The sequence below is a fragment of the Talpa europaea genome, assembly GCF_964194135.1.
Source record: "Talpa europaea genome assembly, chromosome: 2".
Taxonomy (NCBI): Eukaryota; Metazoa; Chordata; class Mammalia; order Eulipotyphla; family Talpidae; genus Talpa; species Talpa europaea.
Window position 1 is genome coordinate 93,770,826 of NC_140068.1, and position 70,741 is coordinate 93,841,566.

The 70,741-nt window shown below is 49.1% G+C and overlaps 3 protein-coding genes across 4 annotated transcripts in view; 1 reads left to right on the plus strand and 2 right to left on the minus strand.

The window, feature by feature from the left end:
* Positions 1 to 8,316: 8,316 nt before the first annotated feature.
* MTCH1 (mitochondrial carrier 1) lies at positions 8,317 to 24,518 on the plus strand (the record flags this gene model as incomplete). 2 transcript variants are annotated; one of them, XM_084228881.1, is made up of 12 exons in its annotated part: positions 8,317 to 8,637; positions 12,735 to 12,819; positions 15,659 to 15,765; positions 16,138 to 16,215; positions 16,592 to 16,649; positions 16,967 to 17,018; positions 18,522 to 18,581; positions 20,713 to 20,857; positions 22,858 to 22,905; positions 23,085 to 23,152; positions 23,407 to 23,482; positions 24,447 to 24,518. In XM_084228881.1, the coding sequence occupies 12 exons, from the start codon at positions 8,317 to 8,319 to the stop codon at positions 24,516 to 24,518; spliced, it is 1,170 nt and encodes a 389-aa protein (XP_084085007.1). The 2 variants fall into 2 exon arrangements, with proteins under 2 accessions (XP_084085007.1, XP_084085008.1); XM_084228882.1 differs by having other exon boundaries at positions 20,713 to 20,806.
* Positions 24,519 to 28,868: 4,350 nt separating this feature from the next.
* On the minus strand, positions 28,869 to 37,160 carry PI16 (peptidase inhibitor 16; the record flags this gene model as incomplete). Its single annotated transcript, XM_084227924.1, has 6 exons — positions 28,869 to 28,990; positions 29,205 to 29,873; positions 30,483 to 30,571; positions 30,797 to 30,906; positions 32,923 to 33,144; positions 36,990 to 37,160. The coding sequence occupies 6 exons, from the start codon at positions 37,158 to 37,160 to the stop codon at positions 28,869 to 28,871; spliced, it is 1,383 nt and encodes a 460-aa protein (XP_084084050.1).
* Positions 37,161 to 68,439: 31,279 nt separating this feature from the next.
* Positions 68,440 to 70,741, minus strand: part of LOC311167336 (bombesin receptor-activated protein C6orf89 homolog) — a gene marked incomplete at its 3' end in the record, with an annotated part of 24,175 nt that continues 21,873 nt past the window's right edge. The window contains exon 7 of the mRNA XM_084228249.1: positions 68,440 to 68,534. Within this exon, the coding sequence (XP_084084375.1) occupies positions 68,440 to 68,534 (95 nt within the window). The remainder of the gene's footprint in view (positions 68,535 to 70,741) is intronic.

The following is a 70,741-nucleotide window of genomic DNA, read 5'->3' on the forward strand; positions in this document are numbered from 1 at the left end:
CCATGCTGAGAAGGAGCCCAGAGTAGGAGCACAGGGCCAACCTATGGGGCCTCATACCCCCTGTCAGGCTCCTTTTATCTCCAAACAGCCGTGGGTCTTTCTCGAGGACTGCTAGCTCCTCTACAGCAGCTCATGGAGCAACACGTGCAGCTTGGGGAAAACTGACAGGTTTCCAAGTACAGAAAGAGAATAAATAGTCCCACACAGCCCCTGGCGACCCTTCTGCCATGACCCACTCCCCACCCTGTTACCTCTTCCCATCTTCCTGCACAACAGCCTGAGGTACATCTCTGCCCACCATCTACCATTAATGCACCTCTCTGCTACTGAATTCTTTCTTCTTTTGCATATTTCCGGGACAGCTGCTATTTAACCAACCACATATAAATCCACTAAAATCCATTTCTCCCATCAAAGAGTTGTCTAATGCCTTCCTCATTTCCCATCAGGGTTCTCTCTTCCTTTTTGCAACAAATAGCCTCTGTGCTAGGAACTTCGGGGGAAAATAATGAATGACATTTTATTTAAATCATGCGAGGTCTTACTCCTGCCCCTCAAAGGGCAGGACCTTGGCCTGTGTGTCCACAGGTGTTAGCAGGCCCTCTGCAGAACTTACCTGAGTAGGGAGCAAGACACTGAGCAAGCAGGAGGGGTTGTGGGAGAATGCAGGGTTTTCTCCTCCAGCTTCTGCCCTCTCTGAGTTTGACTTTTGGTTTCCCCCAGCCTCATTGTTCACCTCAACCAGGTCCATCAAACCCTGCTCTTTTGTGAAGCTGGGAAGCATCAGGGAGCCATAGCTCCCACTCAGTGAGGTGATCACAAAGGTAAGCAATCATATTCCACGGTGCACTGAGCTGCCAGCCTTTTTTGGATATTGTGTTTTGTGTTTTCACATCCCACCTTATCTACAAGATGAAATTCAAGATAGTTACCCAGCCAACTGGTACTGAGGCCTAAGAGTTTTCCAGTGAGGGACAGATGAAACTGAAGGGAGAAAAAAAGTAAAGGCATTGAGGCAGAGACAGACATTATTCTAAGGTAATGAGAAAGTTCACAGTGAAGAAACTGGTGGAGGCATTTGCTACTATCAGTAGTGAGGAATGGAATTTGGCAGAAGCAGATGTCAACGACAAGAGATTCAAAAGAGTCACGGGCAGACAGGCAGATACAAGATGTTCTTGCTTACAATAGAGAAAAGCATAATGTCAAGAAAAAACAATATGTCCAGTCCAGACTTGATTATCTTCCTGAAGAACACTGTGCTTCTTAAACCATCAACAAGTCCACGCCCAGTGCCTTCTAGCAGACTCTCGAGCATTGTCAGAAGAGAGAGAAGTTGGTGACCCTGTGGCTTCTTGCTGCAATTAATTTTAGGTCAGTGCTTCAAACATTCTTCAGACCCAGTGTGCTTTTAGCAGGGTGTGTTAATGGTGAAATATGCAGCCATTCTGTGCCACAGTCAATAAATTACATGAGGGGCCTCCCTGGTGACGCAGGGGTTAAAGACAGTGCTATCGAGCTGTCAGCAGCCACCACAGCATGAGTTCGATCCCCAGGCCTGCCAGAGAGCAACCCACGTGGTGTGGTGCAGCAGACCTCTCCTGCCTCGCCTGCTGCTCTCCTTGGCAGTGTGTTTCAGTAGATCTGCCTGTTCTGCTCCCCATGCTTTCTGGTGAACCCTCTCTCTCTCTCTCTCTCTCTCTCTCTCTCTCTCTCTCTTTCTCTTTAAAGATTTATTTATTTATGCATACAAGAACTGGGGTACAGGCCACAGGCATTGGGGGATGAGAGGATTCACCAGAGACAGAGTGGAGAATAGAACAGGCGGATTGACTGATGTACACTGCTGAGGGGAGCAGCAGGCGAGTCAGGAGAGGTCTGGGGCGCCACGTGGGTACCTCCCAACTCCTGCACGTCTAGCCTACACCCCAGTTCTTCTATGCATAAATAAATAAATCTTTAAAAAACAAAACAAAAAAAAGTAAATTACATGAGGTAGTCAACACTGTATTATAGAATAGGCTCTGTGTTGCATGACTTTCCCAGCTATAAGCTAAAGTGTTCTCAGTATGTTTAAGGGAAGTTAGGTGTATTAAATGCATTTTCAGCTTATGATATTTTCAAATTAGGATCCTAAGTTTGGGATATAAACCCATTGTAAGTTGAGGAAAAGCTGTGCTTATTTCTTTATTTTATTTATCATCTGTCTCCCCCACTAGAATATCAGTTTCATGAAGGCAAGCACTTTTGTCTATTTTACTTACTGCCATATTCTCAGCACCTACATTAGTCCTAGGCACATAATAGCTGTTCAATAAACATTAGCTGAAAAAAATCAAGGTTGCATTTTACTTTCTGTCCCTCCTGAGCTACACAGGGCAGAAGCTCCAGAGTTCCCACTACAAGCCAAAGTTCATCTGGTCTCTGGAACTCAGCCCAAGTTTCCTGGATAAGATGCAGCTTCAACCTGGTCCCAGCAGTGGTGGGGTCCAGTGAACTGTACCTCACTCACTGCCCGGCCTCTTTACTAGAGGTAGGAAGCAGAATTACAACTTTTGGGGAGGGAAAAGAACTTAAACTGAAATGCTACGAATGACTTTTCCTCTTAGTCCAAGGAAAAAGCACCTTAAATAGCACCTTTCTAAAAAAAAAAAAAAGAAAGAAAGAAAGAAAGAAAACCAAACAAAACAAAAAAGAGAAAGGATGCACCTGGAATCATCATCTGTAGAGCTCTTCTGAAACATTTTAAATTCCAGACTCCATCTGCAGAGATTCTTAGTCAACCATGTGGGTCAGGATTGGGTTTTAAATCCCAACAGTGATTCTAACTTTAGCCAGGATTGGAAAACAGGGAATGCCTTGGCCAGGCTGTGGTGTCCCTGAATGTCCCAATTCCTTCTGAGCACTCAGACCAAGCACGGGGAGCCCAGGATGCTAAGTCTGATTCCTCCAACTGGGGAGAGAGGGAATTGTGGGTGAGCATGGATATTCTTCAGCCCACCCAGGCCTCTCCCTCCTCTCTCTCTCTCTCTCTCTCTCTCTCTCTCTCTCTCTCTCTCTCTCTCTGTCACACACACACACACAGAGGGAACAGTCATGACCCTTTAAGGAGGGACTGTCAGCACATAAAGAAATGGGTAAGGGGCCTCACTGGTGGCGCAAGGCATTAAGTCCCAGCACTATGAAGCTATCCACAGCTGCTGTAGCACGAGTTCGATCCCTGGCCAGGGAGCTAGCCACATGGCACAGCAGACCTCTCCTGTCTCACCAGCTGCTCCCCTCAGCAGTGTATTTCAGTCAGTCTGCTGTTCTGTTCCCCACTCTATCTCTGAATCCTCTCATCCCCCGCACCTCTGGCCTGTACCCCAGCTCTTACATGCATAAATAATTAAATCAATCTTTTTTTTTATTTTAAAAAGAAATGGGCAAGGAAGACTGAGGTGGGACTGGCACTGGCTGCTCCTCCAGCTGACATGTGAGTGGTGTCTACAGTGGGTGTTAGCAGTAGGTGGGGCCTGCTAGGGTGTGTGTCACCTCTGCTGAAACCTCACTCTCTTCACAGATTTTGTATCCAGAAGGTCTCAGTGCCAACAGTACCCTTGGTGCGATGGCCCTGCCCAGCAGCATTCATAGAAGGGCATCACTCTGGGCACATGTCCAATTTCTGTCTTTGACCTCCATTTAAAAAGGCGGGGGCCTCCCTGGTGGCGCAAGGGGTTAAGACATAAACTATGAAGTTATCCGCAGCCACTGCAGCACAAGGTTGATCCCCTGCCAGGGAGCTACCCACATGGCGCAGCAGACCTCTCCTGACTTGCCCGCTGCTCCCCTCAGCAGTGTATTTCAGTCAGTCTGTCTGTTCCATTCCCCACTCTGTCTCTGGTGAATCCTCTCACCCCCCACACCTCTGGCCTGTACCCCATCTCTTGTATGCATAAATAAAAAAAAAGAGGGCCTCCCCTGGGGCGCGGTAGTTGAGCGCTGGGTTGTGAGGCTGCCCACAGCCTCTGCAGCACCAGTTCAATCCTTGGCCACCGGCAAGATCCCACAAATAAATAAATAAATAAATAAATAAATAAATAAATAAATAAGTGCTATCCTTTAAAAAAAATTTAAAAAAAAGAAACTAAAAAAACCCCACCATGAATAAATAAATTAAAAATATGGGGTGTCAGACTCAGGCAGATCTGAATCTGAATCCTGGCCTGCCTTTTAACTAGCTGTGTGACCCTCAACAAGTTATTTAACTTCTCTGGGTCTCTGTTTCCTCACCTGTGGCACAAGGGTAAACATCATAGTCCCAACATTACATTGTATTAATGGAGTTAATATTTGCACAGCAGCGTAATAATGCCTGATGGGAGCTGGGCACCTATGCAGGTACTCCTCACTTCACTGAGCAGAGGCATCCTGGAAAGTGGAAAAGCTGGCTAAATTTAGCACTTATTACTGCTCAATAGAACCCTATGTGTTTGGGGAGAGGGTAGAAGTGAGAGTAATGGTATTGATGCCAGGGCTTAACGTTGGCTCCTTTTGTAGCTTGACCTCTGGTTGGGGTAACTGTTGTAATATGGGATCCCAGGGTTCCAGGACAGAAGGCAGGGCAGTTCTCCACACCCCCATTCCTACATCCAGATAAGCCCACCCATATTCTTTACTGGGGTGAGGGTGGTGGAAATTCTCCCCATACCTGTTGTGCCCTGCTTTCGCTGGGCATGAGGTCAAAATCTCATGCTGATCTTGAAACTCAAGTCCTCTCTCCCCTCCCCAGTGTGATGTCAACTTAGTTGCAATGGTGTGTACTTACTACTTTGTATTTTCTTTTATTGTAGCATTGGTTAGCCACAGAACTCCTGGGACTGGTGGTCTAGCTATTTGGCAATTCTCAAGGTCAATAAAAGTCTAATTTCTGACTCATTTGTTGCAGTTTGTTCCATCCTAACCTGGGAAAGTGTCTTCCTATAGTTTTCAATCTGTAAGTGGTGCTACTATAAATAATGGTGCAATTGTTAAAAGTATTTTTGCTTATTCATTTGTTTTATAATAAGTATTTAGTTGGTCCCTACCATGTGCCAGGCATTATGTCAGCCATGAATAAGACAGTCCCTAGTCTCAAGGAATGCACAATTTACCAAAGACTGGCAAGAAAACACGCAGCCAGGCCTCCCTGGTGGCTCAAGGGATTAAGACACAACCTATGAAGCTATCCACAGCCACTGCAGCACGAGTTTGATCCCCGGCCAGGGAGCTACCCACATGGTGCAGCAGACGTCTCCTGACTCGCCCGCTGCTCCCCTCAGCAGTGTATTTCAGTCAATCTGCCTGTTCTGCTCCCCACTCTGTTTCTGAATCCTCTCATCCCCCGCACCTCTGGCCTGTACCCCAGCTCTTACATGCATAAATAAATAAATCTTTAAAAAGAAAAAAAGGGCCTCCCCGGTGGCGCAGCGGTAGAGCGCTGGGTTGCGAAGCTGCCCGCGGCCTCTGCGGTGCCGGTTCAATCCCCGGATGCTCCCCGGCCACCGGAGGAGGGTCCCACATGGCGCGCAGACCTCTCCTGCCGCCCGCTGCTCCCCTCAGCAGTGTACTTCGGTCCTTCTGCCTGCTCTGCCCCTCGCTCTGGCTCTGGGGAATTCTCTCACCCTCCCGCGCTTCTGACTGTACCCAGTGCATATATAAACAAAACAAAAAAGCAAACAAATAAATAAAGAAAAACATGCCTCTAAAAAAAAAAAGAAATAAAAAAAAGAGAAAGAAAGCATGTAGCCACGGTGGAGGCAGGAAACAGGACCAAAAAGAAGCACCAATCCAGCCCAGAGCCAAGTGCTCAGGAGTTCTCAGTGCATACACATGACCAAGTTGCTCAGTACAATGAATGCTGAGAAAGATTTTCTTTGATTCAATCATTTCAGTGACTGTACTTTTCATTTCTAGAGGAATATATCACTTCTTTTAATCAATGTCCTGTTTCTTTTTCTAGAACTTTCTCTTCTCTACTTTGTCCTTCATTTGAAAACCATTTTTGCCCTTAGTTTTTTTTCAGATTGCTCTATTACATCAAGATCGTCTGAATTTTGATCCTTTTATTTGCAAAATCACATTAATGGTGGAATGTGTTTTTGAGTGGTTATAATTATTTTATGGTTAAGATGTTTTTTCTTCCTTTTTGGTGTGCCTGTGAACTCTGGCTTGTGGAATATAGCTATAATGCAGTTTTACTTCTGCTTGGTTCCCTAGGGGTCTAACTGCTTTAACTCACCTATTTTTACTCAAATTTCTTTGCTTAGGGAAACTGTTCAATCACTTAAAAACAATTTACTGAACATTTACTATATATCTTCATATTTGGTGCTGTGGAAGATACAAAATAATGCAAGACAATACAGTGTAGCTAGATGCCTTACATGCAAATGCAGTCTGAATGGACCAGACACAACCAAAAACCTAGATAACAGTGTAAGGCAAAGCAAGTCAAGTTCAGAATAAGCCCAGAGAAGGTTTCTGTGAGAAAGTTTCAGTAGGAAGGTGAGATTAACTAATCTCCACACTCCCTCAATACCTCCCATACCCCCCAAGCTGATAACCTGACTTCTGGGTGGAGAGGTAGCATGGCGCTCTTAAGTTCAATCAGGCTGTGGATGGACTCGACTTTAAGGTTACTATTGAAAAAACTAAATCAGAAGCAAATTATTTAAAGCAAGTAGAAGGAATTTATTTAAAGAGTTCCCTGGGCGTGTATGTAGGTTTGATGAAAGTTGCGTTTGAAGGAGAAACCAGGTGATTTGAAAGGGCTGGGTGGCTTTGCAGTGATTCAAATCTGAACAGACCTAGGTTAGGGAGGCCAACAGGGGGCAAGAGGAAGGCTGGCCAGATTTGAATATGTGAAGCATAGAAAGTATTCCTTGGCAGGAGTGGCAAGGAGGGAGGTGGATTTTTAGGTGCCTAGGCAGGAAGGGAGTCAGGCTGTTCTATACAACTTGCTGTATAGAAGGCTGTTCTACAGAACTTTCTCACAATGAACAGGGGATGTAGATAAGTAGTGTCAGGTATCCGTGGTTCCACGTGGGGGGATTCAACCAACTACAGATGAAGACAACAAAGAGTAAGGCCTAATTGTGTTTGTACTGACACAAACATGTGCACAGTTTTAAATGTCATTCCCTCGCAATACAGAGTAGGAACTATTTACAGAGCATTTACACTGTATTAAGTATTATAAGTAATCTAGAGATGTTGTACAGAGGATGGGTGTAGGTTATGTGCAAATGCGATGCCATTTTATATAAGGGACTTGAGCATCTGCAGATTTTTAGTATCCGTGGGGATCTTGGAACCAAGCCCCTGCAGATACTGAGAGAAGATATAGGGGCAGAGAGTTGGAGATTGGATCCCCCATTGCATCCCTTCAGACTCTAGGACACTCAATTCCTCTGCATTTAAACAGTAACTTATATTGAGCACCTCCACCACTAGCTAGGCAGTTTCCCGGCGTTGTTGCAAGAGATGGGCACGTGTGAAAAAAAGCACAGGTAATAAATACTTCCCTGCCGGCTTGTTGTGCGGATTATACACGAGTTAGCATGCGCAAAGCACTTTTAAAAAGTGTCTGGCACATAGTGTGATTGAAAGGCCAGTTACTATTTATTTTTATTAAAAAATTATCGGAGCTTAGCACGGTGCCTGCGTGTGCTCACATCCAATGACTGATGAAAACCCTCACAATCTAGTTGAAGAAGATTCTCAAATACTTTAGGGCAAAATATATTTTCTGACCAAGGACTCCAAGGGAGGTTTACCAAGGTTCAGGCTGTAGGGGAGGGTGACCCCCAATCCTCCAGGGGCAACAGGATTGGGCTTGGTGGGAAGGCAAAGGGCTAAGACTGTGAGACGGGAGACCGAGGAGGGGCTCGGCCTGCAGCATGAGAGCTCGCAGGCTGTGTTAACCGTGGTCGCGGCTGCAAAGGGGTGGGCGCAGAACTGCGGAGAAAACTCCCGAAGCCGGGGAGGGGGCTCGGACGGGCCTCAGACCGTCCCGGGGGCGTCAGGCTTCAGGAGCCGCCGAGCCCCGCCCCCCGCTCTTTGGGGTCCCTGGGGAAGCGCCCCGGCCTGCGTCAGCCTCCACATCCCCAGAGGCCCCGACCCCGGTCCTTCGCGACCACCGACCCCACGGAGCCCCGGGGCCGCAGGCACCACCGGCCGCGCCCAGGGCCGGCGCCCCTGTGGACGCGAGCGGAGCGGCCGGGCCCCGCCTCCTGACGGCGCGGGGCGGGGCGAGCTCCCGTCACGTGACGGGGAGTGACCTCGCCGCCCGCCGCCATGGGGGCTCTGGACCCGGAAGTGGCGCCCTGGGCTCGCGGCGGTGCCGCGGGGATGGCGGGAGCTGGAGCTGGAGCGGGAGCTCGCGGCGGAGCGGCGGCGGGAGTGGAGGCCCGGGCTCGAGACCCGCCGCCCGCGCACCGCGCGCACCCGCGCCACCCCCGGCCTGCAGCGCAGCCCTCAGCCCGCAGGATGGACGGCGCGCCGGGGGGCCTGGGCTCCGGGGACAACGCCCCGACCACCGAGGCCCTCTTCGTGGCGCTGGGCGCGGGCGTGACCGCTCTCAGCCACCCGCTGCTCTACGTGAAGCTGCTCATCCAGGTGGGGATCCAAGGTCGCCGCAAGGAGGTGGGGGCTGATGTGAAGGTGACAGGCCGAGATCTGGAGGAGGATGGGGGCGGGGAGTGGAGAGTGCAGGGGTCGGCGGCCGCGGCTTCGGCGATGGGGGCGGGACGACGGGTCTCGTGGGCCAAGGGGACGGGAGAGGAGGGAAGCGCAAGGAGCCTGGGGATGCAGGTGGCACGGGTTTAGGGGTTCGGAGGGGGCGGAGGAGTCGGAGCGACCGAATTGGAAGAGGATGGAAGGAACAGGGATTTGGGGGGTGCAGGCGAGGGCCGATGGGGTGGAGCGATGGGTTTGGAGGATGAAGGAATGGAAGCGATTGCGTTGGAAGAGGGGAAGGGGCGGTATGCTGGGGTGAGGGGAGCAGCAACAGAGCGGGGGGAGGGGCGAGAAGTTTCGGCGAATAGCTGGGGAGGAGGATTGGGGCCTAGGCAAGGTATTTGGAAGGCCAGGAGCAGACATCTGGGGTAGAGAGGAGTACGGGCTCTGCATTCGATAGAGGTGGATTTAAAGCGCCAGGGGGGTGGGGGTGGGGCGGGGTGAGACAAAGGACTGGGGCCAGGGCCAAAAATTTAGGCGAGAAGAAAGGGCATCAACCCACCGGGAGGGAGGGGATGGCGGCAGTGCATCTAATGGTGATAGAATTTGTGGGGAGAGGCCGAAAGCAAAGGATTATGGCAAGAGAGAGTTTTCGGTTTAATGGAGAGGGGGGTCTAGATTTGATGGCGACATGTTTGGTGGGAGGAGGGGACGGGGTGACGCGTTTGGGGGGAGGAGGATAGGGCGACGCAGTGGGGGAAGGGGAGTGGTGGAGATTGGTGTGGAGAAGGGAGCGAGGAGGCTTTTAGGGGGGAAAGGGATGACGCATTTGCAGGAGAAAACGGGGGTTGGGGTCTGGGGGGTATGGTAATCGCAGTTAGCGTATGGGGCTGTTGGGCTGAAAGGGCTATGGGAATGCTGAACGTTGGAAGCAGGCAGAAGAGGCATTTGGGATCTCAAGTGGCAAGATAGGTACAAACCTAGACCGCGGCAGGGATGTCTGTGGAATCGAGGAATGCCGGGGCATTTGACATATTTGGTAGGCTGCTGGGGAGAGGGAGAGATTGAGCTGGAAGGGGGCGGGGCTGAAGGAGTAGCGGAATTAGGTGGGCGTGATTGAGATGGGCACAGTTTAGATGAGGATGGTTCAGGCCTGGTCTGACTTCTGAAAATTCAGCCTAGAATTTTCCAGTTAAGAAGAGAGGGGAATAGAGGGTAAAAGTCGAGATGGAGACACAACAGAGATTTAAGACTTGTTATGAGTTGAGCTGGAGCTGTGTCCGATTTGCTGGCTTAATGCCACATAAAGTTGGCATGAGAGGAACTTGAGACTGGGAGTAACTTGAGACTGGGAGAAACTGAAATCTGGGATCTGAGAAATGAGGCCAGTAGATTCTGGGGTCTGATCAGGAATATGACAGAGAATGAGAAAATTCAGTCAGGGACATCAGGGTGCCTGACTAGATAGAACAAGTTGTGACTGAGATTTGAAAATGGCTAAGGGAGGAAGTCAAGAGTGGCATTTGGTTTTGATTTGGAAGTGGCTTTACTTGTAGGACTAGAATTGTATTTATAACAATAGAGATTACAGGCTTGGGAGATAAATCGCGCTTTGGAACTGGTAGGACCTGAGATGAGGAGTAAGCATACTGGGAGCTGAGATTTTCAGCGATGGAGTGAGATTGGGTGAAGGCTGGGACTTCAGAGTAGTGGCAATTAGGAAGGTCTCTGTAGTGGAGGATGTTGGAGAACAAGGAATGGGGGCTCCATGTGAAGTAAGGGGAAAGTGGCTTCATTATTTCAATCATGATAGATTTGATTTATGAGTTTGAGAAGAAAATTGAAATCAGTGATTTGGAAAGGGAATTGGGCATGAGAGAGAGTTGGGGATGAGGGAGGCTCATGGGTGAGGACCTGAATGGTGGGTAGGTAAGCATGGGTGAACATGGTGGGGTAGTAGGCAGCCTCTCTTATCTGAACCTAGTTGATGCTGTGTATATACATGTAACCTGTATTAGGGTAAGATCATAATGGGACTCAGGGTAATATTTGCATGCAAAGCAGATCCCAGGGATCTGGGAGGGGTTGTGTGGCAAGATTGGAGTGCCAGATTTGGCAGTTGTCTAGATTAAGTGGGTAATAATGCAGTGACTCAGAGCTGGGCTCATGGGGGTTATGTTTCAGGAGTTGAAGTTTTGAAGGTGATGTACTAGCTCTGCCATTATCTAATAATTATTATTATCTAATAAAGAGCTGCAGCTTTATCTTTAGAATTGGGTTGACAGATTGGGGCATGAATTTGGATATGACACAAATAATGAAAACTTGAGGGTCAGGAAGAGAGGGATGAGGTACAGTCAGTGTGCCTATTGTGAACCCCAGTGGAAGTTAAGAAAATAGACTCAACAGATTTGGGAGCTACAGAGATAGGAGCTATAGGGACATGACAGAATTGAGGGTGAAATTGAAGTAGATGGGACTTCCAAATTTGTCACCAAACCAGGCAAGTCAGCAAGAAGAGCCACTCTCCTGCCTGCCTGTGACCATGCAGGCATTTCTTTTCATAAATCTTTTCCTTTTGCAAAGCAGTAGCAGCAGCTGTCTGCCTACTAATGACTATGCAGGTGTATCTTTTTTCCTTCTCCTTTTCGTAATAAACCTGTCCTTTTAAAATGTTTTTAAAAAAAAAAGACAGCAAAAAGAGCATCTCAGACTTGGAGTTGAGCATGTACTGGAAATACCAACTGTATGAGAACAAAATCAAAACAAAATGTAACTCAAAACCTTTGAGCTTCTAACCCAGAAGGGGAAAGGTCTAGAAAGGGAAGTCTTAACTGCTTGGGTCAGCTGGCCCATTGTTTTCCTCTAACTCCCCTTGGTTAGAATTTTTTTAAAAATGTGCTCCATCCTGGAGGGGGCTTTATTTACAATCAATAATCTGTCTTGTAGCTCAGAATCACGTTTATAAGGGAGGAACCTGAACTTTTAAATATAAAACCAATGGATAAAAGAAAAGGATTAAAGCAAAGGATAAAAGAAATTAGGACAGGAAATGTTAGAAGCATACCCAGTCTAGGTTATAAGGCAGAGCTTTCCAACTCTGCCTTTTCTTCCTGCTTCCACAGCCAAGAAGTCTGTGCTGTGGTCCATGGCGTGACTTTGAGGGAGAGGGCTGCTGCCTGGCCCTCTGCCAAGGAAGGGGCCTTCTCCCTCCCCACCTCCCTGCTCACACTCCTGGACACCTTGCCTCCTGCCTGGTGATTGCTAGCAAAACAGTTGGTGTCAGCCTTCAGGAGAGACCCCACCTCCTCACAGTGGGTATAGTGGCTTAGTCCTTCACACACCTACAAGTTTAACAAATACCATAATTATACCCAGCAGCTTTACAGCAAGATTTATGATAGCCCTCAGAAAGGAGGGGCTTATTTTCCCTCAGGAGTGTAGGGTGATTGATATTACAACACATTTGAGGGGATGTTTGAGGAACAATGGGCATTTGGGATAGCAGTATCCCCCGCCTGAGAGTGAGAGTGCCAGATTTGTTGGTGCCTACGAAGAGGGCACTTGAATGTGAGATGAACTGTGGAAGGGGTTACTTGGAGCTGAGTGGTCTGAGGTTTGGGTCTGAGATTTGGGTGTGAATGTTTTGGTGTTACCATATTGGGGATTGAGACTGGATTGAAGTTTTTAACCTGGAAGAATTAAATGAGATTTATTCTGAGATGAGAGTGGGATGTGAAGTACATAAAAATGGGGAGTTCTGTCCTGGAAACACCTGGAATTTGAAGATAAGAATGCGGAGGGCTGGGGATGAGGTAAGAATATTGGGGGACTGTCGTAGGGGTGGTATCTGGGACCAGACACTGACGTTCGATGGGAGATTTCACAAGACTGGTGGTTAAAAACACCAGTGACATTTCTGAGATGTTTTGACCAAAGCCAGCATTAGAATTTGTGGGAGAAGAGGTAGAGGCCTGGGAAGATGAGACTCAGTGCAGTAGAATCTGACCTTCCTTTTGTATTTGTTGATTCTGAAGGTGGGTCATGAGCCGATGCCCCCCACCATTGGGACCAATGTGCTGGGGAGGAAGGTCCTGTATCTGCCGAGCTTCTTCACCTACGGTGAGTGTGCTTCCCAGGCAGGAAAGCCCACACCGGCGGCAAAGTAGTATCAAATGGGCAGCGGGTCGAACCGGCTCTGGGAAACACACCGGGCAGCGTGGCACCCAGTCGGAGCTGGCTTAGATGAAGGGGTTGAAGAGTGTGGCTGGGGGAGGCAGGGTGTGGAGTCAGAGCAGGTGAATAAGCCATGGCCCAGTTTCTCTGCCCGCAACTGCTAGCTGCAGTACCCAGGCAGCAGGACGGACCAAACCAGGTACCTGAGAGGGAGGCCAGTCTAGGACCTTGGTTATTGTCATCCCTGCTGCCCGGGTTGCACCTTGAAGCAAGGCGGGGTGGTTTTCCCTTTGCCGTCTAAGCAGTCTGGCCCTATTACCCGCTTTTTGGCTTTCCTGTTACTCTAGCAGGTGGCCTGTCGGGCCCCCCTGGCTTCTTTTCCAGGTGGTGCCTACACACTCTGGCACACTGGGTATGGAACAGGGTGTGGTGAGTGGCGGCTTCATCTCTGATCTGCCCAGACCAGCTGCTCCGGCCTCTGATGCCTAATCACATAGTCGCTCCCAACAGATTGTGTAGTAGTGTCACTTCTTGGAGCCTGGGCCCTTCATGCAAGCCCCTCGCACCCCTCTCTGTGTCTCCCGGGAGGTCTCTCCACCACAGTGAAACTTGCCTGATGCCAGTGAGGCCACCTTGCTGTCTCAACTGCTGGCACCCGGCCCCCAGGTGACAGCTGACCCTGACCTTTTCAGATCCGTACCGCTGCCCCTCGCGCAGTCCCCACCCTCACCCAGCACGGTGATGGGACCTTCTTTATTCGTGGCCTGCTCTCCATGTTCACAGCCAGGCTCCTCCCTTACACTCCTCCACCTCTGCTTTCTTAACTCTCTAGTGAGTCCAGAGTGTTCTCTGAAAATCTTTCTGCTGAATAACTTGCTGCTTTTCCTCACCTGTTTTTCATTTCACACACTGTGGACAGAATCTGCTGTCCTGTTTCTCTTTAAGTTTCCCCAGCCTGTCGTTATGGAGTACAGTCCAGGGCCAGGCAGAACTGTTTAGCAGGGAGGTGTGTTCATATTTGTTTTCACTTAAAAATTGTCAGTGTAGGGAAGGGGGAAATCACAGAATTTGGCACTTGTGCAGTGAGGTCAGTGGGCAAAGTTAACACTAGATTTGTGGGTAGCCTGGGGGGCAGCTGCTTGCTCCTCCGTGGTTTCTCCAAATAGGCTACCAATGCTGCAGCCATCTCAGGGACTCAGGGTCAGGGACTGTGTCACCTCACACAGTCATTCCTGAAAGCACCTAAGGAGGGGTCTTGACCCTTTTCTTACCACTTCTTGCAGTGATCAGGGCTTCCCCCCACCCCTTATATGAATGTTTCAGTCCAGATTCCTGGTGGGCATTTCCAGACTCGATACCTGCTCCCGAGTAGAGGAGGCTCAGCTCTCTGGCTCTCTAGATACCGTCTGGACGGCATCTGCTACTCCCATGTCAGGGCAGAAAGTGCCGCAGCTGTTGTACATTCTTTGGTGTAATGGAAAGAACTTCCTGTAGAGTTTTCCAGGGATGGCAGGGATACCATGGAGTGACGGAGCCCCTGGGCAGCCATGGGGCACTGTGGCTCACAGAGCCTTTGTTTTCCTTCCTTGGCTCTCACTCGTTCATGATTCTCTGAGATGGGGAGGAATAGGGGTCCTTACTCCTTTTTACTGATGGGCATATCAGGTAAAATGTCTCACCCCAGATCACTCAGGCTTTATCCAGACGGGCTCTCTCTTCTGCTGACTTCAGCTCCCCTCCCCCAACCGTCCTTCTGCTTGCTCACACTGAAGCAGGGCCCCTAGCCAGGTCAATGGCACCCCCTCCCCTCCTACTGCTCTCTTTGCAGCCCCAACCACCTCAGGAAGCCAGATGTGCAGGTAACAGGTGCCCCCAGGTCCGTAAGAGCCCATGCTGGCCGTGACATGGAAGTGCTGGCTGGCAGACATGTTGCAGAGGAGAGAAAGGCATGTTTGCTCATTGCTGCCACTGTGCAACACTAGAGAGCGCGCTCTGTGGGTCTGAAAGGGGGAGCACATTCAGAGAACATTCTGCTAGCTTCCAGGTATGCAGGTTTATAAAAACACATGGCCTTCTCAAACATGGATAAAAAACTGACAGTAAATAAAACAGCGGAATGTAAAGAACAGTATCCTTTTAGGAACCGTACTGGAAAAGCACTGACTCACAGGCAGGGCGTCGCGCTCCTGGCTGCTTAGGTGTATCCTACAGGCTAGTTTTTTGGTGCTTCTGTTTCAGTCCCTCCCTTCTTTACTCACATACCCCGCCCTGCTTCCTACCCCTCCCCCCCATGATAAATAAAGGCTACTAGGTGCTAGGGTGTCATGGGTGCTACACAGAAACAGGGTGGGGACTGCCTCATGTTTGGCCTGCCCAGGGGACGCTGCAGCCTTCTAGGGTTCCCTTTCCTTTTTCCCCCTTAACATCGCAAACTTCACTGCCCATGGATGCTTTTGTCCTGTTGTTTTTTGCCCCCTCTCTCCCCAGAAATGTTTTCCATAAGCCACAGAATTGCTTTCTTTGTTGCAGCACTTAAGTTGCTGAATTGCCAGGTAGTTTTCAAAGCTGAAATAAGAAATGTCTAAAATTGCTGGTCAAAAAACTGTTGTGAAGGTGTTTTCTAAAAACTGGTAGGAGAAGGCCTTTGGCCTGGGGTCCTGGGTGGGTGTTCCTTTCCGTGACTGAAGTCGGTGTGTTCTGAGGGACAGGCTGTGTCTGGCCTGGGTGACCCAGGAGTGGGTGCATCTAGACCCCACGCCATGCTGCCACCTCTGCTTTCTCATAGCCAAGTACATCGTGCAAGTGGATGGGAAGATAGGGCTCTTCCGAGGCCTGAGCCCCCGACTCATGTCCAACGCCCTCTCCACTGTGACCCGGGGCAGCATGAAGAAGGTGAGCCTGAAGTGAAGAGCTCGGGTTCCCAGACCTCCCTGTCACACCCAGGAGGCCCTCTGTGGTTCGTCCCATCTCTCCATTCCAGACTGGCAGGGTCTCCACCCCAGCGCCATAGCCAGCCTCCAAATCTCAATGGTCTCATCCTGAGATCCCTTGCTTGGGTGGGTGCTTGCCCCACAGTCCCACTTTCCCACAGCTGTGACCCTGTTAAGGCTCTTCTCCCCTGCCCCAGCCCTGGGGGTTGCCTGAAGCTGGTCTGGCTAATGCACACTGCAGATAAATTTGTAGGGGCCCATTCCTGCCACCTCTGTCCCTTTAGAGTTCCATTGAGGAGACATCGCTGTACCTGGTTTTGTCTTTGTTCCTCAGGTTTTCCCTCCGGATGAGATTGAGCAGGTTTCCAACAAGGATGATATGAAGACTTCTCTGAAGAAAGTGGTGAAGGAGGTGGGTGTCTGGAAGTGGAGGGGGAGAGGCCCTCAGAGGGTAGCTGATTATGCCTCACCCTGAACTGGGCGGGTTATTGCAGAGTCCCTGAATTGGGTCCTTGTGTGGGCATGATGGGGGTACATGGAAGCATGGGTAGAGGAGGCAATCCTGAAAAACCTTTCAGCTGCCATGGGCCTGACCTGGAGGGACCCAGCAGCGGCCCAGGTGGAGGGAATGAGGGTGGGAGAGGTTACAAGTGGGCCATTCTACATAGACTGACCCCAAGTGGGGGCTCTGGGACCCTGGTTTTAACCCCACAAGAGATCGTAGTTCCCCATAAGTGCCAGCTCCAGGGACGGGCCAGACAGAGTCCCCTTCCTCTGCTCTCTTCCAGACCTCCTACGAGATGATGATGCAGTGCGTGTCCCGCATGCTGGCCCACCCCCTGCATGGTGAGCGCCCACTGGAGAGTGCATCTCAGCCATGGGGTGACCCCTCGTGGACTGCAGATGGGCAGTGGTGGACTTACTGAGGAGTGGTAGTGGGGTGGGGATATTCCTTTGGAACCCTACTGGAGAGGTTGGATAGGAGTCCTGTCCAGAGGGAGCTGGAGGTTTTCCCAGACGAAAAAAAAATGGGAGGCCATGGTCATGGTTTGTGACAGGGAACCCCAGGGTCTCTCTCCCCTCTTCTGCATGGGACACCCCCTGGCTGGGGTATCATAGACTTGGCCCCACATGTCACCTATGTGTGTTTTCTTTTTCCTCAGTCATCTCAATGCGCTGCATGGTCCAGTTTGTGGGACGGGAGGCCAAGTACAGGTGGGTAGTTCTTCTCTGGACTGGCAGTAGTGGGCCTGTCACCATGCTCTGTCTGTCAGGACAGACCATGCTGGGGTCAGTCATTGTCCCTTATCTGCCTTAGTTCTAATGAGCTCACTTCAGCGGAATGTGGTAGTGGCTTCCCTAGTCTGTGTCCAAGGGAGTTTTCTCTTGTCCAGAGCTGCCCTGGTGAGCCCAGGTGTCCTGCAGAGGGGTGAGTGGGGTGAGAGTCTGCTTGGGTTAGGCATTTGGGTCTCATGGGTGATTCTCCTGTTTAGGACTGAGCAAGGTGTCCCGTCCTGGACCCCCTAGGTTACAAACTAACAGTTTCTCCAGCTTTAGCTTGTTTCATCCTCTGCTAAGAGACTGTCTACTCCATGGGCTTGGGACTTTCAGTTGTTATCAAGTACTCCCCAGCAGCTGCTGTGCCAGCCCTGAGCAGGGGACTATGAAAGGGGTTGACACATTCATGCCCTCCCTCACCAGAGGGCCAGTACAGGACAGGAGTTGGGTCCTAGAGGCCGGTGGCAGGACAGCATTTCTCTGTTACCCATCCTCTCCAATATTCTTGTTTCCCGGGTACAGTTTTCTTCTTTCCTGCATGGCCACTGCCCCAGGAAGCTCAGTGCCCATGGTTCACTAGTGGGAAATCAGCCCGTTCCCCAGACTGAAATGTGAGGTTGCTAAGTAGAACCAATTGGGGGCGATCTGGCTCAGAACCTCTGGGAATGAGGCTGTGCTGATTAGGGTATGGGGCTGGCAGGGCTGGGGCGCCACAGGACCAGTACGAGCCAGGGTTTGGGCTCCCACTCTCATCTCCTAAGCTGCCCCTGCCAGCCAGGCTTTGCAGGGCCTCCTTACAGGATAGGCCTCTGGCAGTGCTCACCACAGCTCTACAGGTTGCTTTTAAGCCTTCTCTGCACGTCACACCTAAGACTCCACAGCCTGTCCTCTGGTCTTGAAGCAGCTGTGGTGGCCTCATGCTTCCTGCTGAGGACAACAGCCAGATGCCTGATCACGGGCTGCTCCTGGGTGGTCTAATTCCAGGCTGCCTGCTGCAGAGTCCCTCTCTGCCCTCGGGGAGGTCATTCGCCACCCTTCCTGCTCTCACTCAGTGGGACATGAAGGTTTCTCTGCCAAGGGGTTGTTGGGCCAGAGATAAGCCCTTGGACCAGGCAGGAGAAGGGCCTGTCACTCCTGCCATATCCAGGCTCCAAAAGCTTCATTCCTCCATTCCAGATGCCACAGAAAATGACAGTGGTGGCTTCTACCCCCAGGAGGGTTTGGGTTTCCCCATCTCCATAAACTGGGTGAACACCCCCTTACCCACAAACAGGAGGGGCTTTGTAATCTCCTCCATTTGGGATCTGCCTGGCAACAGAAAGTGACTTCTCCATCCCAGCCAGAACCGGAAAGCTCTAGGCAGAGGTGGCAGGCTCTACGCCTTACCAGGGGGTGGACTTCTTGAAGGTGACCTCTTGTCCTACCTTGCCTTCTTCACAGTGGCGTGCTGAGCTCCATCGGGAAGATATTCAAAGAAGAAGGGCTGCTGGGATTTTTTGTGTACGTGAGTTTATATACCCCACCCCTGGCCGCTGGGCATAACTCTACTAACAGGTGCATTCTCCACCTCTCAGGCCGCAGCTGCTGGCCTACTAACCGCAGGGCTCGGCCCAGCCTGAGTAGCAGCCCCTCAGCTGTGTAGCATGTGCGAGCTGCCCATCCTCTGGATCAAAGCCACCCGGCTCTTTGCAGATCACGGCTCACAGAAATGGTACTGCTTGTCCAGCACGCTGGGTAGATGGACTGAATGCCGGCCCACCCTCCCCTGCAAGTCTCTGTCTATCTGCTCTAGGACTGGGGGTGGGTGTGGGTTAGGTCTTCATGAGCCAAGGTGCTCCACTACCCTTGCTTTCACTGTTGAAAATGGCTGAGTCTGATTTGCACTGAGCGTTGAGCACTGAATTCACAGGCTGACTCCAGCTGATAGATTCTGTTTGACATGGCATTTCTGACAAATCAGTTCTTCACATTTAACATTTAGGATATTTCACACAATTCATATTGCTGACTCCTCTTGAGTCAGAAAACTGGCACTCCCGGCCTGTGTTTCTGCAAAGAAACTGTCAGGCAGGACACAGTCTCTGCTCTCCTTGATGTCTCACATCCACCTCATTGCACCACTAAAGAAAACTCCTAGCAGAAAAACCTGTCCAGCAAAAGAAACCTCAGATGGTACCCAGAAACTGGGCTTGACAAATGTGTTTTTTGTTTTGACTTTTTACGGTCTAAGCAATGACATTATGCGAATGCTCTACCAGCAGACAGGGGTTCAGTATGAACTCACATTGTGGTTTTATAGTCAGCCAGGTATTCTTACTTATAATCCTTCATTTAACCAAGCAACAACTACATTTAGGCATATGTGTTCTCGTGTATATATTTGGTTCTCACCAGGAGGTAGTTTTGCCCCCCGGGAACATTGGCAATGTCTGGGGACATCTTTTGGTTGTCACAACTGGCATCTAATGAATAGCGATCGGGGATAATTCATGACAGGAATTATTAGCTCCTAAATGTCAATAGTGCCAAGATTGACAAATCGTGATTTATATGCCATACACATGCACATACATATATGTGTGTCTGTATGCATAGGTATATACACGCTTCCACAAATACATATGAGTAAATATTTGCCCATGTGACTAGTATATCAAGTCTTAAAACTCTACACATCACCATCCCTGGCATTTTCACACTCACTGTCTGGTTCTGTGCTGTGTGTGCATAGGATTCCCGCACAGCAGCTGCTTGCCCAGTAGGTTCTTTTTTTTCTTGGTGCATTTTTGGAACAGGCAGTGTACGTGCTCGTTAGGAGATGCAGGAAGCACCAAGGCAGGAGGGGTGTGAAAAGTCAGTGAGCACAGATGGAGGCAACAGGGTGGACTTTTGCGTTCATGGAAGTTGGTTCTGCTAACATCCCTTATAACACGGACGTGCTTCATGTCTTCTTTTGAACATATGAAATGTTTTGCAATATTTTTTTAAATTCAAAAATCATAATTCTGCTTCCCCTCTCAAGCCATAGCCAACTTCTCCCAAGTTACTCTGTATCCAGACAGGCAAATAAACACTCACTCATCTCCATCTGGCTTTTGGTCTCAGCACTGTCTTCGAGAACCTTCCCTATCAGTGTGTAGGGCTGTTGATCCCAAAGGCCAACACTTTAAAAGTCAGCCCTCCTTGCAGAAGTTTGCATGGAATGTCATCATGGGAACATTCCCGGAGTGAACAGAGCAAAGACATTTTTCACTGAACAAAGTATTTCGTGAATGTTCGAGATCAGGAGAAAAGGACCCACATATAGTAATCAGCATTTGAAAATCCCATATGTAGCAACATTCACATCTTGATACCTGGCTTCTTGGTTTGAAAATCACTTGTGAGATCATAAACTCATTCTGCAGTGTGAGATGTGGCATATGATGCCCCTGTGGAAAAAGCAGCACGGCCCACCCAGTGTCCATAGCTTGCTGGCCGGCGTGTTCCCTGCTGCCTTCCTCTTATGGTAGTGCCTCCAGATATGCTGACGTTTTGAGCTTGGAACATCCCTGCTTGCTTCCTGGGTGTGGAACCCCAGGAAATGATCCCCTGCCTCCCCTGCTCATCTTTGCTCGCCTTGTTTTTTTAGCGGCTTAATCCCTCACCTCCTGGGAGATGTGGTTTTCTTGTGGGGCTGTAACCTGCTGGCCCACTTCATCAATGCCTACCTGGTGGATGACAGCGTGAGTGACACCCCAGGGGGGCTGGGGAACGACCAGAATCCAGGTTCCCAGGTTGGTTGGAACAAGGACTTGTCCATCTTTCCATGTACTGCTGATGCCCAGGGCTGGGGCAGACTCGAGGACTTTGGGATTCTAAGTGTCAGGTCCTGAGGGTTTTAGAGGGTCTCTGAGGAGTGGTCAGAAAAGAGGAGGCTCTGGTTGACCCTGGGTCAGCTTTGCCTTCAGAAGGGTGGCCTCAAGAGACGAAGATTCCAGACTGGAATGCTCCCCATGGGCAGCTTTAGGTTTAAAACTTATCCAAGGCTGGTTGAGGCAGTGGCCCAATTAGAGATTCTGAAGTCTCCCTATTAGCTGGGCATAGACCAGCTATTAATAACCCTTTCACTTTTTGCTAATGCTTTTTACTTCAAAACTTTGGTGAACATTGATATTGGATCCAGATGGTACCCCAGTCAAGAAGGGAGCAGTGCAGGTATAATGTCCCACTTGACAGAGAAATTGAGCCTCAGAGATTGGGGGGGCTCTCTGGAGTTATTCTACTGGGCGCAACATGGCTGGGACTAAGTCTTTTCCTGTGCCGGCCTGAGGCTGGTTCCTTACCTGGCGCCTTTGTCATATCTGCCAGGAAGTGCTCCATTGCGACACCTCCACAGTTTTGCTAACTGTGGCTTACACAGTTGGTATATATAGGCCTCTCAGGTATGGAAAAGTCTTGGTTCTTCTAAAAGGTGCTTGTTAAAGAAAGATATCTGGGAACCTAATGGGTTCACTTGGTTCTTCCTGAACCAAAATATAAGTTGGGGAACAGTGATGGGCTGGGGTGTCCTAACCTGACATTCTAACAGTGGTAACTGTCCATTCCAAGAGGATAGGTGAGGGGCTGGGGACCTGGCTGCCAGCATCACCTTGTTGGGGGGTGGGGGGCATGTCCTAGTCTACATGTGTCTGTGTCTGGTGACTCTAGGGGGTGGCTGACTGTGGGGGTGGGGCATGTCTGTGTGGCAGGGGTGTTCTGCCCCAGATGAGGGCCTCTGCTCCCTGGGAAGCTGTGTAGCCATTTGACTTGGGGAGGTGAGTCTTAGAAACTCTTCAGTATACACAGATCCAAGTGGATTTGCAGAGACCAGTTCCCAGTTGCAGTTACGGTAGTGCCTGCCTGTGGCTTTGCCTCTCTCAGCCTCGGAGGGTGCACTACAGCCATCACATACACAGCAAGGCTGGGAAGGGGTGTCCCACAGCTCAATGGTTTCTTCCAGTCTAGGTGAGCAGGTGTTTGACCAGGGGGCTGCTGGTTGCCCCAGCAGCAGGCAACCTTCACTGATAGTATTTCTCAAGTACTTTTCTGGGTGTGACTTGAAGGTTAGGCTGAGGCTGCCACTTAGGCAGGGGTCTGAGAAAACCTCCACCTGGGGTTCCAGAGGCTCCATCTGGTAGGATAGCCATGCCATGGAAAGCTGAGGACAGGTGGTCACCCTTGCTAGTTGGGGGCTGGTTCCTGGGCAAAGAAGAATTCAGGAGTTGGGGCCTGAAGGGGCTGAGAGCTTGGTGAGATAGGGGTGGCAGAAGGCTAGGTTTCCCCTCGCCTTTTGCCTCAGGACAAGACTCTTTGGGTCATTCAGGTGGGTGTCTGTCTTTTCATTCAGTGAGCACTTAGTGCTGACTGTGGCCCAAACCTTGGACATAGAGCCAGGCAGACATAGGGGAGGCCCTTGAAGCTTACAGCCCAGTGGGGTACACAGGCCCTGTGGCTAGTGACCCCACTTAACAGCCCTCCTTATCTTCCTGCCATCCCCAGCTGGGTCATTTCCCACCATCCCTCAGTCTGGTTTATACCATTTCTGCCTTTCAGATTTTTTCTTGACTCCCACTATCAGGCCCCAGAGGCCGGGAAGGCAGTGTGTGCAGTGGTGTGAGGGGCTAAACTAGAGTGAATGTAAAGGGTGAGGAAAAGGGGGTGCAGGCCAGGAAGCACAGGACAAAGGCTTCTGATTCTGAAGTCTTTGTCCTGCAGTACTTGTGCCAAACCTTTCTGTCTTCCTTTCTGTCTCCAGTTTAGCCAGGCCCTGGCCATCCGGAGCTACACCAAATTTGTGATGGGGGTAAGTTGAGCCCCTTACTATCCATGGGCCTGGTGGGGCTTAAGAGGCCCAATCTGGTGGTGGCTGGAGGCAGACCTTGTTACGGGGTGTTGATGCCATGTGTCCTGCTCCCTGAGCCCAGGCGGGGGGATGGCTCATTGTGCATGGAATCCCTGACACAAGGTCTCCTTGGGTTTCAGATTGCAGTGAGCATGCTGACCTACCCCTTCCTGCTGGTTGGTGATCTCATGGCTGTGAACAACTGTGGGTAGGTGTACACCTCCTGGCACCCTGCCAAGGGTGATGAGCCTTGAGCAGTTGAGCCCATCTAGTACTCTGTCTTATCCTCCCCAGTCTGTGTGTAGGCTTGGCCCACCAGGCAGCCCGGTTTCATCTGGGATGTATATGTGGTTCAAGATGTGGGTGTTGGTAGCCCCAAGCCATTCCTTCTGAAGGGATCCTTCCCCTTGGTTACCCATCCCCCACTGATCTGAGTCTAATATGCTCTCCCTTCCTGGGCAGGCTGCAGGCTGGGCTTCCTCCTTACTCCCCAGTGTTCAAATCTTGGATCCACTGCTGGAAGTACCTGAGTGTGCAGGTAAGCATGCTCTTGAGGGAGGAGGTTTTGTCTTTGTCACATTGATCAGATGGGATGGTTTTGTGGAGTCACCATCACATGGAAAGATAAGGAGCTGTCATGGAATCTTATGTGAGTAGGGAGGATAAAGAAAAGAAAATGGAGACTCTATCTAGGTCTCCAAATTTTACTTTATTGTAGAAATGATTTGAGCTAGTGAAATCTGGATTTACTTAAAAATTGCACCTCAGACATCTTTCTTCTTGGAATGTTAAAGTCTCCTAGGACAAATATGAGGGCATTCTGGCTCAAGAACACTTTATCCCTTGAGTAACATGAGCTGAAAACACAAGGCCTCAGATCAGTATTGCAGGCTGAGCCCCACTTCTGCCCCAGGTGCCCATAAAGGCCTGAGGGTAGAGTTGGGCCTCTCTGATGCCAGTCGAGGGTTCTGTGCCAAAACACCCTTCTACTGGCTGGAGCTCTTGGACCCACATGTCAGGGACCCACATGTCTGGCCCAGGGCAGATCCTTGCTTTTTCCAGACCTTGGTTTGCCGGTGAAATAGGGCAGTGGCTGGCCTCTGGGCTGAGAAGAGGACAATGAGAGGGAAGAAAGGAGGCCAGAGACTGACAAGGTTCTTCCCAGTGACTCCGGGCAGTTCTCTGTGTATCACAGCCTGTGGGTGTTGAAGGAGTCTCAGACCACTTGGCATCTAAAGCCAGAAGGGTGATGAGTCTCTTCTTGGGGGGGGGGGGGGGCTTCATCCTGTCACCAGTAGACTCTGTGGCATGAAGTGGGTCACTCCCTTGGACTTCAAGCCCTGGGCAGGTACTGACCTGGTCCTATAAGAATGCCAGCCTGGAACCCCCTGCAGCCCTGGGGCCTCTGAGCTCCTAGACCCTTCTTTGCCTTAGGCTGGCCTTCTGGGCAGATAAGAACCTGGCCTCCCCTTTCACTGACCCAGCTGTTGCTTCCGATTCAGGGCCAGCTCTTCCGTGGCTCCAGCCTGCTTTTCCGCCGGGTGTCATCAGGATCACGCTTTGCCCTGGAGTAACCTGAACCATCTAAAAAAAACATGCCGTCTCAGCCTGGCCACTGTGGGTGAGGCCTGATCACCCTGGGGCACCTGCAAGACGACTCCAACCCAGCAACATCTAGCTGTGCTCCAGCCCAGTGGGCTTCAGATTCCATACTTGCCATGTGTTTGTCCAGATGCGGGGGTCGAGTGGGGATGGGACTGTGCCCAGTGGATCGGGTCACCTGTTAGATCTGAGACGGTGGGGTGGGGCTGAGGAATTGGGGCAGAATCCTCCTTCCCACGTCTGCCTAGTCTACCTTGCGCAGGGTGCCAGAGAATGGTCTGGTAAAGCCCAGGTTGGATATGAAAAGACTCTTGGGTCAGATCCCACCCCCACTCCCATCTTAAGAGTCCATCCCAGCTCTCATCCTGCACCTCAGCTGGGAACACGGCTCTCCTGCTTTGTACATAGGGCATGACCCTCTGCACAAGGCCACCATCATGTCCAGGCTTGTGCTAGGAGCCTGTTGCTAAGTTCTGCCTTCGTTTTTTTCAACACTACTTTTCTGATGTGAAGGCAGCACCTTCTTCTGATTGGGATATCACATGACTGCTGAGAATGTGTCCCCCTCATCAAGTGCTCATCGGTTTCATGGTGGCGCCTCATGTGCAGGATCCAGTTACACGTACAGCTGTGAACGCCCAGAGTAGGCAGATCAGTATCTCTAGACTTACCCAGTTTAAAAGTTCCCGATATGATCCGATCCTTTCTCCTTCAAATAAATGTACTGGTGGTAATTTGGAATTTTGTGAGGAGTTGCCTCTATCTCATTTATTTATTTATTTGTTTGTTTTGTTTGTTTGTTTGTTTGTTTGTTTGTTTATTTATTTATTATAAAGTTAACTTTTTTAAAAAAATATTTATTTATTTATGCAAGCACTGGGTACAGTCAGAAGCGCGGGAGGGTGAGAGAATTCACCAGAGCCAGAGCGGGGAGCAGAGCAGGCAGAAGGACCGAAGTACACTGCTGAGGGGAGCAGCGGGCGGCAGGAGAGGTCTGTGCACCATGTGGGACCCTCCTCTGGCAGCCGGGGAGCAGCCGGGGAACGAACTGGCGCTGCAGAGGCCGTGGGCAGCCCTGCAACCCACCGCTCAACCGCTGGGCCACCTGGGAGGCCCAAGCCTCTATTTTAAATATCCTCAGAGTCTTATTCGGGCCTTTGTGTTGGTGTGAAAAGGGATCTGGAAAGCAGTGTGACTGGGCAGCCCTGCCTGGAGACAGGCAGTGCAAGGCTCGGTGGGGAGATGGACAATTTTCTCAATCAGAGGCGGATAAGCGGCCAGGTCAAAGAGCAACCTTAGTGAAGATACAGTCCCTTTAAAGCACTTGCAGCTTCAGAGAATATTCCATCACACCCATCATCCCAACACCCTTTACTGGTGATATTGTCAGGTTTTACCGGGAGTGGATCAGTGTGATGGTTATAGCGGCTGGGGTAGAAATGGCCCAGCTGAAGCACCGAGTGAGCGGGTGTCCTGTGGGAACCGTGTCCTTGCGAACCGTGCAGCATAGTGCTGCAGCAGACCCCTTCCCACTCTGGGCCTGAGGCTCTGAGAGGGCCAGTTCCCCCCACCCCACCCCCCCACCCCTGAACATGCCCTCTTACCTCTTGGGCTCCTGCTGAAATATCCCCTCCCCACCCTTTTGTCACAGCTCAACCTGACTGGTGCGGGACACCACCCCAGTGGTGTCCTGCCTTCCTGTTATTTTCCCAAGGGTAAATGTCCAAGGAAGTCTTTGCTCCTGAACTTGGATAGGTTCTCTCAGGTGACAGGTTTCTGGAGGACTGGCTATAGTTGCTCTTGCTTTGCAGGAAGCAGAGAGAACCTACCCAGAAACTAGGAAAGATGAGTTTGGGTGCCCCACCGCCCCCTCTGCCCAGAAGCTACCTCACCTGACTGCCTCAGACAACCCAGCTCGAGCAAAGGGAAGGAGGAACCCCAGCCAGGACCATATGTTGTGTCAACATCTGGGAATCAATTAATATAATCCCTAGAATAAGGAACAGAACCACACAATCCTCTCAATAAATAGGAAAAATATTTGACAAAATTCAACATCCTTTATGATAAAACTTAACAAACTTAGAAGCAAACCTCCACCTGAAAGGGCATCTATGAAAAGCCCACAGTTACATTATACTTAATGATGAAAGATCTAATGTTTTTTCCTCCTAAGATCAGGAACAAGAACAAGGATGTCTGCTCTTGCTACTATTCAACATTGCAGTGAGAGTCTAGCCAGGGCAATTAGGTAAGAAAATGAAATCAAATTTATCTGGATTAGAAAGGTGACATGATCATGTATATACAAATCCTAAGGAATCCACTAAAAATACTGTTACAGCTAATGAATTCAGCAAGGGTGCAGGATATAAAATTGACATAAACATTGTATTTCTAAGTACTTGGACGAGAACGATGAAATTAAAACAATTTTACTTACAATAGCATAAAATAATAATGAAGAAATTTAATTGCAAAGTCTATATTTTAAAAACTATTCCTTATTGAATAATTAAATTAAAGACCTAAATAAATGGGAAGGCAACCCATGTTCATGGATAGAAGACTTAACATTGTTAAAATGACAATCCTTAACAAAATCTTGGATGGTTTCTTAGTAGAAATTTGTTAAGATGATCTTAAAATTCATATTTAAGGGACTGAGAAAAACCTAAACAATCTTGAAAAATAACAAAGTTGGAGAGCTTGAACTTTATGATTTCTTTTTAGTGATGAAAACATTCTAAAATTGACTGTGGTGATGTTTGCACAAGCCTGTGAATATACTAAAAACCACTGAGTGGTATACTTGAAATGGGTGCATTGTACATTATGTGATATATAGATAGAGAATATAGATATGACGGGGAGAGAGAGAGCAATCCTTGGCCTTGGCCTGGAGACAGAGGCTGCCCCTCAGTCTCCTGTAGCTATCCCTACACACATACTTGTGCTTTCATGCCCCACAGCACTTCCGGACAAAGCTACGCTCCCCTGGGGGAGTGTCTGGGCCTCCTTTCATAGGACTCCTCCAAACACCAACCAAAGATTGGCAAAGTTATGCCTAAGGTACATTTCTAACCTGTGTCCCAGATGAACCCAGACAATAGGGCTCCTGTTTGTTGTCCCACTTCTCGATCCTGGGCCCAAGCTCAATTCAATCCCACTGTTGACAAGCTGGGAGAGTTAGCCCAGTACCCTTGGCCTCCTCGCATTCCTACCAGCTACTAAAACATTTAGGTGGGGGGAGTTTATAGGAAAGAAAGGAAGGGTGTCCCAAAGAACCAAATGGCTATTTGGGGGATAGGGGGTATTGAAGAAGGAACAATTGCTGCAGGTTAGTAGGGAAAGCGTTGGGCTTCCTCAGAGCCTCCCAAACAGCAGTCCTTTGCCCTGGTCCCTTGCAAGCACGGAGACTCTGGATACTCTTACACAGGCATTTATTCAGGAGTCAGGAGCTGCTTCCCTTTCCTGGTTCCTGTATGCCTTATCTTTAGAACCCCACTCAGGTGAGGCTTGTCCTTTTACCCCTCAAAACTTCCCTCCCCAGTGACACAGGTGAGTAGAGGAAAGGGGGCATTCAGGGAGAGCCCCCTGCCTTGCACAGGTAGATAGCCCCAGGCCAGGCAGACAGGGATCTCCCCAGCAGCCTCACCTATCCCCCAGGACTGAGATGGGAGGGGTCTGAGCCAAGTATGCAGTCATGGGCCAGCAACCAGAGCTTGGAGCAGCCAGGCCTTGTGCCCTGAGATGTCTGTGGATGAGGACATGCCTGTTGCTTTTCCCTCCCAAAGGGCCTTCAGCCAAAAAGCATCTTGTCTGAGGGGCTGGGGACAGAGTAAGGGAGATGGCAGGAGGACAGCTGACCTCTTCACCCTGGGAAGGCAGGAGGCACTCCTAGGAACAGCCCAGGACTCTGATGCCTCGGGAAGAGACCAGAAACAGGGAGGGGTTCCTGAAAAGCCCTGAGTTCCTCTGTCATTGGCAAGGCAGGGCCACCACTGCAGGTTAGCTGGAGAAAGAGCACATGTGACCACAAGCACACTGCTCAGAACAATCTGCAGCTAGCTGAGAGGCGGACCTTCTCAGAGGCAGAAGCACTCCCAGGGCAGTGCCAGGGTTTGATCCTATAGAGTCCTGCTGAGGGCACAAAGCCACTGGTCTTGAGTCTGGTCAGAAACTGGGGTGAATGGGAGTTGCTGGGCCACAGAGGAGGACCTTCTTGGAAAACTGTGACCTCTTACTTGAAGAAAGACAATCTGGAGTAGGCATGAGGCCAGGGTCTCCCCACTAGGCCTTGCCTTTGAATGGTGACCCCTTCAGAAGATTCCAACCAACACCAACAGGGGCAATAGCAGCAGACCCAGGAGGAGGCCCCAGATGTGACGAGGGCCCGAGTTCAGCCCTGAGTTGATAGCAGGCCTTTCAGGGCCCTCTGCACCTGTTGGAGAAAGAAAGGTTTTGCCTAAGCCGAGGCAGTTTTGCCTGACCTGCCACCCGCCCTTATCAGGCATGCAGGTGGGGGGCCCAGCAGTCAGGGAGGGAGCTCTTACTCAGAGGGAGCATGCCCTGCCATGCACATGCCGTCATACTGGGGATAGGGGCTCACATTCAGAAGCCAGGAGGCAAGGTAGGATAGAGACTACAGGCCTTACCTGGCAAGGACAACTGCAAGGCCAGGGTACGGCTACCCTTGGCATTAGCGGTGGCAGAGGTATTGGGGGACCTGGACAGGGACTTGGAGGAGGTGTGAACCATGTGGTCCTGGGTGGCTTGCCATTCACTTGCCTCGGCCTGGGTTGCAAAAACTGAGGCCAAGACCTCACTGGAAGAAGGCAACTCAGCCTCCGGTACCTCCTGGAAGTGGGGAAGCAGCTCCTGTGTCCTAGTCAAGGGCTTCTTGGGGAGCAAAGAACTCTCTGGGCTCTTGGAGGGTTTTTCTATCCCCCTGACCTCTTTGTCTGTCGATTCGGGAACAGGCTCATGGGTCGATCCAGGGAAGGTAGCTGGCCCCTCATCCAAAGAGACCAGACTGTGGTTTGCCAAAAAGGAAGGGGCCTCAGATGTCAAGGAAGGTTGTGCCTCTGTTGCTATGGAGGGGAGGTCTTCCGTTGCTATAGAAAATGGTGCCTTGGTTTCTATGGCAGGTAGAGTCTTGGTTGCCAGGGAATCTGAAACCTTCGTTACCAAGGATGGAGTTTCTGTTGCTAGGGTAGAAGGGATACTAGTTTTCCTAGTGCTGGAGGCCTCAGTCGCCACAGAAGGTGGGACCTCAGTTACCAGGTCGGACAAATTCTGAGTTGCTTCCGTGACTTTGATGGGTTCTGATAAGAGAAGCAAGGCCTGGCATCAGTGCTGCAGGCGGGACCCCCCCATCCCTCACCCCACTGCAATCAGGGTGAGGCCACCTGATGTCCCATGGAGATACACAAACACGTAGACACACCCCCTCTCCAGCGAATAGGTTCCTCAGGGACACCGACTGTTATTTGTCATTGACACACTCCTCCATCCACTCCTTGTCCAAGTCCTCTCTCTGCACGCGCCCTTACACTTACACTGGGTGGTCTCCAGCCAGGTTCCAGTTCCTAACACGCCCATCGTGTCAAGACCCCGCCCCGCCCCGCCCACGTCCACCAAACGCCCCGCCCACCCGGGGGCAGCGCCCGTCTGGCCACGTCCTCTTTCCCGGCGCTTCGGGCCGCGGGAGCCTCTACCCTCTGGGAGGGTTGAAACCGGTCACTTGCAATGACAGGGCGCCAAAGCGGCTGTGCTAGTAGGGCCGAGCCGCCGGGGGGCCGCCGATGGCCCCGGAGCTGGCGTCCAGGGAATCCCCGCGCCACGCACAGCTCCGGAGCCGGCGAGGATCTAGCCCTTCCAGTCGGCGGCCCTTCCTGCCCCTCCCGCGCTTCCCCGCCCGGTCCCCGACTCACCGCAGAGTGAGTTCTCGCAGCGGTAACCGGAGGGGCACTGGGAGCACGGAGTTCCCTCCAGGTAGGGCCTCTGCCCCTTCACGTTCCCCCTGCAGGAGGCGAAGATACATGAATGTCCAGAAGTGCCCCTGACTCTGACTGGCCCCCCGCAACTTGTTGGGTCAATGCGGACTCCCGCAGGTGCTCTCACCGCTCCCGGGAAAGGGGACAGGGTGTGGGCCCCTGGTTGGACTCTGCCAGCTTCCTCAGACTGTGCCCAACTCAGTCCTCCTTTTGGCTCTGCCCTCCCGCCCCCCTGCTCCCGCCACACTCACGGGGGTTCATAATTGCAAACCAGCAAGTGGATATTGGTTTCTTCAACGCCTTGGAGCTTTTCACAGAAGTGGGAGCCACAGCCAATCCTCTCCGTCTTGGCCCAGACCACCTGAAGGAGGGCAAACTCAACAGTTAAGCCTGGGTGGGATGAGATGACCTGTCCTTAGTGCCTCTCCACACCAGCCTTCTATGGATGGGAAGTGGAGGAACCCTGCAGTCTGTGAGAGCTAAGTCTTGAGGACAGGCAGCTCCAGGACAAAACTCTGAACAGGGGGTCAGGAGTGCGATGGGATCAGGAATTTGCTTGTACATTCTACATTCCCTGCTAACTATATACACTTTTTCACCAGTCCCTCTCCCTCTGAAAGTCTTCCCTTTTGATATACCCTCATGAATTCTTTCTGTGGGTTCTTCTTCAAAGCCTTTGCATTTTAAATAAGGGTGTAGCCAAAGGAATGAATCTCTAATGGGAGAATCTTAGTCGTCAGCAACAGACAAAGTCCAAGGAAAGGAACAAGAGGAGCCACTTTGGAAGTGAAACTTTCCCACAAATCGCTGTTTTGCAATTTGTAAAGGTGGTTCTCATAGTTACTAGAAGGAGATCTGTCAAATATAACTTGTAAAAAGGTAACGCAACCTTCGTGCAACATAATAGGCTGGGACTAGCAGCCTTTCCTTGCTAGTTGTAGGTCCAGTCTGTCATTCAAATTAAGGTCACTTTTTGCTGTGAGATCTAGCTTTACCCGTTAATTTTGTTCAAGCTCATGCACATACACATGCACACACACATACACACACACAACCAGGACTGGGATCCTTCTACCTAAATCAGCTGAGGGTCCCCCAGGTACTGCTGTTGATCATCTCTTTGACAGACATGACCCCAGAGAGCACATGCACTCAGCTGGTGTGGCGATGGGGCAGGCCAGTCCTGCCGGGCACTGACAACACTCCCTGCAGTAGCATGTGTTGGGAGGAGTGTGAGAGCTGGCAGGGTACAGAGGGTGCTGGGCGCTCTGACTTCCTGATCTGGGTGGGTGATGTTGGGATTTCCTTCCCTAAAGATTAGGTCTAAAAATACACCTGAAAGAGTCAGTGGAATTGATGGATGTGGGTGGCAAGATGGTTGGTTTATTTTCCTTTTTCTAAAAATTGTCATGTTGTGTTTGAACACCGACAAGGTATTGGGAGGAGGAAAAACAGAATTCAATGACACTATTGGTAATTCCGCTTGCCCTCCCACCACCATCTCTTACCTGCACACTCAAAAGTAACTTTGAGAGACAGAAATGTTAGTGGAAGTCTCCCTGACACCTTCACTAAGTCACAATTTGCTGTTATTTCACACATTGTTTTTAAAGATTTATTTATTTATACAAGAGCTTGGGTACAGGTCAGAGGCGCGGGAGGGTGAGAGGATTCACCAGAGACAGAGCGGGGAACAGAACAGGTAGACTGACGAAATACACTGCTGAGGGGAGCAGTGGGCGAAACAGAAGAGATCTGCTGCACCATGTGGGACCCTCACTGGCTGGCTGGGATTGAACCCGTGCTACAGAGGCTGCAGACAGCCTCAGAGCGCTGTGCTCAACCGCCTGCACCATCGGGGAGGCCCACACACATTGTTTTTTAAAGGCAAAGAAAAATTAAGCAAAATTGTCCACCTGCTGGTCCTGAGCAGGCTAGAAGCAGCCACTTAGACACCATGAGATATGATGAGGCAGAGAGAAAATGAATTGGGGTGGTGTGGGCATTTACCGCTGGGGCACCAGGCCCCACGTAATTTAGGCCTTAGGACAGGACTGCTTAGAGCTTGGCCAGGATTGCCAAGCGCTGTAACTTCCTCCCAGGAAACTGGCTCTGTGACACCTAACTTAGGTCTCTTCAGTACCAGAAGGCCCAGAGGGGCCTCCTAGGTTTTCAAGTGATTATGGTTCAACTGACAATGATTTTGGCAATTTGAGAAGCAATGTTCGTCAGAGACCTAGACAACACATTAATTGCTGTGTAAAGACAACTTTCCTGAAGGGACTGTAGAGAACTTGTTAGGGTACTCCCCTGAGGTGAAGAGAGAGCCCCCCCCCCATTGCTCTGTCGGCCTGCTGCTGGCGCACTGGCCTCTCACCTGTGTGTAGTGGCCGCACATCTGGCCCGAGTCGCAGGCGGCAGCGCTGAGGTTGTAGTGCTCGCGCTCGTGGTGCCATTCCTCCACGGCCAGTGGCACGTCCACACCCTCGTCGGTGATGGCGAACAGGTTCTCCCCACGCCGCCCACGCTCCTTGTTGTGGCCCCACACGCACTGCTTCGCGTAGGCCTTGGCGAAGGCGGCCAGGGACTCGTCCCACCTCTGCAGGACAGGTCGGGGTGAGAGGTGAGGACAGCTCGGGGTCCGTGGAGGTGGAGGAGGGAGAGAGACATGGGAGAGGGAGGTGAGGAGGCCCACAGTTCTGTAGGAATCAAAGAAGGTGGAGGGTATCCTGGGGGGATCCCAGGATGGAAGCCCACCCCTCCCCAGCGGGCAACTCTGCCATGATCTCGAGCAGGTCTCTGCTCCTGGTGAGCTTCGGTGAGAAGGTGGAAAGGCACCTTCCCAGGCCGTGGACTCAGCGGAACTTGCACAGCTCACCTGTGTGATTTGCACAGATTGCCTAACCTTTCTGGGTTAGGACTTGGAAGGAGACGATGAATGAGACAGTGTTTGCCACAGTGTGATTCTTGGTTAATATTCACATCCTTCTGTGTGAAAGGTGGGCAGTTAGGCCCCTCTCTGAACTCTGAAGACAAGGTGTCCAGTGAGGTGTTCAAGGGCTGGTTATTCAGTCACTTCCCTCCCCTTCCCTTCCCACCACCATAAATCTGAATTGGGGGCCAGCACTCCCCTCTCAGCTACCCTCTCTCCCCTTGGGATAGCCTAGCCTCCTCCCTTCCCAAGTGTTCTCAGCTCTTGCTGACTGACAACTTGTTTCCCCCAGAAAATTGGTGTGTCTGTTTGACCCTTACTGAGGGGTATATTTTCAGGGCCTTGGTGGCCCAAAATGCTGTCAGATCCCAAAGCAGTGTTCTCCAGTGAACACCTCAGGTGAGACAGTGGGAGGAAGCATTCTCAGCAGGCCTCTGAGGTTCTGTGTCCTTGGCTGGGAGGACAGACCCAGTGTGGGTGGGAAGAGGGATTAACAGGGCATCTGACCAGAGGACTGAGGACTGAGGAGGGAGGCCTGGATCCCATTAACTTTGTCCTTGGCCCCCTCTTGGAAATGGATAGTCTGGCAGCAACTCTTGCTCCACCCTCTGGGGGCCCAGCCAGCTGCAGGAGACAGACAGTCCCATAAAGTGCCAAGAGCTTGGGTGACCCTGTGGCCACAACCACTCCCCACCTACACAAGGTTCTCAGAAACAGCTGTCTGGAGTGGGCCAGGAGCACTGGGCTGGGATAGCCCCACTGCTGTGACTTTGGGTGAATCCCTTTCCTCAATATTTTTGCCCCAAATCACTGGTCCCTAAGGTTCTCTCAAACTCTGGCAGCAGTTGAAGACAGGAATTGGGGGAGTGCTGGGGACCAGACTAAACTGCATGCTCCCTCAGAGCAGGTGGTAATGTAGCCCCTGTGTCTGGCACAGGCTGTTATTTTGCACATGGCGGGTGCTAACCAGACATTTGCTTAACTGTTGGTGACTGAGACAGGGCCCTGAGTAGAGCAGTCTCCCCTACTGCGCCCGGCTGTAATTTCCAGTTTCACTAGCTGCCTGGAGTCCCACCAGTGATTTCTTTGGGTTGTAGGGCTTCTCAGTGGTCCTGAGACCCCGCGGAATTTCACAGTACCCACCCACATGGGCCACGTGATCACCATCTGAAAGCAAGTCCATTCATTCATTTATGCACCATTCATTTAGTAGACAGTCCCAGGCACCAAACAAGCCCTTGAGTGACAGTGAGGACCAAGAAGACCAAGATAAATTGGCTCACCATGTGATGAATGATATGCAGTGGTACGGAGGAACCAAACGGGGTCATTTTGCCCAAGTGTGGGTGAAGGCGACACTAAGCTAAATATTGAAAGATGAGGCATTGGTGAGGTGGAGTGAGGAAAGGCATCCTGAGGAGAAGGCACAGCATGAGCAAAGGCACGGAGGTGAGAATCAATGTTTTGCCTGGGGGAATGGAGATAAGCTGTTCAGGGTACTGAAGGAGAAAATGAGCGGGAGAGAAGGACTGGAGAGGTAGGTAGAGCCAGAGCCTTCTTAGGAGCTGGAGCTTTGTCCTGAGGCAGGAGGGAGGCAACAGGAGTTGTTGATGGTTTTGAGCAGTGTTAGGCCTGTGCCTTGAACTATCCATTTGGGAGCAGAGGGCAGAGGCTGGGCAAGCAGGCAGAGGCTGTTCTAGGAGTCCCTGGGAGAAGAAATGAAAGACTGAACCAGGGTTGTGCCAAAGGGGTTTGGGGGGTGGGAGTCAAGGAAAATTTGAACTTCAAGTAAAGGTTATATGTGGAGGCTGATGGAGAGAGGAGTCCATGATAACCCCCACCTACCATTCCCTTTTGTTAATCAAGCATTTATTGAGCACTTACTGTGTGCCAGACACTATTCTAAGTGCTTTACACCTGTCTACTCACATAACTCTACAACCACCCTAAAAGGGAGTTGTTACTAACCCCAATTTACTGATGAGGAAGCTGAGGCACAGAGAGGTTAAGTTACTTCACTGAGGTCACACAGCTATTAAATGGGCAGGTAGAGATTTGAACTTAGACCATCTGACTCCAAAGTCTGCATTTACCACTGCTGAAGCTGTACCTGACCTTGTCCCAAATTTAGACTGGTGTCCTAGACCACCCTTATTTCTACCACCTCCTCCATCACTTCCCACCAGACAGCAGCATATCCCTTCAATATCCAAAGTGCTTCTGAGAACGTTACCCCAGCCTCAAGTTCCACATCTGTCCACAAAGCAGCTACCAACTTGGATAGCCCCCAGGTTCAGGCAGCAAGATTGTGGCATCAAGGATCTACAGATGGGGAAACTGAGGGTCAACAATGAGTTCTAGGCCTTGAACTGTGAGCTGTTGGCAGAGCTGGGGCCAGCACCCAGGGCTCCTGGTATATGACTGTTGTTCTTGGTTGCCAAGGCTAATGAGGCTTGAATGGTGGTGCTGTGTGTGTTTGTAGAGCCCTTTCTAGATCTTTCCCCTGTGTCATTCTGTCTCAGGGGAGGAAGTGCCAGTCCTGGGAGACAGATCAGGAAGTGGAGGCCTTTGAAGGCAAAGGACTTCTCCCTACTTCCACCCCCAAACCTTTTGCCAGATTGGACAAGCTGTTAGAACTCCTGTTTTAGACCCCAAACTCAGTGTTGTGTCCCCAGGTACAACCTTGCCCTCTGGCATCAGCTGCAGGGTTCCTGGACACTGTCCATCAACCTCCTGGGGCACGCCTCTGATGGGCAACTACTGCCCAAATCTGGCTTCTGTCATCTGTAGGCATGTCCACGTATGTTCAGTCTGTCCACATGTGCCCCCCACCACTATACAATCATATTTTTGACATGTTTTAAAGCTTCATGTGAATATCCCCAATAGCATATATGCTTTTTGGATTTCATTTCCCTCCATTGAGCCTATCCACGTTGATATATATGTAGTTATCGTTATGACCCCATCTTACAGCTCTGAAACTGAGGGTCTTTTGAACTCACCCCAAATCTCGGGTCTTGCGGCAGCCAGAAAAAATTAGAACCGTGTGATGCAGAGCTCTGCTGTGGCTCCCGTGCTCCCCCAAGCCTCGGTGCCGCTCTCCTACCTAAGTGCAGCCCGCAGCCTGCTGTCTGCTTCCCCCTCTCATAGCCTTGGAAGGTACCTGATAGACCTGATTTGCCAAAGTGTGTTCCCCCTCCCAGGGACATGTGCATTTTAGGAGGTGCCAGGAAATGGTCATTGGAGTGAGAAGCTGGGGCTCCAGGCCTGGCTGGGCCAGTCATGTGACCTGCAAACCTCTGAAGGAGCAGTAAGTTCCTCTCAGTGTCAGTTTCCTCATTTGCATGATAGAGCTGCTGCTCTCATAAGAACCTCTGAGCTATGATTCTTACTGATCTGAGAGGTCAGACTCTGAGATATCTGCAGCTTGGAGGATGGAAGGGGTAGGTGGAGGACCCTGCCCAACATCCCTTCGAGCCTGGCAGGTGAGTGCCCCTGGACCCACTCACCATTTGCAGCATGTTGGACGCCGATGGGGAAGCCTGGGCACGGTAGCGGTTGTGCAGCTCCACCATCACGTGCTTCTCATCATCAGTGAGGGCCCTGGCAGGGCCTGTGGCCGCCACCAGCAGTAGCAGCAGTGGCGGCAGAAGTGCCAGGAGATTGTGGGAGCTGTGCATGGTGGCCAGCCCTGTCTGCCTCTCCCATCCAGGGGTCTGGCAGCTGGATTTAAAGTCCTTCCCACACAAGCACCACCCTGGCTGGGACGGGTGGGAGGAGCTGTGTCTGGAGGCCTGGCTGGCTCACACAATGTCTCAGGGAAGGGCTGGGTGCTTGGGTCCTGACCAGAGTTGATCCACTCCCAACATTTATCTCCCCTTGGAGTCTTTGGCAAAACCCTCCTTTTTCTCAGTAACAGGCGCTCAGGCCAAGATTTCTGCAGTCCCTCCTGAGTTGTGGACAGTGCCTCTAGGGGCAAAGTCACTGTAACCTCTGCTGAGCCATGACACCCTAGTCACACTTATTGGGTGCTGAAGACAAGTAAGAGGAAGGAAACCTCATGGACCCTATCCCCAGAGGACTGAGCAAGCTACTGGTGACTTGTTGGAGGATGGAGGCAGGCAAGATATATTTGGTAAAGATTGGGCCCTACCTAACTTTGAATTCTGGTTCTTTTGCTAGCTATGTTTTTGGCAGTTTTCTCAATTGAACCAGTGACAAAAATAGCTCTTTTCTCATCAAGTTGGAAGGAGGGTTAAATGAGATTGAATGTATGTGAAGCACCCAGTACAGTATCTGGCACATAGGAGGCCCTCGATGACAGTAGGTATAACCACCTACATGGCATGGCTTTGGTTGGCTACTAGTCCCATAGGGAGGTAGGACTCCTGATTAATGGAGAAGGCACCCAGGTACTTCTCACTCCAGCTGTATACTAATATAGGGCTTGTCACAGTGGATAAAACTTTGGCTTCCTTGTGGCCTCTTATGAATGCATGTGCTTGTTCATTTGGAAGTAGGATGCTGGGACTATTCCTGCTCTGAATATGTAGAAAAGAGAGAGTGAACAGAAAAGCAAAGGAGTGAGTGAGCTGATACAACAGGATCTCCAAGGGGAGGGTATTGAAATGGTCAAGCATGTTGTAGTGACATGCAGGGGCAGAGACTGAGGGCTTAGCCCTCAGGAGGAAAGTCAAACCAGGACTCTTGGGCCTCCCTGGTGGCGCGATGGGCTAAGTCTCAGCACTATGAAGGTATCTACAGCACAAGTTTGACCCCTGGCCAGGGAGCTAACCCACATGGCACAGCAGACCTCTCCTGTCTCTCCCACTGCTCCACTCAACAGTGTATTTCAGTCAATCTGCCTGCCCTGCTCCCCACTCTGTCTCTGCTGAATACTCTTGCCTCCCTCCACCCTGTGCCTCTGGCCTAAACCCCTGCTCTTGCATGCATGCATGCATAAATAAATAAAATCTTTAAACAACAACAACAAATCCACCCAGGACTCTTGAGTTTAGCTTAGATCCTTCATGTCTGCACTCAATGAATGGGAACCTAGAAAAAGCTTTTTGTTTTTGGGTAATGGCAACCAAACTGCTCCTGTTCAGGTCTCTGGGTTAAAAAAAAAAAAGCAAAAACAAAAACAAATGAATTACACACACGCACACACTGAAGCCAAACCTGTAACAATAACAAAAATCCCCATGAGAACTAATTTAAAAATTCAGCAACATCCAAAATCAACACATAAAACCAAGGTATATTTTTATATACTAACCATGAGCACCCCAAAAGCAAGTTAAGGAAACAATTCCATTTAAATAGCAACAAGAAAAATAAAATACTTAGGTGTAAATTTAATCAAAGAGGTAAAAGACTTGCATATTAAAAACTACAAAATTAAAGAAGAAAGAAATTGAACTAGATGGAAAAACATCCTATGTTCATGGATCAGAAGTCTTAATACTACCTGGAGCAATTTACAGATTCTTTCAAAATCCCAATGAAGATATTTTGCAAACATTAAAAAATCAATTTCAAAAATTCACATGAAATCTCAAAAGGCCGCAAATAGCCAAAACAATCTTGGAAAATACAAAGTTGAAGATCTCGTACTTCCTGATTTCAAAACTACTACAAAGCTAAAGTAATCAAAAAAGTGTGGTATTGCAATAAAGACAGAAAATGGAATAGTATACAGAGCACAGAAATAAATTCTTGTATATTTATTCTTTTAAAGATTTATTTATTTATGCATACAAGAGCTGGGATACAGGCCAGAGGTGTGGGGGGTGAGAGGATTCACCAGAGACAGAGTGGGGAACAGAACAGGCAGATTGACTGAAATGCACTGCTGAGGGGAGCAGTGGGCAAGAGAGGTCTGCTGCACCATGTGGGCTGCTCTCTGGCTGGCCAGGGATCGAACTCGTGCTGCAGAGGCTGCAGATAACTTCATAGGTTGCATCTTAACCCCTTGTGCTACCAGGGAGGCCCAACTCTTGTATATTTAACTAAATATACAATGTTTTTGCCAAGTGTGCCAAAGCCATTTAATGGGGGAAGGGCAATCTTTTCAACAAGTTGAAGAAGCTAAAAGAATGAAGGTGGACCTCTTGACCATATCCACAAATTAACCCAAAGTGTATCAAAGACCTCTGCATATAAGTTAAAACTACAAAACCCTTAGAAGAAAACATAAGTGGCGGGGAAACTTTATGACATTGAATTTGGAAAATATGTATTAGGTAGGATACCAAAGCATAAGCAACAAAAGAAAACACAGAAAAAGTTGACTTAATTAGCATTAAAACATTTTGTGTTTCAAAGGACATAGTCACAAGTAAAAAAACAACTCATGAAATGGGGGGCGGGGAGGATATATTTTCAAATTATATATCTGATGAGGATTTACTCTCCAGAATATAAAGAAGAACCCCTACAACTCAACAACAAACCCCCAAAGAACCTGATTTAAAAAATGGGCAAAGCACTTGAATAGGCATTTCTCCAAAGATACACAAGTGGCCAAAAAGTACATGAAAAAATATTCAATGTAATAAGTCACTAAAGGAATGCAAATCAAAGCCACTATAAGGTATTTATCACTTCACACCCTTAGGATAACTATTATAAAGACAAAACAAAAACAACCCCAGAAAACAGCATGTGTTGGTAGGGACATAGTGAAATTGGAATCTTTGTACAATGTTGCTGAAATGTAAAATGGTGCAGCTGCTGTTGAACATGGTATGGTAGTTTCTCAAAAAAATTAATAGAATTATGATCCAGCAATTCCACTTCTGAGTATATACCCCACATAATTTAATGTAGTGATTTGAACAGGTATTTGTATGTTAATGTTGATAATGGTACCATTCACAACAGCCAAAAGTTGGAAACAATCCAAGTGCTCATCAATAAATGAGTGGATAAGAAATGTGGTACATACATACAACAGAATGTTATTTCACCATGAAAAAGGAAGGAAATCCTGGCAATGCTACAACAGGAATTATGCTAAGTGAAATAAACCAGACACAAAAGGACAAATGTTGTATACGGGTATAATTCCACTTATACTGTCAAACTCATAGAGACAGGAAGTAGAATCATAGTTTCCAGGGCTTAGAGGAAAGGGAAATGAGTTACTTTTAATAAGTACAGTGTTTCAGTTTGGGAAGATGAAAAACTTCTGGAAATGGATGGTGGTGATGGTCGCACAACTCTATGACATAGATGTATTTACTGCCATTGAATTAAACACATAAAAATAGTTAATGTAGCAAATTCGATGCTATGTGTATTTTAAAAGTGAGCATTGAGAAACTGTTCAAACTTGGAAATTCTTAAATTGCCCACAGGGGGGTACATTGAGTAGTGGTGGGTGGATAGTCTCAGCAGAAACAAAGGTAACTGGTGGGAAATTTCAAAACCAGGCCTCTTGGGCCAGCATGAGGGGAAAAAAGTCCCCAACTTTAGCTCACAATCAAAAATTAAAAAACACAGTAGAAACAGAGCTACCAAGAGTAACAGCATAAAATACAAACGGGAGGATTTCAGTCTCCAAAACTTGAGATAATAGAACAATGTGGATGACTTTAAAACAGCTGTATTTAATTACAATGATTAAGGAAATAATGACTGAAAAAGGAGAGGACAGGTTTAGGAGGAAGAGGGCAGCATGATGTGAAGGAAAGAATTAGAAGAGTTCAGGAAAATATTTTAGTCTGTGGGTTGAAGCAGAAACTATAGGGGAAAAATCAGAGTGAAAGAGAGTAAATGAAGATTAGCACTACAGCCCAGCCCTCTGGTCAGCTGTCCCAGGGTACTTAGCTGATGAAGCTGGAAGATCTCGCTCCTCTGTGGACAGAACTCAGTGAGTGACTGACAACTTGGGCTTGAAGTAGAAATAAGAAGATTTAGAAGAAAATATAAGTTTCCCATTGAGTGAGTTACAACCTTGAAGGCTAGATGGTGCTAGACTCAGCACTGGAAGGACACAGTTCTCAGATGCCTCCTGGACAAAAGCTGTCACTGGCGTTGGTGTGGTCATCTCCATGGCCTCTGCCTGGCTCTTCTACAGCAGGGAAAATAGCTTTGTAGGCTCAGCGTAACAGGCAGCATGTATTCACTCATTTAAACGACTTACAGAACTCCATTTGCCAGACTTTGAACTGGGTGAATAAAACAGATCTGGTTCATGTCCCCATGAAGCAGGAAAGCCACCAGGAAACACATAATCACCAGTGAAATGACAACCCACAGGAGGGGAGAAAAAATACTTTGCATCCTGGGCCTCCCCGGTGGCGCAGTGGTTGAGCGCTGGGTTGCGAAGCTGCCCGCGGCGTCCGCGGCGCCAGTTCGATCCCTGGCTGCTCCCTGGCCACCACCGGAGGAGGGTCCCACATGGCGAACAGACCTCTCCTGCCGCCCGCTGCTCCCCTCAGCAGTGTACTTCTGTCCTTCTGCCTGTTCTGCTCCCCGCTCTGGCTCTGGTGAATTCTCTCACCCTCCCGTGCTTCTGACTGTACCCATTGCATGTATAAACAAAACAAACAAACAAACAAATAAATAAAACATGCCTCTATAAAAAAAATAAAAAAAATACTTTGCATCCTTTGTGAATAAAAGTGTCTTACCAGTGGGTGGCTTTGGGCAAGGTATTTCTCTGCTTGTTGGTCTCAGTTTCCTCACCTGTAAATAAGGCTTAGAACCTACCACCTAGGATGGCTGTGAGTTTGAAATGGTTAGTATATGGATAGGATTTGGGGATGTGCTTGATGCATACTAAGTGCTTGTTGAATTAGCTAATATGAATGTGTTATTATTATCATTATTATTATTATTATTATTACAGATGGGAGGGTTTTATAGCTCCTCAAGTTGTAGCAGAGACAAAATGTGATGCCCTAGCCCGGCTTTCGTCCTGTGGAGAAGCCCTGTGGCCTCACAGTTGGAAGGGGAGGACACATACCTCTGAGGGGATGAGTGCTGGTGTGATGGGGGCCAGGATGTGGGAGGCAGACGAGGAAGAGCCTGGCTTGCCTGAGAGGAGAGGGTAAGATTGGAATGAGGTCTGGAAGGCCAAACAGAGCCAGGCCTAACGTGGGGGGACCATGGGTGTGCAGCCAGGGAACTCTGCTCTGCATGTGCACATTCCCACCCTTGCCACCTGGGTGACCTCATTTACTTCTCATGTGACAGCTCTGAGGTGGGTCTAATAAACACCACACACAAGGGAACGGATGCTCAGAGAGGTAAGGTGATTCACCCAACATTAGGGGAAGGAGACAGGCTGGGACCAGGGGCTGGGATCTGCCATAAGGAGAGAAGGAGGTTGAGGGCAAGCAGATGACAGAGAGGAATGGAGGACAGGAAGTGAAGCTAGGGGTGGAAGAGATGACAGGATCAGACACAGGGAGGATTGGCTGTGATTTACACCCTTGTTTTTTTATGTACTGTAGTTATATATGTACATATATGATTCTAGTCTATGTATTTTAGTCTAGATTTATTTTGAATATCATGAAACTCCAACTCAAAAAAATAATACAAAGGGGAAAATTTCCATCTCTAGTATTTGTTTCTAGTATTTAAACAGGTGCTTCTACTCAAAATGTGGCTGATGGTCTGGCATCTTTCTTTCAGATGTTTCTTGCTGCTGCTCAGCATAACACGTGCAAAACATAGCGGTTGCTTGTACAATAGTCTGACGTAGTGTTTTATGGCTGTTGAGTCTGTGATTTCAAAATGGGGCCTTGTATTTTGTATATCTATTTTTCATTTCATTTTTTAATAATTTTTTATCTTTTATTTTAAAATAACTCACAGAAAGTCACAAAAATAATAGTCCCATGAATTGTTTACCTAGCTTCCCCCAATAGTGACATCTTATAACTGTGATATAGTATCAAAACAGAAAAATTGACATTGATCTGTAAGAGGAACAGAGAGCAGAGACCTCCATGCCAGTGGGTGGTACTCACAATCAACTTGATGGAAGGAGGTAGTACTTTCTGGACTCCACTTCCTGAGCAAGAGCTGATGGACATAGAGGCTCAACTAGTGCTTTGGGAGTTAAAATGATGGTTGGTTGGGTAATTAGACACTAGTGCTTCAGCAATAAATCTACTGGTGCCTGGAGAAACCACCAGCCACATGCAGCTTTGGTTTGGACCTTGGTCTCTGTTTAGTGGACACTACCTAGGGTAAGACAGATGGCATTTGGTCATGTGCTAGCTTATATGTTCTCTCTCAGCTCTACCTTCTATCATTCCCTATAGAGATAAATTTTATTATTGTTATTTATTCACATGTGTCTGCTTTCAAATCATGTCCTGCAGACACAGTATGTGACTGACTCACCAACTGAGTCACCCCCAGTTCTCTTGGGTTTGCTCCATTTCACGTACACTACTGTTAACTGAACTACTGACCTGAATACTGAAATACACTGGTGATTTCACTCACGTGTGTGTGTGCTTATCTACCTGTGTGTTTGTGTAGTTCTGTGCAATTCGAACTCAGATTCATGTAGTCCCCATGACAACCAAGATACGCAACCTAAAGCAACTCCTTCCTGCTACCCCTTTATAACAACTCTAACCCCACCCCCTAGCAACCACTACTTTATTCTCCATAGCCATAGTTTCATCATTTCAAGAATATTATGTAATGGAATACTAGAGCATGTGATTTGAGATTGGCTTTTTCACTTAAGCACAAACGCTCTAAGATGCATCCAGGTTGTGGCATGTATCAGTAGTTTAGTCCTTTATGTTGCTGAGTAGCATCCCATAGTTAAATTCTGCCAGAGTTTTAATCATTTTCTGGTTGAAAGACATTCGGGTTGGTTCTAGTTTTGAGTTACTGTGAATAAAACTGTTAAGAACATTGAGTCCAGATTTTTGTGTGAACATGGGTTTTCTTTTTGAGATAAATACACATTTAGTTTTGTAAGAACTGTTGAATTCTGCCAGCTTCAATGTGTAAGGGATTTAGTTCCTCCTTGTCAACATTTGTGGACCTTTATTTTTTACTTTAGACACCTTTGTGAGTTGAATTGTGTCCCCCTAAAAGATATGTACGAATCTTAAACTCCAGTACCTGTGACTGTGACCTTACTTGAAAGTAGGGTCTTTGCAAATGTAATCAAGTTAAGGTGTTCCTACTGGATTAGGTTGAACCCTAAATCCAACAACAATGTCCTTATAAAAAGGCTATGTGAAGACACAAACGGGGAGAAGGCCAGGTGACTACAGAGAAAGGGTTGGGGGTGATACAATAACAAGCCAAGGACACAGGTTGCTATCAGCCTCAAGAAGTCAGAAGAGTCAAGGAAGGATTCCTCGCTAAAGTCTTTTGGCCCTGTTGATAACTTGGTGTCAGAACCCTGGCTTCCAGAAATGTGAGAGAATAAATTTCTGTTGTTATAAGCTACCCAGTTTGTGGTCATTTATTACAGTCCTAGGAAACTGATGCACCATTAAAAAAAATTATTTATTTATGCATACAAGAGCTGGGGAACAGGCCAGAGATGTGGGGTGGGGGTGGGAGGATTCACCAGAGACAGAGTGGGGAACAGAACAGGCAGACTGACTGAAATACACAGCTGAGGGGAGCAAAGGGCAAGTCAGGAGAGGTCTGCTGCACCATGTGGGTTGCTCCCTGGCCGGCTGTGGATCGAACTAGTGCTGCAGAGGCTGTGGATAACTTCAGTCTGTGGTGCTTAACCCCTTGCGCCACCAGGAGGACCCCTGATGCACCATTCTAACAGGTACACCTTGAGATCTCCTGGTGCTTTTAATCTGCATTTCCCAGTGGATTACAATTGAGGAATCTCCTCTTGTGCTTGCCATCCTCCTTGATGAGTGTCCTTTTCTTTTTGTCCATTTCTAATTGGATTGCTTTTTATTTACTACTGAGTTTTGAGAGTTCTTTTTTTGGCTGGGGACAGTGCTTTATTGATGGCACTTGACATGGCAGGTCTCCCTGAGCCCCTTCCCTTCTCCAAGGGGTCTGGGATGAAAAAAAAAAAAAGGGGGGGGGGTGTCTAGGATGGATCTATGACAGGTAAGGAGAATCTCAATGTGTTGGATGAGTAAGGGAAGGCCTCCCTGGCAGCTGAGGGCAATTCTCTTCCTCCTGTGTTCTGCGGGGGCTGGTGGTCCTGGGGCCTCTGACTCCTTGGAGGCCGTGTGGCCCATGAGGTCCACCACCCCCTGTTCTGTAGCCAAATGCATTGCCACAGCAGGAAATGAGCTTGACAAAGTGGTCCTCGCGGGCAACGCCAGCCCCAGCACGGAGCGGGAGGTGTGGGTGTCTCTTAAAATTGAAGGACACAGCCTGGTCCTCAGTGTCACCCAGAATGCCCTTGAGGGTGCCCTCTGACCCCCGCTTCACCACCTTCTTGGTGTCATCGTACCTGGAGGCTTTCTCCGGCGGCAGGTCAGGTGCACAACCGACACTTTAGGGGGCGGCACGAAGGCGGTGCCAGAGCTTCCCGTTCTGGTGCGGGCGGCGCCCTGACATCTCGAGCTGGGGGCTTCCCGCCCCCAAACACGGGCGTCGGCAGAAGGGGCCGAGAGGACGACCCTGGGGCCCCGCCTTCAGGGGAGCCCTGGCCTGGAAGTAGCGACGACACCCGTGGCCCCACGACACACTCGGCACCAGCCCCCACCAGCCCCCGGGATGCGGCGGGCCTCGCGGGGGGGGGGGGGGGCTCCCACTGGGGCGCACAGGCGTAGTTGGGGTCGATGGGGGGGTCACTGATGGTAACGGGGTCCGCTCTGCCCAGTTAAAACCAGCCCCGTGACCAGGCGCGCCTCGGCCCTCACCCCCCTTGTCTATGGTGTCTGAGGGCGGCGCTGCCGGAGGAGCAGAGCCGAGACTTCTTTATATCCTTAGATACCAGCCTTGGTGGATGGCTGGATGCCTTTCATTTGCTTTTGGTTTTTATTTTTTTTTTTTTAAGAGGCATGATTTTTATTTGTTTGTTTATACAAGCACTGGGTACAGTCAGAAGCGCGGGAGGGTGAGAGAATTCACCAGAGCCAGAGCGGGGAGCAGAGCAGGCAGAAGGACCGAAGTTACTGCTGAGGGGAGCAGCGGGCGGCAGGAGAGGTCTGCGCGCCATGTGGGACCCTCCTCAGGTGGCCGGGGAGCAGCCGGGGATCGAACCGGCGCTGCAGAGGCCGCGGGCAGTTTCGCAACCCAGCGCTCAACCGCTGCGCCACCAGGGAGACCCTGCCTTTCATTTGTTTTTACGGTGTTTTATAAAACTATCTGTGATGGACTGGAACTTTGACAAAAACCCACTGGTCCTTCGCCACGGATGGTTTGAGAAGCCCCACCCAGGCACCTTCTTTTTTCAATCCTGAGTGAAATGCATGTCCAGTGGGGCGGCCTGACTTTCTTCCCCACAGATAATTTATCCTAGATGGTTTCTCTGTCTCCAACTTGCGCTGTATGTTTAAATCACTACTTTCAGTGTTTGCAAAATATTCCACAGAGTATCATTTGCTCATCAATTCCCAAGCCAGGACGTCAGGTTAGTGGCCATTTTGACATCTTAGAGACAACTCTGAATCACACCTGTAGACACAGGCCTTCCTTCCTTCCTTCCTTCCTTCCTTCCTTCCTTCCTTCCTTCCTTCCTTCCTTCCTTCCTTCCTTCCTTCCTTCCTTCCTTCCTTCCTTCCTTCCTTCCTTCCTTCCTTCCTTCTTTTTTTTTAAAATAAATCTTATTATTTTTAAAGATTTCTTTCTTTCTTTCTTCCTTCCTTCCTTCCTTCCTTCCTTCCTTCCTTCCTTCCTTCCTTCCTTCCTTCCTTCCTTCCTTCCTTCCTTCCTTCCTTCCTTCCTTCCTTCCTTCCTTCCTTCCTTCCTTCCTTCCTTCCTTCTGGGTACAGTCAGAAGCGCGGGAGGGTGAGAGAATTCACCAGGGCCAGAGCGGGGAGCAGAGCAGGCAGAAGGACCGAAGTACACTGCTGAGGGGAGCAGCGGGCGGCAGGAGAGGTCTGCGCGCCATGTGGGACCCTCGCCCGGCAGCCAGGATCGAACCGGTGCTGCAGAGGCTGTGGGCAGCTTCGCAGCCCAGCGCTCGACCGCTGGGCTGTTGGGGAGCCCCGCTTCCTTCCTTTTTTATATTTAAAGAACAGGTGTATTAGGGAAAGGGAAAGAGACAGGCTTGCTGAGAGAGGCCTGCATGGTCGCAGGCAGGCAGCCTTGAGGGGAGCTGCCTCCACTGAGGGTCAGTGAAGAGAAGTCCCGGCCTGGTGCAGGTCACGGGCAGGCAGGAAGCTGCTGCCCGCAGAGGAGAGAGTTGGTAACAAGGGGCACCTGCAGAGTCACAGGTGGGCAGTGGGAGTGCTGCCCACACAGGCTTTTCTTATACTGTGGCTGCTATTTTCTTAGTTCCTCTATTTCCACAGTCGATCAACTTGCTCCTTTATTAGAATTTAGGTGCTGAGCTCAGGCCAGATTGCTGGTTGCCACCCTTGGTGTTCTCATGGAAACAAAAGGTCACCGGCACTGAATCCAAACCCACCCTGGAAATCTGGCTGTCGCAGTCCCGGCCACTGAATGGTACAATAGTGGAGGCGCTGTGAAATTTTACTTTAGTTCCGTCACGGTGAATTCCAAACCAGGGGTAGCAGTCAGTGAGAAAAACACAGAGACCATTTTAAAGGGCAGATCAGAACATCAGAGAACCGTGCCCAAGGCATACAGGTGGAAACCAATTTTTCAACATGCTGAAAAATGACTTTGAATCAGGGGGGTTATAGAGAAGAAAATGCCAAACCTTCCTGCCTCCCACCCCTCCCATCCACGCCTCTCCCCTGCTCTCCAGGCTGCCCCCATCTGGAAATGCCTCTCCTGGCTTTCAGCCCTGCGTTTTAGGCACCTGCAACCAGCCGTCTTCCTTTTCTCTGTTCTCCACCAGAATCAAGTACTGCTCCTCATTCTCTTCAGCCCTAAGCAAGGGGTTGCGATCTTTATCTTGTCTTGGACCACCCAGGCAGATCTGGAACTTTCCGAGATGCGTCTGCTCAGTGTTGCTGGGAATAATGAGGGGACTGATTTGGAAATGGCCCTACTCAAAGGCCTGTGGTGGCTGTCATTGTGGGATTTGAAGCGGGGTGGGGGGGGGGGAATTCAAGGACACTAGAGCACCTCCCCCTTTTGGCCCTGTGCCTTCACTTTCCTGGTTTGTGGACTCATTCCCTGCCTCCGCCTCCTCTTACCTCATCACCCGTCACCCCTAGCATGTCCTTCCTGTCAGTCCTGCCTCATATTAAAGGTGACATTTGTTCATGGAAAGTTCATGAGCCCCTTCCTAGTTCCTTTTCCCTGGCTCCATTTCAAGGACCCCTTTCCACACAGTCTTCTCCCTGAGGTGGGGTGTGTAGGGTGTCCCCTGGGAGGGGAGCCAACATGGAAGGGGCACCTGGTTCCTGTGAGCTGGGCTGGCCTGGGGTCCTGAGGGCATGGGCCTCTCTCCACTGGACACCTCTCTGCACCTCAAGGACACTCCGGGAAAACCACCTTCTGTGAGTGAATTATCTATGTGTTTCTGGGTCTGAAGAGGAAGAGGTGGGGAGATGGGAGATAGGGCAAGGAGAGAGAAGCACAGGAAGGCCTGACACAGATGGAAGCTCAGAGAGAGGCTGGAGAAGAACAGACAGACAGAAGGAGGCAGGATGAGCACCAGAGGAAGGGAGAGAAAAAGAAAGTCAAGAGAGCTGAGAGGCAGAAGCAGGCCAGATCCATCCAGGCTCTAATCCTGTGACTCCCTAGCTGGGCAAATCATTCACCCCCAAATCTCACTTCGTTCTTATAAAAAATGGGATAGGGCCCCCCTGGTGGTGCAGGCGGTTGAGCGCCGCATTGTGAAGCTGTCCGCAGCCTCTGCAGCACAGGTTTGATCCCGGCCGGCCGGCGAGAATGCCACATGGCGAGCAGACCTCTCCTGTCTTGCCCGCTGCTCCCCTCAGCAGTGAATTTCATCAGTCTGCCTGTTCTGCTCCCCACTCTGTCTCTGGTGAATCCTCTCACCCTCCCGCGCAACCTGTACCCGGGTTCTTGTATAAATAAATCTTTAAAAAAAATGGGATAGTAACACCTGCCTCAGAGAATTTCTGGTGTGGTTCAACAAAATGAATGTCAAACACGTAGCCCTTGATAAATACGTGGAAAGAGGCAGGAGAGTCCCAGGTGCCTCAGGGATCTGCCAATCTCCTGGTCTGGGGTTCCATGGCTCTGAGAACAGAGTTTGAGGGACTCTGAAGAAAGGGTAGGGCAGGGTGGCCCACTACATACTGTTCCACAGAGGAGGGCAACCAGGCCCTAGTTCTTTGCAGTCCAGTGTCCCTCCCTCCCCTGAAATGCTTAGCTCTGCCAGGCCCAAAGCCTATAGCCGGGAGCCCCTTGGCCTCAGCAGGGATGGGCACCCAGCCCAGACCTCCCCCAAGCTGCTGGCTTCCTGAGCAAATTCCTCACAGAGCACAGCTGTCTCAGACCTTGCTGGGACTCTCATGGGAGATAAATGGCCCTCTTTGAGAGTAGGGGCAGGGTGTGATTTTGTAAATGGGGTGGGGAAGGCTTGTGGGGAGGGGCAGGTGGTCAGAATGGTGGGGGCTCTGAGTGGGCAAGCAGGAGGGTCACCTGAGACCAGATGAGGCAGCCTGACCCGTCATAGCTACTGGAGTACAGGAACCACGATAGTGAGGACCAGAGAAGAACTGCTTTGAAGACACTGGACAGTGATGACAAAGGCTCCGTTGAATGGTACTGTAGCTGTGTGGACACCCGGATGAGGAAAGTCAGCTGCCTCAGACCCTGTCCCCTGTCACCAGTTTCTCCAGGCAAGAAATTCAAGCCAATTTGGTTCCTACCTGTCCTATACTTTGTCTTCACCACAGTCTCTCATGTCCAGCTCAGCAATGCTCCAGGCATATACAGTATAGTGGGTGATATAACAGCACCCACATAGCCACCACCTGGCTCAGGAGGTAGAACACGGAAGCCCCCAATGCCTCTTCTCTGAATGGAGCACAAATCTCACCTTCCCAGATGAAGCCGATGTCTGAATTTGTGGTTTGACATTTGATTTCCATTGTACTTTTACTATATATTCTATATCCATGCACACTATGTTTTAAAACATCAGCATGGTCCAAGGAACTCTATGTGATGGTGGTAAGATTCTAGATCTGTTACTTATTTAGTAGCTACTAACTGTAGCTAACAAAATATGGCCAGTGTGATCAAGGGACTGCATATAGAATTTTTAATGAATTTGAGTGTAAACAGCCACATGTACCTAGTGGCCACAGCATTGAATAGCATGAGTTAGTGTTTCTAAACTTGCATTTTCTTTCGTTTTGAGATCTGTTGATGTAAAGGCATGTAAAGCTATGATGCTCCTTTTCACTGCTGTATAGTATTTCACTGTATAAATATGGAGCTGTCTATCATTTACCCATCTTCCTACATAAGGATATTGGGCTGTTTCCCTTTTATTTGTTTGTCATTATTATATTTTGCTAATACAAATGAAGTTGTGGTGATCCTTTTTGTACATATCTCCGCATGTCTGTCAAACGTCTTCACTTCCTGTGCCTGCTGTGGTGGACAACCCCTTGATGCTGAGCTCAAGACAGAGGCACCATCTCCATCCTCTTACGCCCATTCCTCTCCTGGCAGCCGGCCTTACACCCAGCCAGTAGAATTATCCTCAGACACCACTTGCATCCTATTTCTTTCCTCCTTAGGGACCTAATGGCCCCTACTGCCTCAACTCCTTAACTCCTTTACTTGGTCCCCAGGCCCCATAACCTGGTCCTACATGATGACTCCTTGTGTTTGTGAATCTGGTTCTAGTCCTCTGCACACATCATACTGTTCCCACTTCTGTGCCTTCATTTCCATGTGAAACACCCATCCTCTCATTCTTGAACTCTACATTCCTGCCCCTTCTCCACATGCTCAAGTCTATTGATATCTATGAGGTCCCAGCTGACACCTCACCTTTTCTGTGCTAGGTTTTCATCGTGTCCATTCAGGAAGTGATCATAGGGAGTCTACTAAATTCCAACCCAGGCTTGGTGTGGATCCACGGCAGGAGCAGGACTGATGGCGTCTGCCCTCATGTTGCTCACAGGCTGGCTTTAGCTGGTTCTCCAGTCCACCCCAGTCCCCAGATCTCTGCAATCCTCTTGCAGCTTAGCACGGATGAAGCTCTGGAATCCAGAGAGGCAGTAAGGTCAGGTTCACTAGGAGTGAGGAGGCAGATGGAGCTGGCTTCCTGGAGGCCTGGAGGGGGACCCAGAGGACCAGCCCCAGGACAGACCTGGCCCTTACCTCACAGGATCACCACCCCAGAGGCCCAGAAGTGCGTGCTCCTCTCGGCATCTCATCGGAGCCTGGCACATAGCAACAGAAACACCTGTTTATAGATTTACACTTCTCTACCAGATGCACACCATGTGAGAAGCCAAGTACTAGAATGTTTCTCTGTGAGCCAGAAGGCGGAGACGAGGGATACTTGCTATAGAATCTGAGGCTTGTGGGTGGAAATGAGGTATTGACTACCTGAGGTACCATGGCTACAACAAGACTAGGCATGGCAGGGACCAGGATCCTTACGCTCACCACCTGGAGTCACTGTCTCGGATTAGAGGCGCACTGCCAGCCTTCTCTGGGCCCCACTGGTGGCATTCTCCCCTCTACTCATGGGCAGTCTTGACATGAATGCTTCTGTTCTATCTCCATCCTGCTTTCAGGCAAGTCTAGGAAACATTTTTTCAGGTCACTCTGCCTCTCGCTTTTCTAATCCATTGTGTTTTGATTTTTGGTTCAATTCTCAGTGAGTACCTTAATCTTCCCAATGTTTAGTTATTAAAATGCACCTTAGGGGCCTCCCTGGTGGCGCAAGGGGTTAAGCACCACACTATGAAGCAGCCTCTGCAGCACGAGTTCAATCCCCGGCCTCCAGGGAGCAACGCACATGGCACAGCAGACCTCTCCTGTCTCGCCCGCTGCTCCCCTCAGCAGTGTACTTCGGTCAATGTGCCTGTTCTGTTACCCACTCTGTCTCTGGTGAATCCTCTCACCCCCCCCCCCCACATCTCTGGCCTGTACCCTAGTGCTTGTATGCATAAATAAATAAATCTTTTAAAAAAAACTACAATGCACCTTACACTTGTTCCCAGTGTTTCCTCATCAAGATTCCAAGGATTGGGGCTGGGACACTATTCCTTTGTGTAACCCTGAAGGCTCAAACCTGGGCATCTGAACAGAAACGTAACACATGCAGTGTGTGTGTGCTTTGCCCAGAGCCAGACTTGAGATGCCTGGAGGTTGGCAGGAGACAGGGGGCACTAAGGAGCCAGCAGGTGTGGCAGTGTCTGGGAGCTCCCACTGAGGCCTCCCAAGTATGCAGCTGGGCTGTACATCTGTGCAGAGTTTTGTTCTCTGCCAAGAGTAGCTCTGTGTGGGTGGAAGGAGAATGTGGCTGCCTCTGTCCATGACCAGAGGGTCAGAGAGAAGCAAGGGCCTCAGACAAAACTTGGAAGGGCCCAGCCTCCAGACATAGATGGGAGAGGGTTCAGTTGAAAAGAATGAGCCTGGTCCTTGTCTCTCAAGCCCAGGCCAGACAGAGTGAAGGAAAACATTAAATGCTGGGAGACAGCAAAGAGGGCAAAGGTTGAGTTTAGTGTGGGCTTCAAGGTGATATCTCGTAGGTGATTTTCTTTAAAGATTTATTTATTTATGCATACAAGAGCTGGGACACAGGCCAGAGGTGTGGGGTGGGAGGGGAGGTGAGAGGATTCACCAGAGACAGAGTGGGGAACAAAACAGACAGATCTACTGAAATACACTGCTGAGGGGAGCAGTGGGTGAGACAGGAGAGGTCTGCTGCGCCATGTGGGTTGCTCCCTGGCCAGGGATGGAACTCAGGCTGCAGAGGCTGCAGATGGCTTCATAGTGCTGTGCTTAACCCTTGTGCCACCAGGGAGGCCCCCTCTTGTAGGTGATTTTTAAGAGTTCAGGATGAAACTGGACTTAAGGGGAGCCAAGGAGCAGAAATAGTATTTCCATGAACTTAAGAGGACTGGACGTCAGAGGCACTGTGCTCTTCTACTCCCGATTTGGCCGTGGGTCCCAGCTCCCTAGCCTCTTCATAATAAAGGAAGCTTGTTGGATAATCTTGGAGCTGGTCTAACTCTGTCCTCGGGGATTTCAAGGATACTCTCGAGGCTGGAGGGGGCCTATCCCCATTGGAGGACAGAAGCTAGTTGCAAGAGAGGAAACAGACTGAGGAGGAGAGGAAAGGGGGAGAGTGTGCATTGAGTAGCTGCTCTGTGCAGGACGGAGCCGGGCATGTCACACGCGGCCTCAGCTATCTTTTTTTTTTTTTTTTAAAGATTTATTTATTTATACAAGCACTGGGTACAGTCAGGAGCGCGGGAGGGTGAGAGAATTCACCAGAGCCAGAGTGGGGAGCAGAGCAGGCAGAAGGACCAAAGTACACTGCTGAGGGGAGCAGCGGGAGGCAGGGGAGGTCTGCGCGCCATGTGGGACCCTCCTCTGGTGGCCGGGGAGCAGCCGGGGATCGAACCGATGCTGCAGAGGCTGCGGGCAGCTTCGCAACCCAGCACTCAACCGCTGCGCCACCGGGGGAGGCCCAGCCTCAGCTATCTTTCTATGGGGCCTCTGAGGACAGGATTGGCTGCCGAGCTTTAGGAAAAAGAAAGCCAACACCAGAGAGGTTAGTGCAACTTCCCTAAAGTCACTCCTAGCAAGTCAGAGCTGATGTTTCTTGGGCTCCCAAGTGTCAGCTCTTCCACTTTGAAGGGAAGGCGCAGGTTCTTAAGGGGCGAGGATGAGGCACTGTGTGTGTGGGTACTTGTCTAAATGGCTGGAAAGGAAGGATTATTGAGTTGGTTCTTGGATAAATGCTGTATTTTTCTGACATTTTCTAGGTTCTTGGTCACTTTGTCTAGGTGTGTGTATTAGGGGGAAAAAGATATTTTTTAATGAGAAGATGGAACACAATGGGCAATTAAAAAATTAAGAGTTCTTGGGGCCTCCCCGGTGGTGCAGGGGGTTAATTCTCAGCACTATGAAGCTATTAGCAGCCACTGCGGCAGGAGTTCGATCCCCAGCCAGGGAGGTGGCCCACATGGCATACCAAACCTCTCCTGCCTCGCCCGCTGCTCCCCTCAGCAGTGTATTTGAGTTGATCTGCCTGTTCTGCTCTCCACTCTCTCTGGTGAATCCTCTCAACACCCCGTACCTCTGGCTTGTACCCCAGCTCTTGTATGCATAAATAAATAAATCTTAAAATAAACAAATGAACAAATAAATAAATAAATAAATAAATAAATAAATAAATAAAATGCTAACATTTATGAACTCTGAGTGGTGGGTACAAATACTATTAAAATTCAGAATATACTCAGATTATACAGACGTAAATGAAAGCTCTGGCCAGAGCTGCCACATTAACCACAAGGCACTGAAAAGAAATGACAAGGTAGCTCAGCAAATATATGGGGAAAAATGAAAGAAAGGAATGTACATGTGATTGATGAAAACCAAATACAGAAGAATATATAATCCAAGGAACAGAGGGAAAAAAAATTCCTACAGGATCCTGAGTTGTAAGAAAATTTAATAACATGAATTGGAGAAAGTAAGCACTCCAAGATGAAGCAACAGAATGAAATAAAAGGGAACAAACTGAGGGCACTTTTATCAAATGGATACATCAGAAAAGGAAAGAAATTGAGTAGATATAGTTAAAAAATAAACTGAGATAGAGAGAAGACGAGATCATTTTGGTGAATAAAAAGATAAGTATTAAAAAGAGACAAGAAAATGGTATTGAAAGATCAAGATAATGAACAAAGGAATAAATATAGAATCTGAAACACAGGACCCAAAAAATGGAAAAGAAAAATAATTAAAAATGAAGAACAACAGGGCCTCCCCTGGTGGTGCAGATGGTTGAGCTCAGCGCTGTGAAGCGTGAAGCTCTCCGCAGCCTCTGCAGTGCTGGTTCGATCCCAGCCGGCTGGCGAGGGTCCCACATGGCACCGCAGACTTCGGTACTGTCATGCCCGCTGCTCCCCTTAGCAGTGTATTTCGTTAGTCTGCCTGTTCTGTTCCCCGCTCTGTCTCTGGTGAATCCTCTCATCCTCCCACGCATCTGGCCTATACCCCGGATCTTGTGTAAATGAATAAATAAATCTTTAAAAAAAAAAAAAGAAAATACTTTAAAAAAAAATGAAGAACAACAAAAAGAATAAAGAAAAAAATAGAGGGCCTCCCTGGTGGCGCAGGTGGTTGAGCACAGCACTATGAAGCTATCCGCAGCCTCAGCAGTGCCGGTTCAATCCCTGGCCAGGGACGTGACCCACATGGCACAGCAGACTTCTCTTGTCTCACCCGCTGCTCCCCTCAGCAGTGTATTTCAGTCAGTCTGACTTTTCTGTTCCCTGCTCTGACTCTGGTGGATCCTCTCATCCTCCTGCACATCTGGCCTATACCCCAGTTCTTGTGTGCATGAATAAATAAACCTTTAAAAAATGTATCTTTACAAAAAAAGAAAGGGCCTCCCCTGGTGGCGCAGGTGGTTGGCGCAGCACTGTGCAGCTGTCCGCAGCCTCTGCAGCGCTGGTTCCATCCTGGCCGGCCCAGCTAGAATCCCACATGGCAAGCAGACCTCTCCTGTCGTGCCTGCTGCTCCCCTCAGCAGTGTATTTCGTTAGTCTGCCTGTTCTGTTCCCCACTCTGTCTCAGGTGAATCCTCTCACCCTCACGCGCATCTGGCCTGCACCCCGGTTCTTGTAAAAATAAATAAATAAATCTTTAAAAAAAGAAAAAGAAAAAATAGAACACACACGGAAAAGCATTAAAGAAAACATATCTTCCCCAGAATAAACAATAGAATTGCAACTAAAGGTTTCCTTGTCCTAGGAAAAACTGATAAAGAACAAGAAAGATTGAATTCTTCAGGCATGTACATTTTTTTTTTTTAGATTTATTTATTTGTTTGTTTGTTTTTGTTTGTTTGTTTACACATGCACTGGGTACAGTCAGAAGCGTGGGAGGGTGAGAGAATTCACCAGAGCCAGAGCGGGGAGCAGAGCAGGCAGAAGGACCGAAGTACACTGCTGAGGGGAGCAGCGGGCGGCAGGAGAGGTCTGCACGCCATGTGGGACCCTCCTCCGGTGGCCAGGGAGCAGCCAGGGATCGAACCGGCGCTACAGATGCTGCGGGCAGCTTCACAACCCAGCGCTCAACCGCTGCGCCACCGGGGAGGCCCGGCATGTACATTTTTTTTAAAGATTTATTTATTTATGCATACAAGAGCTGGGGTACAGGCCAGAGATGGAGGGTGGGGGGTGAGAGGACTCACCAGAGACAGAGTGGGGAACAGAACAGTCAGACTGACTGAAATACACTGCTGAGGGGAGCAGCAGGCGAGACAGGAGAGGTCTGCTGTGCCATGTGGGTTGCTGCCTGGCCAGCCAGGGATCGAACTCGTACCGCAGAGGCTGCGGATTGCTTCATAGTGCTGTCCTTAACCCCTTGCCCCACCAGGGAGGCCCTCTTCAGGCAAATACATTTAAAAAGAAGGAAGTCATCATTTTAAAGGGGATTCTGAGGCTGGTCTCAGTCTTGTTCTGACCAACAGCCAATGCTGCAAATAACAATGGAGAAATGTCTCCAATGTTCTCAGCAAACAGTAGTGTGATGCAAGAATATTTGATTGAGCCAAGTTGTATTCACTTCTAAAGACTACAGAAACATTTCCAAACACAGAAAATGCAGCATTCATGAGCCATCCCTGAAAAACTCAGCTCAAGAATTTTAAAAAACAACGCAGGAATGAAGTGATGGTAAAAAGCACTGGTTGTGAGCCACAAGTCAGTTTAAATATAAAATAAAATAACAGAATGATGGCTAAATAAGAGAATGATGGTTTATGAGCAGAAGGAATGCATAGATTTTGACAATATCAATATATTTATAATGAGCACAAATTGGGAAGGAGAAGAAATGCCGAGGTGGGCTTTCCTCAGCTTTAGCACCTTAAACCAGGCCATCTAAAGAGGAAACCTTATTAAGAACAATTCTAGGTTGTTGTTATTTCTCATAATCCTAACTTCAGAGAGATCTTTTAGGAATTGATCATTTTTGCGGGGGAAGAAATACCTACTAGATTTCTTTTTCTTCTGTTAGATTCACATAAATTAATTTAGCCTGGGCCACCCGACAAAAGGATAAGCACAGCACTATGAATGAAGCTGTCTGCAGCCTCCGCAGCACGAGTTCAATCCCTGGCCGGCCAGGGAGCTACTCACATGGCGCAGCAGACCTCTCCTGCCTCGCCTGCTGCTCCCCTCAGCAGTGTATTTCAGTCAGTCTGCCTGTTCTGCTCCCCAATCTGTCTCTGGTGAATCCTCTCACCCCCCACACCTCTGGCCTGTATCCCAGTTCTATTGTATGCATAAAATAAATAAATCTCTTTTTAAAAAATTAATTTAGCCTTTGAATTTTGTAAAAAGCAAGGCTGGCCTCATTTTAATAAAAGCATTTCTATTCAGCCTTCTAGCTAGAAATATCCTAGAAATGCATAGAATACTGTTCACCTAGTGAGCAGCTATCTCTGGATGGAACTTTTCATAAGGTCACCCAACTGCCTTCAATTCTTCATAAGAATGTATCATTTTTAAGAAAAATAATAGAGTCATTATTTTGAAAAAATTAGACTGGTGAAATATCTGTCTTCAACAGGGTATCCAGAGATTTGTCAGTTTGATTTATTAAAAAAGTCTAAAGGACAGGAGTCATGTTAGAGGAATGCATAGTAATAAATTGGAATTCAAACTGAGCAAAAAAGGACATATTGACATTCAAAAATATTATCATAAGACAGGAATTATAACTTCTAATTAAAGAACCTGTATGCAACCTGATCTAAGAGTCAACACAGTTCCAATAAAGAGTCTAGCAACTCATTTTGTGGTTATTGATAAACTAGTCTAATGTTTATTTGGAGAAGCAAAAGACCCAGAACAGCAAACGCAATAATGAAGATGAAAGTCAGAGACTGACACCATTTGACTTTCACATTTTCCATAAAATTACAGTAATCAAAACAGGATGGTATTGGCAAAAGAATAGACAAAGAGATCAATGCAACAGAAGAGAGAGAGAGAGCCCAGAAATAGACACACGGAGTCAACTGACATTTGACAATACAATGAAGCAGAGAGTTTTCTCAACCAGAGCTGAAACAACTGGATATCAACATGCTTGAAAAATGGATACAGGCGGGCCTCCCCAGTGGCGCAGCGGTTGAGCGCTGGGTTGCGAAGCTGCCCGCAGCCTCTGCAGCGCTGGTTCGATCCCCGGCTGCTCCCAGGCCACCAGAGGAGGGTCCCACATGGCGCGCAGACCTCTCCTGCCGTCCGCTGCTCCCCTCAGCAGTGTACTTCGGTCCTTCTGCCTGTTCTGCTCCCCGCTCTGGCTCTGGGGAATTCTCTCACCCTCCCGCGCTTCTGACTGTACCCAGTGCTTGTAGAAATAAATAAATAAATCTTAAAAAAAAAAAAGTATCTAAAAAAAAAATGGATACAGGCACAGGACTTATACCCATCATAAAAATGAACTCAAAAAGGATCAGACCTAAATGTAAAATGCAAAATATCAACAGTCTTAGAGAATTACATAGAAAACCTACATGACCTTGAGTAGTGATTTTTGGATAGCAGACTAGAGGCATAACCCATGAAAGAAACAATTGGTAGAATGGACTTCATTAAAAACTTAAACTTCTGTTCAACAAAGGATTGTATCAAGAGAGTGTGAAGGCAAGCCACCAACTGGGAGAAAATATTGGTACAAGATACATGTGATAAGGGATTATATCCAAAATATACAAAGAACTCAACAATAAAATGAACAACCTGATTACACAATTGACCAAAGACCTGAAGAGACAGACGTACAGACATGAAGATGGTAGTAAGCACAGTGGTGGATCTGTCATCATCCATCCCCTAGAATGTACACTGCCAAGAGTGAACCCTAACATCAACTGTGGAATCGGGTGATAATGGTGTGTGAGTGTAGGTTCATCCATTGCAACAAATGTACGACTCTGGTGCAAATGCATCAGTAGTGGGGAGGTTGTGTCTTTGCAGGGAGGGGGGATATGTGGAAATTCTGCACTTTCTGCCCAATTTTTCTGTGAACCTACAACTGCTCCAGTGGTGCAGGTGGTTGAGCACTGCACTGTGAAGCTGTCTGCAGTCTCTGCAGTGCCGATTCAATCCCGGCCGGCCGGCAAGGGTCCCACATGGCACAGCAGACCTCTCCTGTTTCGCCCGCTGCTCCCCTCAGCAGTGTATTTCATCAGTCTGCCTGTTCTGTTCCCCACTCTGTCTCTGCTGAATTCTCTCACCCTCCCGTGCATCTGGCCTGTACTCCGGTTCTTATATAAATGAATAAATAAATCTTTAAAAAAAATTTTTACATGAAAAAAGATTGTAGGTTTTCAGGAACTGTAGATTGTTCAGAAGTGGGGCACAGTCAGTAAGAAATAAAGGTAAAGGTGGAATCAGGCTGGAGAAGCTGGCCAGGACTTCTCATCCGTGGGCAGTGGAGTTATTAAGGAGTGTTAAATGAGTTGAAAGAAAGATCATGTGACAGCTACATGCGGACCGTGAAATGGGATGACAGGACATGCGTGAGACTCTTGGCAGAGTCTGGAAGTGAAACAGCTGAGGTTCTAAACAGGGACAGCTGCAGCACAGCTGGATACATGACTGTTGGGACAGGAACTTTGTTGCTGCTTTGCAGCAGGAACAAGATGAGGGACACAACAGTCATGGAGCGAGCAGGTATGCAAGGCAAGATTCTTCTACTTGAGCAGAAGTTCTTGTGCCATTTTTTAAAAAAGATTTATTTATTTATGCATACAAGAGCTGGGGTACAAGCCAGAGGCGTGGAGGGTGAGAGGATTCACCAGAGACAGAGCAGAGAACAGAACAGGCAGATTGACCGAAGTACACTGCTGAGGGGAGCAGCGGGTGAGTCAGGAGAGGTCTGCTGCGTCATGTGGGTTGCTCCCTGGCCGGCCAGGGACCGAACTCGTGCTGCAGAGGCTGCGGATTGCTTCTTAGTGCATTGCTTAACCACTTGCGCCACCAGGGAGGCCCAGTTCTTGTGCCATTTATTGAAAGCACACAGGCTAGTAAAAGCTGATCATGTGACAGTGGCATGAGGAATAAAGTCCAGAAGGTGGGATAGGAATGGGGGACAAAGTTTTACAAGGGACAAGGAAGGGGACATCGTGACCAAACCAAGAGACATTTGCATCAGCAAAGTATTTGATGTTATCACAGGCAGACTTACCCCGAGACCACCGTGGAGATAGTCACGTAATCAGATCAACAGCGGCTTAGGCGTCCCCGGGCCTGCCTCATGATAAAGGGTATACTCACAGGTAGTCAAGGAATGCTCTGCTGTGATTAGTAGATAGCAAATAGGTCACAGTTGCCCATGAGTGGCCAGCTCTTAGGAATCCACATATGACGAGAAGGCAGAATTCTTCCAAGTTTGGTCTTGTCCCTGAGGGCCTCAAAGTGGGCCTTATAGCTGCTGGCGGGATGGGCCGTCTCTAGGGAACCCAGACTGTGCAGGAGAAAGAGGACTAGGGTTTGGGGGGACTCAATAACGTTGTTCTTTTGCTAAAAGAAAAAAAAAGTAGTAGAAGCTGGGAGAAGACAGGAGCCCTCCAAGGCTGCCAGCCATTTTGGAAACAGTGAATGAGAAGTGCTTTAGGAGAGCTGGTAGAGGTGAGCACCCACTCTTGCACACACAGGACTGGAGCTCAGGCAAGAAGAATGGGCTGGGTTGGAGGCCATCTGCCCAGGGGTGGAAGGCAAAGCAGAGTTGAGATCTCCCAGGGAAAGTGTGTGGAGAAAGAAAGAGAACCCAAAAGGAAGACCTGCAGAGGAGACCAGTTATTTCAGAGACAGGGAAAAGACCCTACAAAGAATAATGGAAAGGGCTTCCCTGGTGGTGCAAGGGATTAAGATGCAACCTATAAAGCTGTCTGCAGCCACTGCAGCACAAGTTCGATTCCCAACCAGGGAGCTACCCACATGGCCAGGCAGACCTCTCCTGACTCGCCGGCTGCTCCCCTCAGCAGTGTATTTCTGTTCTGTTCCCCGCTGTGTCTCTGGTGAATCCTCTGACCCCTCAGCCCCCTCTGGCCTCTACCCCAGCTCTTGTATGCATAAATAAATAAATCTTTAAAAAAAATGGAAAGAGGAGGTTCAGGAAGGGAGTCGTGTATCTCACAAGAATCATGGTGAGCTCTTCCACAAGACTGAGTCAAATAATACAGACGGGTTGAGAAGCCTGGAAACAGATGATTTTGCTGCCTTTTCATAGAGAATCAAGCCCCCCCCCCCACACCACCACCACCACTTTCTACGTTGTGGTAGAGGTCCAGTTTTCAAGCTGGTTAATGAAAAGCACTGTGGGCTAGGATGATTTTGATATATTAGGATTGGAGCTAACAAGAATGAATATATATTTTGTAAAAACATGTCTTTTCCAAATTAATTCTAGGCTTCTCAGTTTATAATCCAAATAGTCATTTAATAGGTTGTGATTTGCCATCAAGAAGAGGAGGCATATCTCTACCATGGAATGTCAGGCACTAAAAAGAATGGATTAGAGTTATTCACCGGCAGACTTGAATTCTGAGGAAGAAAAGCAAGAAACATCCAGTGCCTGTAATATGACCCCATGTTTGGTAAAGCAATGACAAAAATTTAGTTTGTCATTATGGTTAGAGAGAATGCAACACATTGTGGAAAGCTACGTGCCAGGGCGTGGTTGTGTACACACATTTACCTGACGTGTCACATGATTAGAACATCTTCCCCTTCCTTCCTGGTGGGAGAGGGGACAGTAGCAGTTGATGAAGGGAAATAAACAGTATATAATGGTTCCATTTATGCATATATAAATGTATTATTTATGCTGTGTATTAGTAATTACAATGAATGAATATGGACACGCACAAATGACTAAATCTAATTTGCATTGAGTTGAGTCCTGAATGGCCCTAATCTGGTGCAGCTGGGGTGAGCTAGCAAGGTGGGGGGCGGGGGGCTGTCCTCCTGGGAAAACACGGACATCCACAAGGGGACACTGAGGGCAGCTGAGCTGCATGCAACTGACTGGTGAGAAGGAAAAATGCGACCAGGGTTACATTTGAATTTTGGGCAAAAGGAGGGACAAAAGGAGTGAGATTTGATTATTCATGGGAAGAGTAAATCCAGAGTCATGTGGGCGAGGGCTGGAATGGGGATAAAAGAAGAGTCTGTGTGTTCTCTTTTTTTTTTTATTTTATTTATTTTTTTTTTAGAGGCATGTTATTTATTTATTTGTTTGTTTGTTTGTTTGATGGTTTGTTTATACACGCACTGGGTACAGTCAGAAGCGCAGGAGGGTGAGACAATTCACCAGAGCCAGAGCGGGGAGCAGAGCAGGCAGAAGGACCAAAGTACACTGCTGAGGGGAGCAGCGGGCGGCAGGAGAGGTCTGCACGCCATGTGGGACCCTCCCCCGGTGGCCGGGGAGCAGCCGGGGATCGAACCGGTGCCTCAGAGGCCGCGGGCAGCTTCGCAACCCAGCGCTCAACCGCTGCGCCACCGGGGAGGCCCAAAAGAAGAGTCTGAACATGAGCAAGTTCAAAGCTGGGTGACAACGCCGGTGGAGACTGAGGCTGGCAGGACAGGCGACTACAGTCCTCCAGCCGGTGTCTAGAAGTCTCTCAAGTTACGCGAGAAGTCAAAAAGGGAAATCAAAGAATGACACCAAGTATCAACCAACACACAGACTTTTAATTGCAAAAAGTAAAAATTTTCATGACAGAAAACTTTAATTTACATACATTCTTTACATGGTGGAAATCTTAACAAGCTGGCAGTACATTAAGTTACCATCAACACTGCACTGAACATGTCAACAGCTCATATTATTTGGAGCATGTGTGCTTGGGCCTGTCTCCCTCGGCTTACTGAGGCCATCCAGGCCCCTCACACCCTAACGTCCCTGAAGATAAACCGCAGCTCCCCCAGCTCCCGTCCCTGATGGTGGCAGGGAAGAGGCTGAGCAGAGGTGCCGGCTGACTCGGCCTCTCCAGTCTTCCCTGCCAGCCGGGGTGTCTGACCTGCCCATTCCACAGGAGGGAGGAGGGAGACTCAGTCAGCATTCGGAGGATAAAACTATGGAAAGAAGTTGGGAGGGAAATTTTCCTGTGAAGGGAGGAGAGCATCTGTCTGTCTGTGAGAATCTGTTCCTGAAAGGGTAGCAAGTGCTCTGAGGGGCTGAAGTTGGATGGTTGAGGTGCTGCAAAGTTGTCAGTAAAGAGGGCTTCCCCGGAGGAGCCCACCTATCCCATGGAGCTGTTGGGAGGAGAAATCAGGTAAATCACTCCTCAGTAAATAAGTACGACCCAAAGCAGATGTCCTGACTCCATAATTTGTTTGAAACTGGCTTCCCTTCTCTGCACAGGTGCTTGTGGTGGTGCTGACTGACTTACTGACTGAGGGTGGATGGACTGAGAGATGCACTAAGCACAGGAGAGGAATGGTCCCCAGGCCAGCCCTGCCATGTCTCAGTAGTTCCAGCCTCTGTGTGGTTACACAATATTTCTTCTCTCCACTCTTCTGAAAAAGTCTGGCCATTTCACGATCTCCAGAGAGAAGAAAATGACAGCTGTACTCACTCTAATGCTAAATTATGCAGGACAGGGAACCCAGACACAAAGGGAGCTGGACAAGACCATGGGCCAGAGGGTTTCTCATCAAGGCCAGCACTTAAAGCCACACAGCGTCCAGGGCAGGCAGACTGAGGTGGGGCACGAGAGGGAGTGCACCCTCCATCTTCTCTGAGATGTTTTTGGGGGAGAGAAGCTGCTGGATATTGGCAGACGGAGGGTGGGGAGGCTGGGACACATCTGCTGATGGCGATTCCACACATCCCCAGGCTCCAGGGCGGTCTCCACAAACACCTCTGCCTCCCCAGCCTCCGGGCCCTGACACGCCACGGCTCTGGACACATGTGCGATGGAAACCTGGAGAGAATCTCAACTGAGAACACTATTTTAAAACACATCTCTGGCACTGGCCTCCTTCAACACATTTTAGTGGGTGACGGGCTGCCATGAAAGTTAATGAGCACAGAACTTGTGAACTCAGGAGAGTTTCTCCTCCATCGTTAAAAGAATTGAAAAGCCTAAGAGGCTCTTCTGTTTAATGACTGATTCTCAAAAGGCAGGCAAGACGGCCTCGCTCCCTGCAAACAGACATGCCGCTCTCCCTCTTCTCCATCTGGGCAAGATGAGATGTGAACATCTACTTTGGGGTTTGAATGTTCACTATGAAGCCACTGGTGAATGAGAAAACACTCATCCCTGACTATGTTAAAATGATTGAGGCCATCACTGGCAGCTAAGGAACTATAGGTTTTGTTAAAAAAAATAATTGTTCCTCCACAGAGGTCTATGCTGGCTTTTGGAAGAAGGGACTAGAAAACTGAGAACTAGAAAAACAAGTGATGTAAACTCCAAGGGGACCCACAACTGGAATTGGGTAGAGTCCCTCTTCTGGTCACACATCTGGAAATGTGGTGCCGAGAAAATGGCTCATAGCATTTACAAGGGAGGGAAAAAGTAAAAGGATTTTTATAAAAGTCATCTGGTTAAATGTTTGCCTTCATTTCTATCCAAAACGGTTTCGGAGAAATGAACCTTGACGAGTTTCTGGCGTGCTCACCCAACCCCTAGGTTCTCCTGGCCCAGTAGGGACACACAGGGTCAATTAAACCCACCCACATCTTGGTGCTTGGGCACACTGTGCCACAGCAGAGCAATAATAGATGCCTGGGAGCCAGCTACTGAGAATCCAGCTGTTAACTGCTCTAGGCCCTCGTCCATTTACTTGTAAAATGATGATTTATAGCTACTCTACAGGACTGAGTAAGGATTAAAGGAGATCATGTATCTCGGGCACTCTTAGAATGAACTAGACCGGTACTATTATTCCTTCCTCTCAGAAAATAAGCCCAAATCTACCCATCTCATAGGCAGCTTTGTATTCCACCAAACAGGCAGGTTTTGTTTTCATAAACCACTACTATTTTACTCCCTTCTCTAGCATAACTGAGGCTGGGCAAAGGACAAACTCTGCCAACTAAAAGCCAGAGCAGTGCTCTGTCTTGTTCAACACTTGATTCCTGGAGACTCAGCCCTTCTGGACATCAAATGCTTCCAACTGTTGCCAACACAGCCTTTCTCTACCAAGAGCTGACTTCTGACCCAGGAACCTACAAGCAAGGAAATCTAACCCGTGTGTGGTCAGCGCTGTGCCACTCTCACTGGATGCTCACTAACCCCATGAGCAAGCACCTCTTCTTACAGCCCTTGGTTTTGTTGTTATTGTGGTCAGAGGTGGGGGAGGTCAGGGGTTCCCACCATGCCCCCCGACCCTGCTTCCTCATCATGATGGCCCTCTTTTCCACACGAGATCACGAAGAGGGTCTTCTGCTGCTTTCATGGAGCCGCTGAGAGCTAATGGGAAACCCCACCACACTCTCCTACAAAGCCCTGGACAGCCGGCAGGACTGGCTGGCAACCCCAAGTTACTCACACAGGCCTGGCCACTGGCAGGGTCTGTGGCTCAGTGTTATCTTAAGAAGAGGGTAAATTACTTCTAAGTATCTAGTAAGTAAGAGCAAAAACCCTCTGAGGGTCGTCCCTAACGTAAGTCTATATTTAATTTTGAACTGGATGAATTGTAAGTTGAGTAGCATATGCCCCAAAGTCTCCAGCTGACTTTCACTTCTTGCTGAACTGGAGACAGTCTAGGGGCTTTGGGGCCTTCCCAGGAGCTGCCTCAGAGCACCAATAAATGTAAGGGTTTCTTGGCTTTTAAAATTTTGAGCCAAAATGGGTATTTCAAGAATATTTAAGGTGTGAAGGGCAGGAGTAAAATGGGAAAGGAACACAGCGCAATTTATGAAAACAAAACAGAAATCTCGATCATTTAAACAGTTGCTTTGTTCCCAAGGAACACTCTCCTTTGTTAACCCAAAGGGCCTAATTTAAGAAAACTGAGAGGCTTTTAAAGAACTTGTTTACATGTATAATCCTGCCCCGTGTGCAGGAGGGATAAGGACACTCAAATGCTCTAAAAGTTTGTGCAAAGTTGGCGTCTGAATGACCCCCTGACTTAAAACCTCTTAAATCATAACTTCTTAGCAGCACGGCATTTATATGTACAAAAAGTTCTGTTTTTCTGTATTAATCCACACAAGGCACTGCTTCTTTGAAGGGAAAATTCCCTCAGGTACAGTTCATCCTCATTTCACTCCAACCCACGGAGGAGGCTCTGAGGTTTCCACCCTGAGTTCTGTGAACCCTGCTTGTCCTCTACAAGCCCACAAGGCAGCAACTAAGGAGCCCCACAGCTACTCGTGAGATGTGGAGAGAAAGCGGGCCTGGGACCAGGTGCAGGGGCACCTTCTGATGAAGAGAACCCCAAAAGAAGTCCCGTGCCTGTCCCTCCCCACGGTCCGCCTCTGGGCCACAGCTCTGACACAGACACCTCCCGGGTCCGGTGGACTCCTGCAGTTTAGAATCAGGAGCTGCAGTGGGGTTGTTTTTTCTGCATCCTGGTGATAAGCATGACCAGAGAGGCCATGTATCTAGTAGTGTCAATAAAGGAAAAGTAAAGGAAAAGAGGAAACAAGAGTGTCCTTATTGACACCTGATTCATACGTACATGAAAAAAAATGAGCATAGTGAATCTGCCGATCAAAAGAGCAGAGCTTGTTATGATTCAAACAAATAAAAACACCTCACCTTGTTTTCCAGTACAAAGAGGAACCATTTTAAGACAAAGGGTCACAGAATCGCACACCCAGCTGGCCACCACTTTGGGTCTGGAGTTCCTTCCCTGACCACATTACAACATCAGTGCGAAACATCTGTGAAACATCTTCCCTGCAGAGTCAGACCCTAAAGATCAAACCCAGGGAGGCACCCTGTCCCGGGCCAGCACGCTAACTCATCTCCCCCAAAGACACTTGGTAAGAGCAACACAGTTGACAGGAGCAGTGCTGCCTCAGCAGGAAAGAGCTCCCGCCCAGCCAAGGGGAGGGGGTCCAGGAGCCCAACATCTGAAAAATCATCTAGGGAGGCAAGGGAGAAGGGAGTTGGAGGGAGGAACATAAGCAGCTGATAAAACGGAGAAGAAGTTACCTTAGGAATTACCACTTTAATTACAACCAGGCAGCAGCCTGGCCTCGCCGAGACTCAGCAGATACCGGGGAAGAAGTGCACTTTCTAGTGCCATGTGAGGATATTTCATCTTTTCCCATTGGTTCTAGAGTCCATTCTGCTTGGGAAACTGCAACGACTTCTTTAATCAGTCATGGTTGTCCAGAAAAGAACAGGGTGGTGTGGCCAGGACAAGCAGGTCCACCAGGTAAAGGATGGCTCTGAAGTCAGGACCTGCTGCGGCTGCCCACTCTGTGGCTAGGAGGGGATTCATGGCAGGGGGGGTTCATGCCAGTCAGGGCAGGCACCAACCCTGCTTCCTGCCGTAGGTGAGACCTGTGCTCCCTCTCACAGACAGGGACAGGCAAAGTCCTGGCTGAGCAGCTGGCTGGAGTCGTCGGGAGGGCTGAGTGCTGGCCCTGGCCCTGGCTTCCATCGCATGGGCTTGCACACACATGCACCGGGCAGGTAACTAATTAACCAACCCCTGGAAAGTGGTTTCATTGTTTTGGTTTTTATTTCCCCCTTTCAACCTGGTCTTCAGCACTCAGAGATGTTCCTCTATATAGTTCTGTTCCCTACAGCTCTGAGATGGTGGTTCCATCGCAGATGACCAAAGGCTGGGCTCCTCTGGCTACAACGTAGACCTTCCAGTGGGTGGCACCGGCATAGCCTTGAAGGGAAACAGCAACAGGAGAGCACGTGAATGGCAGGGGCAGGGAACACCGTGGGCAAGAGCAAGAGTCTGTCAGAGCCGCCCTCAGGGCACACCTGCAGAGCCAGGGGCAATTCTTGCTCTGCCTGGCAGTAGTGTTGCTAGTGCTTATTAGGTGACCTGACACCCAGCAGGAAGGACTCTGAGCCAAAATGCTTCATCACCACAGGCATCTGGGTGCCACAACTGTGAGTTGTGTAACTGTGAGTCACAACTCAGCAGGTTTACAGGGCGGGATGCTCCAGATGAGGCTGCTGCCGGGCACAAATCCTCAGATGGATCTCATCTTCAGCAAGAAGATAGAGGGAAGCAGGACCCCCCTCCTTCTGAGATTATCAGTAATCTACCTCAAGACAGAACATCCAGATTAGCCCAAACCAGCATTTCCTCAGTTCAGTTCTGCAACCAGCAGCATCCTGTGGGATAGTCGAAGGAAATGGGTCCATGGTCAGGTATGTCTGAGAAACTCTAGATTCTTCCAAGTCTCGACAGAGTCCCTCTTACTCTGGAGTGCACCACAAGCCAACAGGACAGGCACTTCCCAAAGTCAACTGACCCAAGAGCCCTATTTGCCAAGGGCCTTTCCAAGGGGCTCCTATTCCCACCCCAAGGGGCATGAGTGAGCTGAAGACTCTTTTGAAACACTTACCTATATTTGAGTGGATTAGGAAGGTCAACTTAGAAGTTTTAACACTTCAATAATCTCCTGATGGAAAAATTTCTAGAGTATGACACACTCTTTCAAGTGAGAGCCCTGAGTAGCATTTCACCTCCGCCTGGGAAGTCCCAAGGGTCTGTATGAGCAGGGCCGTACAACCACAGCGGAGGGGAGGGCTCGCCGGTCAGCCTCAGGGGCTTAGGCCCCACAGTCAATCTTGAAAACGCCGCCATCACAGGTTTCTTATGATCTGTAGCCCTGCCCTTTCCCCTTTTCAACTGCACAGCACAATGAATATTTTGTCAGCAAACACAGAACTGGCTTACGACAGAGCCATTCTTAGGGTCCCTGAGGTGCTGGAGTTGACATCTGTCCTACAACCGCTGAGATATTCACTATCTGGGCCTGCTTTCCTGTCCTCATTTCTAACCATGGCAATTGCAGCTACTGCTTTTATTCCTGTCACTGTTCAGGGGACGAGGTTCCCCACCTTTGCCCCTCAATCCCCACCCCATTCTTCTCCCTCTTGTCCTATTTAGCCTCCTATCCTGCCTCCATATTCTGGTCATGTGGCTGGCCTTTCAAGGACACTGGCAGGCGCCGGGCTCCTGTGGTCAGTAAACTGGCCAGTCACAGCTCAGCAGGGAACTCTGGGTTTTCGGCCGTTGTGGACTATCCCAACAGCCTTGGCTGCTCAAACCTTCTTTGATCACTGCCATTCACCCATTTCTCATTTTCCCTAATTCTATAATTGGCATTCTAGAGGCTCATGGCAGCTAAACACCTGAAATTTGGGTAACTAAGGTGTTTCTGTAGTTGTCTGAACTGTCAGGCTTTGGTAGAACATTAAGACATAAAACTTTTCAAGCAGATCTACACTCTACAAACCCAAAATGCTGTACAGACTTGTGCAATAGCCATCCTTCACGGAAGGGTCACTCCACCACAGACAAATATTCAGAACAATTTCCATACAAGAATCCTCTCTTCTGCACTAATTCCCAAGGGCCAGGCCAGCTGTGCTCCATTATCAGTTAATGCTTAATTTGTGCATTATTTTTATGCTTTTTTTTTTCTAAACTGAAGTTATGTAACTTGAATTAAAGCTTGCAGACTGCAACCTACCTCCAAATAAGTGAGCGGTTTCTAGGGGTTGGGGTCTTCTACATGGGTAAAATGAAAGGAAATCAACTAGAAAACCAGTCTGGCCTCATCAGGGACTCCAGGCCTCCCCCAGGTTTCGTGAGGCAGGAAGAACAGGAGGGGAATGGTGACGCTTGCTGACTTATTTACTTCTTCTGCCAAGAAACTCTAATGTCAAACTGATTGCTAATGACAACAGTTGAATCAAAATTCTTTCTTTGGAATGAGTTTTTAAAATCTAAGACACAGACTAAGTCACAGTTGGGAAATCACGGAGCCAAGGGTGAGGCATGAATGTCTTCGACATTGTGACTTAGCTGTGGGACCCACGAGGAAGGTAGTATTTCCTTGAGTGGCCGCTGTC